This window comes from Erithacus rubecula, assembly GCF_903797595.1.
Source record: "Erithacus rubecula genome assembly, chromosome: 18".
Taxonomy (NCBI): Eukaryota; Metazoa; Chordata; class Aves; order Passeriformes; family Muscicapidae; genus Erithacus; species Erithacus rubecula.
The window spans coordinates 5,636,243-5,694,981 of record NC_136670.1 but is presented as its reverse complement, the minus strand read 5'-3'; the positions used below and the strand labels follow the sequence as shown (position 1 = coordinate 5,694,981).

At 47.0% G+C, this 58,739-nt stretch overlaps 3 protein-coding genes across 4 annotated transcripts; 1 reads left to right on the top strand and 2 right to left on the bottom strand.

The window, feature by feature from the left end:
• Positions 1-5,323: 5,323 nt before the first annotated feature.
• On the bottom strand, positions 5,324-10,005 carry MANBAL (mannosidase beta like). Its single transcript, XM_079321537.1, has 3 exons — positions 9,889-10,005; positions 8,068-8,262; positions 5,324-5,564 (listed from the first exon to the last, which is right to left on the bottom strand). The coding sequence occupies exons 2-3, from the start codon at positions 8,215-8,217 to the stop codon at positions 5,457-5,459; spliced, it is 258 nt and encodes an 85-aa protein (XP_079177663.1). The 5' UTR covers positions 8,218-8,262; positions 9,889-10,005; the 3' UTR covers positions 5,324-5,456.
• Positions 10,006-17,544: 7,539 nt separating this feature from the next.
• Positions 17,545-26,425, top strand: GHRH (growth hormone releasing hormone). Its single transcript, XM_079321692.1, has 7 exons — positions 17,545-18,355; positions 21,291-21,390; positions 22,218-22,346; positions 22,994-23,098; positions 23,654-23,791; positions 24,066-24,162; positions 24,985-26,425. Exons 2-6 carry the CDS (start codon positions 21,311-21,313, stop codon positions 24,127-24,129), a joined length of 516 nt encoding a protein of 171 aa, XP_079177818.1. The 5' UTR covers positions 17,545-18,355; positions 21,291-21,310; the 3' UTR covers positions 24,130-24,162; positions 24,985-26,425.
• Positions 26,426-27,979: 1,554 nt separating this feature from the next.
• RPN2 (ribophorin II) lies at positions 27,980-47,191 on the bottom strand. Of its 2 annotated transcripts, XM_079321809.1 has the most exons (18): positions 47,103-47,191; positions 46,821-47,023; positions 44,409-44,504; positions 43,554-43,729; positions 42,616-42,691; positions 42,110-42,244; positions 39,935-40,111; positions 39,518-39,636; positions 39,059-39,164; positions 36,637-36,728; positions 36,395-36,509; positions 35,867-36,061; positions 35,270-35,356; positions 34,672-34,767; positions 33,481-33,556; positions 32,412-32,541; positions 30,707-30,790; positions 27,980-28,349 (listed from the first exon to the last, which is right to left on the bottom strand). In XM_079321809.1, exons 1-17 carry the CDS (start codon positions 47,113-47,115, stop codon positions 30,739-30,741), a joined length of 1,944 nt encoding a protein of 647 aa, XP_079177935.1. In that variant the 5' UTR covers positions 47,116-47,191; the 3' UTR covers positions 27,980-28,349; positions 30,707-30,738. The 2 variants fall into 2 exon arrangements, with proteins under 2 accessions (XP_079177935.1, XP_079177936.1); XM_079321810.1 differs by lacking the exon at positions 30,707-30,790.
• Positions 47,192-58,739: the final 11,548 nt, after the last annotated feature.

Here is a 58,739-nt window from a genome sequence, read left to right as displayed (position 1 = left end):
CCTGCCTGTGCAGCCACAGCTCAGGCACAAATAACAGCAGGAAATGTCTGGAGCTGATTTCTGGAGCTGCAGGAGTGGCTTTGCCTGCGAGAGCCTGATGGTGTCTGTTGCACTCTGGACTTTGGCTCATGGCAAGGTGAATTTATAAGCTTGGGATGGCTTTTGCAAAAGCAGCAGCCAAAGGGAAGGCAGCAGGAACAAGCCTTGGAGCCAGGGACACCTGGGTAAGAGATGAGATGTCTCAGGCCATTGCTGATGCCTTCCATGGCCCCAGTCCATGCACTGGGACTGGCTGAACTCGACCCAGGGATGGCTGGGACAGCCTCTAGCAAGAAACATGGAGATGTCCTGAGTGCAGGTTCACACAAAAGAAATGCTGTGCACACAGGACTTCCAGTAGAGCATGGTGCTAAAAACACATCTCCTTGCCTGGAACTGGAGAGAGAGAGAAGTGAGAGCCCTTCAACCCTTCCACCCACAGCTCCCCTGTTTGAGAGCTGAGCTCCTCTCACACAATGAGAAACAAGCCACAGATTTTTTAAAAAAGCAGAGCAGATGTGACCCAATGCAGGTTTACCTTGCACCCACCAGCCAGAAAGGCTGGACTGAAACCATGGAGGAGCCCATCAGCCTCAGTGCTCCAACCTCCTGCTCTGCATCTCCCAGTCCTCACCTGGACTGTGGTTTCCCAGGGATGGCAAGCACAGTGCAAGGAGCATCAAAGCCACACTGGGGCCTCCAGGCACTTAATGAACCCAGGGAAGCTGTGAGGAGGGAAGTGGGCACTGCCAGAGGTTTGGGATTGCACAAGACAAATCCTGTGTGTGCTGGTGAGAGGCAGGATGTGAGCAGGGGATGTGGAGCACTCGCTTATCACGAGCTCAGAAGTGTGGTGTGTGTGATGGGTTTGGATCCTTGTGGCTTCAAGGGCTGCTGTGCTTGGCACAGCTCTCCAGGTGCACCCAGGGCTCCCAAGGCAGGGAAAAATCCCTTCCCTGGCTGTTACATCTGCTGTCTGAAAAAAACATTATCAAAATCACAAAGGGACACCTTTCTCCATCCTGGGTGCTCCTGCACCTGTTCCTTCTTTGTATCAGTCCTTGATAACAACAGGTAATGCCCACTGGCAGGTAAAATGTGTCTGCAAGGACAGAACAACTGCAGTGGACATGAGTCTACAGGCTGGAAGCAACAAGAGGGGTCATGTGTGTGATTTATGGTGACAGAAAAGCCACAAATTGGGAAGAAGCATCAAGAAATGGGAAAAGCAGCTGAATTTCAAGGGAGAGGCAGGAAGGCAATTTCATTGCCCTGCAATTACCAGTCCCAGCAAGAGACATTTGGAGCAGCTCCTGCACAGTGGCCTGGTACCAAAAGCCAGAAAACACCCCCACAAACCACTGCTCAAACTGCCAGAGAAGAGCTGGACCTTGGACCTGCAGTGACTGTCAACTGGTGGAGGAATGCAAACACTGATTGCAGCCCACGTGCGTGGCCAGGGAGAAAGGGAATGCTTCCCAAACAAAACACCCCTCATGGCTGCAGGAGGAAGAGGAGGGTCAGATCCCTTCCCAGTGCCATGGCCAGCAACCAAGCTGATCATCAAACACACAGCAGTGCTCTGTACTCCAGCACTCTCCATTCATCATTCCATTCTCCCACTCCAGTCAGCCTCTGATGCCTCACGAGATTAATAAACAAACAACTAAATCAATACAGTCATCTCAATCCCTGCAGGCCACAGGCTGTGAACAACACAACTTCTGCCTGAAAGAAGTATTAGTGTGGAAGAAATGCTCCCAGGAGAGTCCAGCACCCCAGCTCCCAGCTGTCCAAAAATTAATACACACACACACACAGAGGGGAATGGTTGAGCAGTGCCCTGGCAAACAGATACCAAGCAGGTCCTCCCTCCCTACAGCTTCCTCATCATCTCCTCAAGCACTGCCAGATAGCCTGACCCTCCCTAAACCCAGGCTCTGAAGGAATACTTTCATTCTTCATGACAGGCTGGGAAATAATCTGAGTTTATTGACTCGACAAGGGGGCTGCTCTGCAAACATCAGCCCTGATGGGCCTTGGGCTCTCCAGCCTGGGCAGGGAACCTCAGCAGAATCTCTCTGAAGCAGAGAGAGGAGTGTGTATGAGAATGAAAGTAAATTAGATCTGAACAAGATTAACAAGGATTTAATTGAACTATGTGAACTGGAACTCCAGTCACGAGCTACTTATTAGCCAGTCTTAGGGGATTGTGCTGCTGGCACTGGGGGAGCACTGGGTGCATTGTGAGCCTGGGACAGCTCCAGGGCACAGCACAGCCACAGCTCTGCAGAGGAGCCTGGCCAGAGAGGCAGAGCTACTTGGATGTGACCAAAAACAGGGGAAAGAACTCCCAACTCTGTTTCTTCAGAGCTGAGGCATGTCCTGCTGAGGGACAGGAACCCTGACACACACTAGCAGAGGAAATCCAGCCCTCTGCCAGCTCCTGGCTCTGGCTGGCAGAGCAAGGTGTGGCTGCAGAGGTGCTGCCCACTGGCAGGTACCTGGAGACAGACCTTTGAAAACCTCCCCTTCAATAAAATTGACTTAATGAGGTCTTCAGTTCCCTTTGGGATGTTAATTACAAAACAGCCTGGAGAAAAGTGCTTGGGAATTAAAGGAGTCACCACACTAGTCCTTCTCTGTTTTGGTTTTCTGGTGAGAGAACCAGCAGACACTTGCCAGAGTTGGTCTCACTGTAGCCAAGAAGAGCCACCAGGCAGCCCCACTCTCCAGCCATGCAAACCTGGGCTCCTGAAAATCCCTTCTACCAGCCCACTGAATCCCCATCTAATCCCCTGCTTGCTTTATTAACAAATGATGCCTTTATTAGGGCTACCTTCATGGGGCCAAAAACCTCTCATGGGGGTAAATTGATTTAGTCACTGGATGGTTTTCCCCTTCCTTCCAGGAAGGTGAAGCAGTGTTGGGAGATAATTTGCTACTTCCAAGTCAAACACAGATGCACACACGCCTGACAGTATTAGCTAACCAATTTCTCACAGATTAAAGGATCTGAAAGGATTTCCCTTAATGGATCATTTTAATGAATAGGTTATTTATGTCCCTGTGTTCCTATAGTCTGGGAGTTCTGGCAGCTTTCACAGTGAATGTGAGGGAACAGGCAACACAACTTTAAACACATTTCTTTTAAACAAAGATTCTGATGGCATTTATTACACATTCCAAGATAAACTAAAATACATGGGTTATTGGAAATCTCTATATACCCTAAGTTCAGCAAACAAGAGCATTCAAATATAAAGCTGTCAGGAACAGACTGGGGAATTTATCTTCATCCCTCTTCCCCCCAACAAAACCAAACCCCAACATCCATGATTTCCACTGAGCAATGAGTGAGCCAGCCTGCAAATAGCTGGACATTGATGTAGTAGCTGCTATTTCAGGTAACAGCCACACACTGCTAACTGGTTCTGAGCTGCAGAAGTGACTCTGTAGTTTGGATAACATGTGTCCTGTGATTTCATTAATGCATTAATCCCCTGCTTTAGGTATCCTGCAGAAAGCTAGAATTTACATAAAACCATTCTCATGTATTAAACTGGAAAGAGTGATCTGGAGTAACTACCCAGGGCTTTTCTTTGCCCTGCAGATCAGAGACAGAGCATAGGTCCATCATGGAAACTGATGGCACAATACTGTTCTTTGTTGTTTATGTGGGAACTTTTTGTAACTTTTCTTTGTACTGAGAACTAAAGCAGCTTTAGAGTGCTTGTGTCTCCTATGCTTTGTTCTGTCCTCCTGGTACTGCCTTCATGTAGCTCAAAAAAAAAAAAAATTAAAAAGAAGAATTTAAAGCAGAACTCCAAGCTGGATTTTAAGTGCAACTTGGTGCCAGCATTCTGGCTAAGAGCATCAGAGAGCCTGGAGCAGGGAAATCAGAGTCACACTGGTACTGGGATCCATCTGTCACCCCACCAAAAACAAGAGTGAGCAGAGGACGTGGCAATTCTCAACACTGATGGTTTCTGTAAAGTTCTGTTCACCTGCTGCTAAAGAACACACACCTGGGCTCACCAGGCATTTGTGACTCGAGGATGGGAGTCTGTGTATGCAAAGAGGATCAGAGACTTGCAGCCCTGCCAGGGAGAACCCCTCCTTCAAAGCTGCTCTGAACCCTGGGTGCGCCTCAGAGAGCAGGTTCTCCTCCCATTGACTCACCCCTGATCAAACAAACCAAGATGTGAGCTGGCAGCAGGAAGCTCAAACTGCTCCAGAGACTCCGTGGCTACGTCACCACCTATCTCCTTCCAGTCCTGTCTAGCCATATTTAAATCCAGCCCTGGATTGTCCCTGGGTCTGGAGAGCCAGAGCCTGAAGCAACACAGTGTCTGTGTCTCCTGCCATACAGCCATGGTACACAGCCACCCCTTGCATCTTAAAATACCCCATCTCCTCAGGCTGAGAATGTATTCACCCTCAGGAGGAACTCAGCCAGAGGAGATGGAGCAGACTGTGGCAGGGAAGGCTGGGAGGGAATTTGCAAGTGCAATGATCCTGTGCTGAAAGAGGGCCCATGGTCAGGGATCAGCCAGCTGACAGCAGGGTTCATCCATGGCTGATACACCCCCAGTGCACCAGCCCACCTCCCACCTCAGCAGCTCTTCTCCAGCACACAGTGCCTGGTCTGCCCAAGGTTCCAAAAACAACTCCACCAGCACAGGCATTAAATTCTGCACCTTCCAGAGCCAAATTGTTTCCTGATTCTTGTAGTTGTCACAATCCCCACCACAGCCTCAGTTCCCTGCAATGTAGCTGCTTTCAAAGGTGGGAACAGAAAGGAGGAGTGCATGGGTGGGGAACAAGAGGCAGCGACGCTGGGGAAATGAAAGCTTTCATCTCCAGCAGTCTGGAATCTGCTGCTATTACCTAAAGAATTAAAGAATATGACAAAGGCATTATGATTAAGCCATAAAATGCAGCCATGTATTTCAGACTAGATGACAACAGAGATGAACACAAAGCTGTGTAGTGTGGGATTTTTGATCCATTTGATCCCTTTGCCTTCAAAAAACACAACACAAACTGGTATCCAAAGCAGCAAACCCATGCTCCACTTTCCACAGGGACTTTACTACAAATCCCAGCCAGCATGGAGGAGCCAGGCCAAGAGCTCTCTCTACCCACCAGAACTGGAAGAAGTCACTTTAATGGTGACTGACACATGAATCAAGTCAAATGAAGTCCTGGATATGTGAAGTTCTCCTTGCTTGTAAGAAATCTATGGCAGAAGCCCAACCCTTCCACTCTTCTAAGCTTCTTCTCCCTTGCCCCTGAAAAGTAAAAGATGGCAATGCCAGAAAACCATTAAAAGAGTTAGTTGCCTTTGATGTTGTCTCTGAGGAAGCACGATTATAGGTGGTTATTTGGTCTTTGGAGGCTCATCAGTCACACCTCTATCGTTTCTTTTTGGTTTCCTTCTTAGGTTTCTTGCTTATCTGTGGAGCAGTTGCCTTTGGCTTCTTCACTGTCTCTGAATTCTTGGGCTCAAAACTGTCCGAGTCCTACAAGAATCAATCAGGAAACAGTCAGTAACTATTTTTTACCATTTGCTAACAGGTTGCTTTGGGGATTTGAGTATGAGACAGAGGAAACAAGTGCTGGGCATCTCTGGAACACACTGATGTCAAACTGAGGCCACATTTAATGAGACTCCAGCAGCATCATCTCTGCTCCTTCTGCATGTGCCTTTTGATGAGTGTGAGTTTCTGCTCAGAAACAGCTTGTTACCAGAGATGCCATTAAAAGCTGAAGTTTCTAAAACAGGCTTTGGAGAAGAAAAAACTTTGAAGGCAAGAAGAAAATCAACACTAAATGAAAACTATTTGAATTAGGAAAAGATAACATATAATCACCAGGGTGCATGGAAACAATCAGCAGGCATTTCTGCCAAACATTAATCACTATCATGTGCAAGACAAAAAAATATTCCCCAAAGCAGCAATAAGAATATAAAGCTCAGAGCCTCTAAACCAAGCCCAAAATCCAAGGAGGGAATTGAAGGCAAAGCTTTCTCCACCTGGACTAACAAAATACTGAGATGTGATGCCTGTTTCCTTCATAGAAGATGAGAGGTAATATTGCAGCCATGGGAAATAAAATCTAGTTATCTTGTGAAAACACAGGGAACAGCGCCAGTCTCCTCTGAGAAAGCACACACATGCAGATTGCCTCCTTTCATTAAATGCATTTGAGTATAAATATTGCTTTAGCATCTTGGGTTCTCTCAGCCTGAGTGTGCCAACTGGAAAAGGACACACAAAAAATGGCTGAGCAAGACGTGTGAGATCCAAGCTTCCAAGGCAGAACTCCAGCTAATGGAGGGGGAGGCAGCATCTGACAGTGTCCTTTTAATCAAAGAGCTTGCTTCAAACATCTCTCAACTTACTGGGCTATTTCATCTCACATCTGTGTGGCTTTCCAAGGAAGGAGACTTGGCTGGCTTTCCAAAGGCTGTGATCAGTGCACAGGGAGCTGGCAGGCTCCAGGGAGATGGTTATTACTCAGGGATGCAGAATGCTGCTGCCATAACATGAACACTGCTGCCTTCTAATGTCCAAACTAAGGCACACTTCAAAGTTTGAGGCTCTGAGACAGCAAAGTTCCCCAGTATCCTACCCAGACTTGAGCACCATTCTCAAGATCTGGAGGGGTAATCTATGGTGTTTATGGTCTTGTAAACAAGTCATATGGACAGCACATCAGGAGGACAGTTTATATACAGAAAATAAAAAATAGAGTATGCAAACATCAAGGCATACTACAAATGTAAGCAGTAAAAGGTCCTTGAGCCTTATTGTTTTAATTGGGGTTTGGTCTCCAGTTTCCCACTCCAGACCAAAGCTCTCACTCTTTTTCAAGTTTCAAGAATGGGGTTACTCATTATTTTTCCAAAATTTACTGGGGAAGTGATGGACTCTGACAAATGGGTGCTGGTGGCTGCAGAGCAGCAGTGCAAAGGTTGGAGTCAATGATCTTGGAGGTGTTTTCCAACCTGAATGATTCTAGGACTTGCAATGTCACTGCCTAGTATCCAGCAACTGCCTGCTCATCTCCCTGCTGGGAGCTGCAGCTCCTGTGGCAGCACAAGCAGAGGGAGCCCATGGCAGGACAGCATCACATCACACCAGCAGTTAAAGGTGGAAAAACTGGGTAATGAACTTTATCTTTCACTCTGTACCTCATCCTGAGGCATACCCTTTCCCCAATAGGTGGAAAATTTCCATGTTTCCTCTGCACAGGAGGGAGCAAACATGGAAATAGCCTGAAAACAAAACTCCCCATGCTGAGTTGTTACTGAAAATACCATATGCTTTCAGACAACATCTGTATTAAAGCACCAAACTTGCAGGAGTCAAACACCTATCCCCAGCACCAAAGACATTTTTCTCTTTAATTAAAAAAGCCAGGAAGGTGCAGAACATCCCTCAGTCTAGAGGAACAGTCACCTCAACCTTTCCCCTTCACCTTCTCCTGTGCCAGCTGCACCAAAGCATCCTCAGGCACCTGATGGGATGTCAGTCCTGAAAACTGCTTTCCTCACCTTTAGGATATACTAGGGAGTTTCACCTGCATCTTGCTTCCAAAAATCACACACAAACTCAAGCCCAGAGTCATTTCCTGAAAGGCAGGTCCTGCAAAGGGGATGCCCTGCCTGAATTAATGAGGCAAATCAGCAGCAGGATGACAATATGGGGTGGGACAAGGCCTTCTTTGCAGCCAGGAACTGCATATGCATTTAGCACCTTGTCAGTGCTTCAGGTTGCTTTTTTCACTGATATTAAGAGAGATCCTGGCTCAGATATTTGTTCCTGAGTTTCTTATCTGGTGGTAAAACACAAGACAGAAGCTGGAGGTGGGAAAGCCAGAGGGAAGGAAGGAGAATGAACAATGGAACTACCATCAATCCCAGGGGCAGCTGTGTCTCCATCAGCCACTCAACATTCCCTCCCATCCTGTTTTCTGTGACTCTGCCCATTTATATCAATATTAAAGAGCACTGCTTACTGTCTTGTGGGACTTGGACACGGGCAGGATTATGGCAAGCACACAGATGAGCTGGAAAATGGCTCCAAAGAAGAGCCCATAGCGCAGCACATTCTCCAGGAACGTGGGCTCAGGGATTTCAGGTGGGGAGAAATCCAACTCTGCAGCCATTGGCAGTGCACCCTTCTCCTCTGCTGCTCTCAAAAAGACTGGTCACTGCAAGAGGGAAAATACAGAGCAATTTTGTGCATCATCCTTTCTGGCATTTGCTTTCTGTTATATAAAAATGAGAGACTCCCCAGATATTCTTGACCTACTGGAGTAATAACAAAAAGGAAAATGGAAGCTGTGTTTAATTTGGGTGTTTGTCTTTTGTCACCTGCCTACAAAAATAGCCCTCAACTCTTGGCCATTTGTGAGGAACAGACAAAGAAACTATGAACCATGTTCATGAAACAATAAGGGAAAAACTTAATAAGCAAGAACACATTTCTTCCTGAAGTTGATCACATGCAAGATAATTACTATTTATTTTTACTTATACTGCCTATGTGGTCACAGCCTTGTTTTAGATGCTGTACAAACTACTGAGCCACACAGAGGAAGAGCTGTTGAAGGCAAAGAACAAGTTATGGGGATAAACTTAAGTGTGGTTTTAGTGGCTGGTTACACTAAGCCCCATATAACTTAAAACAGTCACACAGGTAGTTTGTGGCAGAGTTAAATATTGGCCTCCTGGGTCCCAAGCTTCTCAGCCATGAGACCATCCTTCCTTCCTCCCTTTATCTTTTGCTAATGGAATTGTCAATTTGTTCTATGAATGAGTAATGGCTTTTTACAACAAGGGAGAACTCTCCTGCCAGAACTGCTAGAGTATGCCTCAGGAAGTCCCCAAAGGGAAATCCAATTAGTCTGAATGCCATCACACTCAGCTGTGATTACTGCCCCACTCAGTTTTCCTGACCTGGAATGTCCCAGTGTGCATTCCCTGGATCAGCACTGCTCACTGATGCTCACAACTCTGTACCACTAAAGCTTGGGTGTCAATGAGTTTGTACACTGAATTTGCCTCCTAGAAATTATCTCTGAAGCAGGCTCTGCATTTCTCAGGCTGGCAGGAGATTGTTACAATCTGCAGATTGTGACCCAGTCCAGAAGGATGGTAAATGTGTATTTCCAGCAAAGTTGGAGTTGATAAATTTGAGAATCAACTCTATGTCACTGCACAAGAGGCAACTGTCACTTGGTGACATACTAGAAAAAGAGGTATATAAATTACAAAAAAATAATTATTTAGTTTTCATTCAGCTGAAGTACAGAATGTTATTCTGAATTTTAAGACAGGAAAACATTTCCAACTGCACTGTCAGTCATTAGAATAGAGAAACTGTGGAATTCCTGCTAGTGGTGATTCAGAAGGGCAGATCAGATGAGCACTGGCCTGGGATGGGGTGTGGGTATATATAATTCTGCCTTTGAACCACAAGATAAGAATAGGTGACCTCTTGAGGTCCTGTCCAGCTCTGTATCAGTGAAAGAAAATGTTTCAAATTCTGATTCAAACTCAGCCAGCAAGGGCTGTGTGGATGTGTACATGAAGTCAGGACTCACACTGACCCCCCTGGCTCAGCCAGTCCCAAAGGCTGCTCAGTGCTCTGAACAAAGCCTGCATGCATCTGGCTCAAATTGCTTTTGCCTTTTAAATCACCCCCTCTCCCAACCCTCTAGAAACAGAATCACCTCTGAACTGCATTTATCTCATCTGGATATCTTTTGAAAACATTACTGTTGCCTGTCCCTGTCCTCAAACACAGCAGGAAGGGATGTTCCTTCATTCCTCACCTGGAGTTTTCTCAGGACAAACTCCTGATAATCCAGATTCACACACCTGAAACACAACAGAGAGATGAGCAAGAAAAGGAAACAGATACGATGAAAACAAAAAATCTCTGTCCTCATCTTCTTCAACTCTCCCCTCTTTTCCCCTTTCCCAGCTCACCTCTCCAGAGGGCATTTGTCCTTCTCTAACAAATCCAGGTGACATGACCAGCACCAAGAGCTCTCCTGCAGCCTGGCAGCAGCTCCACCACCATGTGAAGTGAAATTTCCCATGCAATAAGCTCAGAGAAGAGCCCCAAATAATTACAGCAGTGTCTTTGCTTGCCCAGACAACCCACACTTGGACCATTGGTTTTCCTGCCATCAGTGGAGCCAAACTCTGAGCAAAACTCAGTTTTAAAAAGCTTCAGTAGTTCACACAATGCCCACAGCCTCTGCCTTGCACCTAAGCCAAAAGGTTCCTGGATGATGGAGCTTTCCAACCTGCTCCCAAGAAGCTCCATTTAACCACTTATTCCTTTTATTAAGAGATAACATCTCTTCTTCTTCATGGGTTGTCAACTGCCTTTCTCCTCAGACCACATCACCATGGCCACATTTAAAGCAATTCTTCTCAAATTGCATTTGAAGATCAATCCTATGTCACATCATGAGAGGAAGCTGCCCTTGATCCCTCCAGCTTATCCATGAGGTCTGATACTAATGAATGAGGTAAATAATAATAAATAATCAACATATTTCCAGGATAAGGGCCATGCAACAGCCAGGAGAGACTCAAACCTTTCTTCTTGCCGCACTGTTGTTTCCCAGCTGACATCTTCAACACTTGGCACTACATAAATAATTAACATAGGACAGAGCCATGGGAACGGCTCAAGTAATATATATGAGCTTCTCCTTGGAATAAAGCACAATGAAAGATTCGGTACAAGGACGAGGCAAAAAGAGCTCAAGTTGGAATTTTTAAATGGTTTAGCAGGTGTAGGATGGAGTTCGGGGATTTCTACTGGTATTCCTACCCGCAGCGCTGAACGCACCGAGCGGCCCAGGGTGGCACCGGGCAGCCGCGCCCGGGCTGCGGGAGCAGCTGGGCAGCCCCAGGGCGGGACACCGGCGTCCTCCTCCCTCCATCCCTCCATCCCTCCATCCCTCCATCCCTCCATCCATCCCTCCATCCCTCCATCCATCCCTCCATCCCGGCACGAACCCGGCCCGGCCCCGCTCACCGCCCGCTCCGCTCCGCTCCCGGCCCGCGCCGCCCCGGAACCGCTTCCCGCCCGCTGCGAGTGCTTCCGGCCCGGTCCCTGGGAACCGCCCCGGCAACCGCCCCTGGCAACCAACCCGGCAACTGTCCCTAGCAACCGCCCCGGCAACCATCCCGACAACCATCCCGGCAACGGCCCCGGCAACTGTCCCTAGCAACCGCCCCGGCGACCATCGCGGGAACTGTCCCTAGCAACCGCCCCTAGCAACCATCCCAGCAACCGCCCCTGGCAACCGCCCCTAGCAACCACCCGGCAACCACCCTGGCAACCGCTCCAGCAACCATCGCGGGAACTGTCCCTAGCAACCGCCCCGGCAACCATCCCGACAACTGTCCCTAGCAACCACCCCAGCAACCATCCCAGAAACCGCTCTGACAACCATCCTGGCAACCACCCTTAGCAACCATCCCTGCAACTGCCCCAGCAACCATCCCTAACCACTGTCCTTAGCGGTTGCTCTGGTAACCATCCCTAGCAACAGCCCCTAGCAACCATCCATGGCAACCGCCCTGGAAACCATCCCTAGCAACTGCACCAGCAACCACTCCTGGCAACCATCTCTAGCAACTATCCATAGCGAACATCCCTAGCAACAGTCCCCAGCAACCATCTCAGCAACTGACCCCTCCCACAACCATCCCTAGCAACCGCCTCGTCAACCATCCCCAGCAACCATCCCTAGCAATCACTCATAGCAACCACCCCAGCAACCATCCCCAGCAGCAGCACCACCAACTGCCCCTAGCAACCACCCCAACAACCGCCGCGTCACCATCCCCAGCAGCATCCCAGCAGTGCCCTGGCACCCCCGGACCCTGCAGTGGCACGGTGTTCCTCAGGGCAGCCTGAGGGGGGTCAGGGTCGGGGGGATCAGGGGGAGCGGGGGCTCCACTGCCCTGTTCCTCCAAAACGCCCTGAGCCAATCAGCTCCGTGTGCTGTGCCCCACCCCGGCTGTGGGAGCCTGTGGGTGCCAACCCCGGGGGGGTCACAGAATCCCTGAATCCATAAGGTTGGAAAAGATCCCTGAGGTCACCAAGCCCAACCTGTGACCTGACTTCTCCTTGTCAACCAAAGAGAGCAGCAAGTGCCATGCCCAGTCTTTACTGAAACACCTCCAGGGATGTCCCTTCCATGCTGTCCCCTCCATGGTGTCCCCTCCATGGAGTCCCCACCATATCCCTGTCTAATGTCCAATGTCTAATCACTCTTTCTACAAAAAAATTCCTCCTGATGTCCCACCTAAACCTCCCCTGCTGCAGCCTAAGCCTATGTCTTGTCATCCTGGCTGGGTGCCCATGGCAGAAGCACCCCAGGCTTTTACACCTCAGCCTCAATGCACTCACCCCCTAAACCCCTGTGAGTGTTTTAATGCCACCATCAATTATGGGACCTTTTAGTCCTTGTGGGTTTCTGGTTATCTGCAAGGTTTTCATCTCCTCCCCTGACATACTCTGGCAGCAACAATTAAAATGTGCTTTTGGCTTTGCTCTTGATAGGGACTTTATTTTTACATCCCATCCAGTTTCCAGCTCTGAACTGGAGATGTCTTGATAAGGTGACATAAAAAAGGGGAAATGGCTTGGGCTCTGTTTTGCTCATTTGTGGTATTTAAAGAATTTAATTTGTTTTGCCCTTTTCCTAACCCTAAACTATCAGAAGTGCCAGGCTGGTTTTTCTTTATTACCAGAGAGCCTAAATACTGTGGGGAAAACCTAATATGCTACTTATCTACTGAAGAAATAAGGTATGGCATTTGTAATAAAATGATTTTCTAGGCTGTTACCAAGCATTTGAATTAAATGGATATTAATGATAACAATTTCAAAGATTTTTAGCAATTGGATTAGATATCTTTCATGTATTTTAGTGCAGAAGACATTACAAACAACTGTGAACACTACTAAATGAGAGACAGAGGCCAGAGACACTTATACACAGAAATTCTTCTAGAATAGTAATCTTAAGAGAAAATTGTTTTTAAATGCAGCTTCCCCTGCCCCTGGTGAATGACTAAGGGATAATGCCAGAGCTCAGGAAAGCAGTAAATTCTGCCCTTTCACCTTCTTACCTCCCAAACTCTGAATGTTTAGGATGAAAAAAACCCCCACTGAGTAGGAAGAAATAATTCTTGAAAATGTCAGAAGGGATCTTATCAGAATGGATTAACAGACAGATTAAATTCTTCCCAGTATCACCAGTACAGTGAATGTGCTGGTGCTGTTGCCCCCACACCTCACAGCTCCAGTTCTTGCAGATGGAGTTTGCAGGCAAAGGGGAAAAGACACTTTTTACTGTATATTTTATTATTGTTCTTCTCTCCCCAGCAGAAAGGACATTACTCACTCCAAGTGCAATTAGGCAGGTGAAATGTGCAGGTTTTAGGCAGCTCCTGCCCCTTCTCTCTCCTTTTATTTCACCCCAAGGCCACCAAATCCCCCAGGCCAGGTCAGGAGTGCCCCAGTCTGGGAGCCACAAGCAGGTGGTGCCATCAGCCCACTGTGGCTGCCCACCTTCCACCAGCACCACACTGCCCCTCTCCTTGCATCTGAATGGGACATCACAAAAAAAAGGAATATAGCTATGAAAAAAGGCAAGATTTTACCAAAACTGACCGTATGCAAGTGTGCTTCAAAGCTGAAATTGATACAAGTGGACATGGCAATTTTGTCAGGATGCTGCTCTAAGTAGGGACAATGCACAGACAAGTCTTTCTCCAAATCCAAATAACCCTTGGCTTTTTTTTTTTTTCAGTCCTTTCTGCATTTCTTCTTTGTGGTATTTCCTGCTTGTCTTTGCAGTGAGGCCTCTTTATTGCCACTCACTGTACATGTGATCCTTGTGCTCCAAGGTCTTGTGCATCCTCAGAAAAAAAATTACAACTGCTCTCATTTCTCATCCCTTACTGGAAACACAGCCTTCCTTATTCCCTCTCCATAAACCACATTTTGCCTTCTCAATGCCAGTAGCATCTCACTCTTTTTCTGGTTTTTATCAGAGGCTTTTCAAAGGATTGAAGCTGCCTCTCCCTGCTCATTGATTCTGGCTGTAACCTGCTGTGTAACCTCCTAGCCAAGGCTCCTTTCCAAACTGAAATGAGAGTGGTAAGACCAAAGATGAGCTCCTTAATTACTGACATTCACTGCTGCCATCTCAGCTCTGTCTGCCAGGGTTGGAGGAGGAAGGAGATGGTATTTAGAGAGCCAGAAATTCAGGAATCAGTAACTCTGGAGCCTACAGCTGAGTATAACTGGCTGAAACTCTTGGCAGTTCACTTGGGCAATGCTGAAATCTCCAGAGCTCTGCTGGGGAGTGAACAGAGGCAGCCAGGTACAGGCTCTATAAATGGATCCCACCTGCAGAGCCCATCAGGCTCCTGACAGATGCACATCTCACTGGCTGCTCCATTTGCTCTGCTGTGCAGGCTCAGGGATAGTTAATGTTTGAAGATTAAGCAGGATTTTCATGCAGGCTTTTAACACCATGAGACAGTCCTTTCCGACAGCACTTCTTGCACATTTTGAATTTCTGATTTATTTTGTCTGTTTTTAATCTGATCCCCTGCTTCAGACTCAGAGTGCAATCAGTGCTCTCATCCAGAGTGTCTCCTTCCTCGAGATTATTTTGATAAATATTTGTATTAGGCTTCCTACCAATTTGAATTCCTCCAGGGCAAATTCTCCTCAGGAAGTCTATTGATGTTCAAAGGGTTGAGTCTGGATGATCTGAAGATCCAAGTTTCAACACTTTATCCTTCCAAGAAGGAGAAACCAAGTTTTGTATGATTTTCTAATGGCAAGTCTCACCACACCCACTGGGTTGGAGCTTTGGGTTTTTTGCTTCTTCCTTAGGAGAGGCACAGGCTAAATCTTGTCTTTCTCATCTCATTTCAGTTTGCTTGCCTTCCACAGAAATAACTAGATTTTTACAAAGAACTTTGAAATGAAAGTTACTGTGAACACAGCAGTAATGAATGCTGCAATTAAATGATTATGAATGTATTACAATGTGCCTGAGTTCTGCCACTTGGGATAAGAATTAAACCAAAAGGGCTTCCATCCTACCTCTGTGATGGCAAACCCAGGCAAAAAACCCACAACTTTTAGTGTTAATTTTTCTTAATTCACCATTAGGGCATTTGCCACAAGTTAGTCACCACCCCACCTGTCACACAAGCAAAAGCAAACCAGAGGGACCAACTCTGTCCCCAGGGCTCTCTTGGAAGTGGTAGAGGGTAGAGAAGCCACCCTGTGTGACATTTTGGAGAAATGCAGAAAAGCTTTTGACAGGTGAGAACACAGAATGGTGGTTTTTTTGCAATTTGATGAGTTTTTTCTGGCTGTCATTAGCTCCAGCCCCACAAGGTTGAACCCCATTTCACACACTGCTCAGCTCACCTGAAACTGTTTTCTTGTACACCTGGAATAGACAGGGGTGATTTTTTAAAGCATGGCATGGGGACCAAGGGAGGGAGAGCTGAGAGGAAATCAATACCTGGGAAATTGCTTCAGGATTCTAACTGTGCCCTTTGTCAGGGAAGGATTGGCACTGGAATAGAGGTAGCTGGCATGTGCCTCACCCAAGGCCTGTGGGGAGGGTGGGTCTGCTTGGATGTGGCTCCAAAATCCAGCAGTTCCAGATGCTGAAGAAGCCCGTGGCAGCTCGTACCTGGCTGTGGAGTCCATCGAGCTTGCACTGGTGTTGGCTTGGGTTTAGAGGGCAAACTGAGAGTTACCCACTGCTCATTGCTAATGTGGAGATCTGTGAGAGGTAATGAGAGTCACAAACTTCTGTTTTGGGAGCCAGTGGATGCTGACACTGGTATGTGTACTTGCTGTGATAGGGAGGAGAGATGGGGAGAAACTGGGAAGGTTCTAGGGACAAACTAAGAGGTGCTCTGAAGAGAAAAAGATGCTCATTTTGCAAATCACATTTGTCATCTGTTGTGCTGAATTGTTGATACAAACCCTAAAGTGAAATTCCTGTGAGGAATGTTGTCACACAGGCAGTATGTTTAGCCTTTGGGTGCCACTGACAGTCCTGGGGGCAGCCCTGGGGCTGTAGGGAGCACAGAGCTGCAGCCAGAGCCCCCCTGGCATGTGCAGGGGGCAGCTCTACATGTGTGACAGCCCTACAGAAAAAGTGACCATGGGAACAGAGCACACAGGTACAACAGCAACAGGGATGGGTGCAAAACTGGCTCCAAACAGCTCTGGATCCTGTCACAGTCCATAGCATCTTCATCCAGCAGTGGGGATCACAGACATTGCTGCTGCAGAAGCAGCTGCATGAGCCAGAGGATGAGCCTGTGGACCCTGGTGAAGAAGCTCCAAAAATGACCTTTCTGGGTCCTGGGAAGACAGGAAGGTTTAGATTGAAGCTGAGACAGGAAATCCCAGGGGCAGAAACACTGCTCTATTTATGCTGTTGCAGAACTCCTAAGCTGGATGCACCCAACAGCCTCAAGGGTTTTTAGAAATTTCTGCTGCCTCCTGCAATTAACCCAAAGCCATTGTTGTGGGTCTTGCTGGATCCAGCTGTGCACAGCAGGAGCCCAACCTAGGCAGCACAAGGAAACCCCTGGGATGATGAAGCTTCATAGAGCCTTCGTGAAAGCAGCTCATTTGAGATATGAACACAGATCACAGCCTTCCTAACCTGAAATGGGCATCAGGCAGCTATAAACAAGTCAGTTATAGACTGATTCTCCTTGATCAGAGAAATACTGCCTGGTATCATATGAAGCTCTGTGTAAGGCAAGGGGCCAGCTGGATGGAGAATCAGCTCAAGACAGGCTATAAGATAATACCTTGAAATACTGCTGGCTCTTGACTGGTTTAACAGCATGATCTGATTCATCTGTTCAGCCAGTGCAGCACCAAGACAGTGGAAGAAAAATAAGTCATGCTTAAAAGTGAAAAATTAGTGCAACCGGCCTCACATGTGAGAGAACAATAACAGATTCAAAAAACCTAACAAAAATCCCTTTTCAGTTTGCAGGGACCACATGCAGCTCTGTGTACCAGGACAAGGATTTTGGAAAACCTGCTCTGTGCTACCCAGAAATCCTCAACTCCAGTGGTTGACAAAGATGATACACCCGCCTGATTTGCAAGAAGCAGTGAGAGGCAATAACAGAGTTAGACCATCACTGGATGCTTGTGACCCCTGCACACACAGGCACCCCAGCTGCACCATCCTCCCTGCAATCCCTCTCTGCCACCAACAGCTGTGATGCCACTGTGGTGCCAGCTGAAGGCATTTGGCAGCAGGCAGACATGAGTCATCTCACCTGCTGAAACTTCTTCCCATCATCGAGTCATGCAAGCCCTCAAACAGGACTGTCCCCATCAATTCTGAGCGTTGTAAAGTCAATATGAAAAATCTGGCAGGTGGTGCTCATGCTGTCATCTCATTTTGAACTCCTAACCGTCCCGGTCGTCTTGGCACGAAGGCTCTGTGTTGGTTTTAATGGGGCTTTCATAAACCTTGTTCCAGGAATGAGCAGAGCTGCCAGAGCACGCAGCACCCCAGGGAGCAGCGCTGCCTTTGTCCAGAGCACACGAATGGGGCAGGGCTGCTCTGTGCGCTTGGTGTGTGATGCTGGCGAGGGGCTGAGGTGTGAACTGCGCCCCTTGTGCAGGTGTGAGTAACAAAGAGCGAGGAGGAAAAGGCTGATAATCAAAGAAAAAGAAAATAGCAAAACGATCAACTCTCCTGTTCAGGCAGGGTGAGAAAGTACTGATGGTTAACTCACTCCCATTGTGGAGTAGAAGGAAAAAAATGAAATTGCAGAGGAAAAGCGAAGTTTATCAAGCAAAGTGAATTCATCATTCACTCTGCCAGATTATTGCTGCTATTTGCTCTTCACTCTCTGAGAGATAAAGAGTGCAAATGACCCCGGACTGCGGGCACAGCCCCCTCCCCGCACACACACACAAACGGGATGCAAACAGCCTTTGAAACTGAGGAGGATAATTGATTCTCTGACGCGTGGAAGCCCACAGGACTCCTGAGGGAGCTCAGGTATAAAAGGCAGGGATGCAGCTCCCTGGCAGCCAGAGGACACGGGCAGCTCTCAGTGCCCTCCCTGCCCAGCACAGTCCCGGACCCAGAGGCAGCTCCAGAGGAGAAGTTGGATTTGCAGCAGGGGAAGGAACACCTGGGCAGGAGCTGCTCTAGGACGTGCTTGTTTTCTCCAGGAAAGGTAAGTGGGAGCCTCTCTCTGTGCATTTAACAGATGATGTCTATTTGGAAGTCGGAGACAATTAAATTCCACTGAAATGTGATCAAAGCTGGAGGCAGGAATGAGCTTCACCAGGTGCTTTTGTATTGTATCAAGATTTATACCAGTATGTTTTTGTACCAAGTTACAGAATTAAACAACAATTGAACTACATCATAAATGCAAACCAATGGAATTATACTATGTATTAGCTTTATTTTAGGTGATTACTAGCTGTAGAACTGTTTTTCTCTTTTGCTGTGTTGATGTGAGTTTCTTTTACCCTGGCAAATGAACGGTGTTTTACTCACCCAGCAATGAAACTGTGCTTGAGCCAAACCCAGGTGTGAGGAGAAACACAACTGTGTGTTACAGGTAATGCAAAGCACTTAAAAGGATTTCTGCTTTTCTAATGTAGCATTTCAGGGTATAAAAGTTTCAGCTTTATAAAACAGCAGGCATGGCAAAAGCCTCATTTCATCTACACAGAGGCATTTTGAAGACTGCTCAGGTTGAGGTTTCAGAAATGGCAAGAGGTAGTTACCCAGCTCTCCAACATCCCTGTCACAATGCTGCTGTTCCCACTGCACAGGGTGGAACAAAGCTGTTGCACTTCATCTGCTGGAATGGTGCTAAAAGCTCTTCATCTTAAGGGAGATTTATTTATTAATCATTTTTTCACATGCTGCCAGAATGGAAAGTGAAGATGTCCCTCACCTCAGGAGGATTTCGAAGGTGACAGTGTTTTGTGGAGCTACCAAGCTGCCTGCACACAGGGTGACACTTCAATTTCCCAGCTTCTCCTCTGAAGTAACAGACACATCTGGGAAGGATGTAGGACTTTCATTTCTGATTTATTCCTGGGGGAAAAAGGGAGACAAATATACTCAAAAAATCTGCAAGCAGGCTGTAGCTAAGGGGGAGAAGACAAAGCAGAATAGGGGAAGAAGCACGAAGCCAGAAACAATAATTGCAAAGAAACTAATAGTAGAGAAATAGAAGAAAATTATCTCAAATGTTCAAAAAGTAGTTCTAGAGAAAAACCCAGCATTAAAGAAGAGAAGCCAGAGACAGAAAGTGGTGATCAGGGATGTATCCTGGGCAGGGGAAGCAGACAGTGTTGGGGTAGGGTTTCATTTACATTGGCACTCAACTTCTCAGCTCACACAGAAGCTTTTCCAATATTGATTAAATCTCCCGATGGGCATTTTCTATAGATGCTGGTGCCACAGTCTGCAGGTACCCACTGATAGAAGCCTTAGATAATTTCCTCTATCTAGAAAGATCTGACTTGGGATTTCCTTGAAAATACTTAGGGAAGAGGCACAGAAGAAGCATGTTTTTCCAAGTTCAAAAGAAAAAGTAAAAAAAGGGAAGTAGGGGACTTGTTCTAAAAGCAGAAGTCCTGTATATCTATCAAAGTCCTGTTTTCCTTTAAGGATTCCTTGGCTCTTTGAGGGGCCAAACTGATTCTGTAAGAGCAGGAGGTAGGAGATGGCACCCATGAGCACAAGGAGCTTTGCAGGAGCCAGGAGCTACTGTGCTATTCCCAGGGGAAATGCTGGGGCAGCTGCTGGTCCCAACTGGGAGCACAAGTAACTGGAAACAGACTGGCTGAGAATGACTTTGTGATAAGAAACCCCATTTCTTGGAGTGACAACTTTCCCATGTCTGCCCGTGCACTCTGACATGCCACCAATTCTGCTTTTGACTTCCCTGGTGTCAACATCACTCGTGAGACCACAGCTCCTTAATCAGCTCCTTAATCAGCCCTCCTGTCTGCGTTGACCTGCACTGTCCAAGCAGAACAGAGCTCAGTAATGATGATTTCCATCGGAAATCAGAGCCTCCCAGTCCCCCCATCAGTAAAACCCACTGCTTGAAAGTTCACTTGAGCTATCAGAAGTCCAAGCAAACCCTTTCCATCTGGAAGCTGCTCCTTTTACAAGGAAGTATCATTATACATTTGGAAGAGGTTTATTTTCCCCTTCTTAGGGAGATCAAACACCTTTCTGATCTTCTCTTGTGTAAAATAAGATGGGAAACAGGGAAACTTGGTATTTAAAATGTTTCTATCCGTATTCTTAAAGAATCTTCTTTGAGCAGAAGATCAGTCGCTTTCAACGGGAGCTGGGGAAGAGCAGCATTCACTGAAATCCTACAGTTGCTGCTTGCAAGGACAAAAGCTCGGAATGCAGCCCCGAGGGTGGTGACCTGGGGCGGCTCTGCCCTGAGTCATCCTCAGCTCTGCAGCCAAGCCCAGGACAGAGGCTCAGCCCAGCTCACCTCGCTCCAAAGCCGCTGCTGGGGCAGACTCATCTCAGTCTAGCCCCTCTCCACCGAAGGAACAGTCTGTGGTTTTTTTGGCAAACCAAGCTCAGCACTGGCCTTTGATAAATGGCTTTGCCAGGGTTGTCTCTGTGCCGATATTACACCTCTGCCCAGGAATTTTATTTGGTTTTCCCCCCTTCTCTCCAGTCTCTGGACAGCCAGAGAGCCCAGCTGTGCCCACAGGTACAGCCAGGTGAGCAGGCACATCCCCAGCAGAGCTCCCAGGGCAGGCTGCAGATGCTCCTTTCACATCCCTGCCAGCTCTGCCCCCATCCCGGTGCTCTCACAGCCCTGCAGGGGTTCCCGGGGCTCACACCAGCCAAAGAGAGCCAGCCACAGCAGTGGGACAGGTCAGTGAGGGGGTCACTGACCAGCCCTGCCTCCCCACCCCAGGCAGGGTGATCACACACAGCCACTGCCCCAGGATCTGCCTCCTTTGCCACACCAGGACATCTCTGCTTGGGGAGCACATTTCCTTTTGTGCTGGGAAATGAGCAGAGGGACTGAGAACACAAAGGTGGCACTTGGCCTCCCCTCCTGGCCCAGAGCACCTCACTGCCCTGGCTCAGGCTGCTCTGCATTTTAGGTGACTCCAAGGGGTGGAAGATGCTGGATAAGGCCACCCTGCTCCTGTTCCTGCATTTAGTCACATGCTCCATCTCCTCTCCTCTCTACCCAGCTCTCAGGTAAGTGCTGAGTGCTTTATGCACACTCTCACTCTGCCTCATCTCTGACCTTGTGCAAAAGAAGCAAGTGCCAAATTAAAGTTGCCAGCACTTCTGAAAGCCAAATGAACTCTAAATGTGTTTCTAGGCCTATTTCTTTGCCCTGTCTTAATTTTTTTGGGGTATGCTGCTGGCCTAGGGGTGATTTCCAAAGAAGGCAGGCACCAGATGGAATATTCCAGCCTAAACAGTTGGGTTTAGAATTGAATGCTGAGCTCTATAAAGGGAAATCTGGCAATCTCCAGAGCAGGCAGCACCTCCAGCTCAAACACTGATTAAAACTTTGTGGCTGCAGGGCACCTGCACTGAAGTCAGAACTGCAGATATTCTAGTACATGAAATCTACAGACACCTATTAGTATTTCAAGTATTTCCTTGTTGGGTGTTAGAAGTGGCAATACTGCTTTGTACCTCTACAAATCAACAGAAGCCCAAAATCAAGCATTGGCTTCTCTAACACGGATTTGCAATGCCCCATAGAAAATGCATTAACTTTATGCAAAAGCTGTGGCACAATGATACCAGAAACACTGGGATTGTGCTCAAGGATGCTGGGAGCTCAGTGAGGGGGATGTGTGTTTGAGGCAGATTTATAAACCCTCCTTTAACTGCTGGAACCTCTTCAGGGCAGCTTCTAGCTGGGGAGAGTGACAGCACTTACGTTACTGTAAGATGGGATGACAAATGGAGAAAGAAAAAGCAGGAGAGTAGGAAATAATGGTTAAGAAGACTGAGCCCCAGCTGGCATCTGAGCACATCTCACAGTGTGCCTGGGGTTTCTCTTGCAGGTACAGCCCAGGGCCAGCTGCTGGCAAGGCCATGAGCTTCCAGCTGCAGCACAGCAGCTCATTGCAAAGCCATTCCCCCCTGGCAGAGGAGGAGGAGGAGGGTTTGTTAACAGACCCCACTGAGAAAAGGTTTGTAGCTCTCCTGCCAGCCCTGCTGCTCAGGGTGTGCTGGGTACAGCCTGCCCAGCCCAGTTAGCCCCAAACCATCACCCATGTGCAGAGCCATGTCCTGCTGTCACCCCTCTGACAGGGGCAGCCTCACAGGCTCAGGGCTCCTGCAGGGAACACAATTTCCCACTGAGATCTGGAAATCTGTCTGCAGGGGTGCTAGAGCCTCCCCTTTCCACCTCTGCCTGGAGATAGAAGATGATTATCTCTGTCTGAAGCACAGAGGATTCGTCCTTACAACAGTGGGACCAGCTGAGTGATTTGTGATTTTCCTGTGGATTTTCTGGAGCCTGGGTCTAACCACAGGCTAGAGATCTGCTGGAGGCTGCTGTCACCCTGTCCCTGTCACAGCCCTCCCAGGAGGGGATGGAGCACAGGAATATCCCAGCCCAGCTCTGCTCTAGATATTTTATTTTGCCTGCTGTTTCCATGTCAGGACTGAGCTCCCTCAAATCCTTTTACCCTCTCACACTAGTGCAGTCCAACCCTACAGCGTATTTGCTGTGGTGACCAGCTCTGATACCAGCACTGTGGCACAGGGGTGTTGGGTAGTTTCTCTGGAGGTTCACAGCCAGCTCACAGAGCACATTTTGCTTCCTCCCCCCCAGGATGCAGCGCCATGCTGATGCCATATTCACTGACAACTACCGCAAATTCCTGGGGCAGATTTCCGCCCGAAAATTCCTCCAGACCATCATTGGCAAGAGGCTTGGGTAAGCCCCAGCACCCTGCTGGCCTAGGGCTGCCATTTCATTACCCTGGCCAGTGTCTCCCTTACAGCTGGCAGAAGGAGCTGCCTTTCACTGCAACAGAGGCTGCTCCACATCCCTGCAGTGCTGGAGACCCCTAATCACAGCTGTCATTAAGCAACCTAATTAATCCTTTCCTCCAAGGCTGTAAGCATCAGATCAGCTGAGAGCTCTGCTGCAACACCAACAAGCAATAATATTTGCAGTGATCCTTCACTGGTAGGGAACTGTTATCCCTGGCCTGGTTTGAACATGGAAAGCATCCTCTCCATTCCTCTTGGCTAGTTACATCATTGACTGGCACTAAACATGACCAACTGGTCAGATGCAAGCCAGCCCAATCCATCTTCTAACAAAGGAGCAAATACACTGACTAATTCCTTGCTGAAATTAAGCACAATGGCCTTAGGCTCAGTCCCAGCAGGCTCCCTTTCTGTGTTGCTCAGCCTGAGCCAAAATTTGAGTGAGGGACAAGAAAGCATCTCAGAAACAAAGCTGTTTCTCATCTTCACCTCCCAGAAGCAGCGAGAGCAGCCCAGGGGAAGGGGTGCAGGAGTTCCTGAGCAGGCGCCAGTCCGACAGCATCCTGATGGACAGCCAGTACCAGCAGCAGATGGTGCTGAGGGACTTCCTGGGAGCCATCCTGCACAAACAAAGGTGGGTGGGAAGCAGCTCATCCTCTGCTCACTCCAGCAACACACCCAGGTCCTCATTGCTGGCTGGCTTCCTGCGTTAGGTGTCATTTCAGGAACAGTCAGGGGAAGAGCAAGGCTCACCCCAAGCAGGGTGCAGATAAGAACAGCCAGGCTGCACCACACACAGACAGCAGCACATCACTCTGCTGCCTTCTCAGTAATCCAGTAAAATAGTAGCAGAAAAGAGAATTTCTCTCTTGATCCCAGTCACACCACCCCATTCTCTTCCTTGACAGGCCTCAGGACATGGACAGCAGTCGGCTAGAAGGCTTTCCCAGCACCCTGGCTAAGCTCATGTAAATACTTCTCCCTTTTCCACCTCCCCGTGCTCTGGTGAGTACCATTCCCTGCCCAGCCCTGCTCATAACTCACTGCTGCTGCCCTGCTCATGGTTTGAAGGTTCTCCTTCAGCTCCCACTGCTGTCCATTTAAAGGGGGAAAAACTCTCAATCAATATTATCAAGTACCTAAACCCTGCTGTCTGAACAGACAGACCACAAGTGCTGTGAAGCTGCTTGTGGATGTCTGGGAAGAGGCTTGCAGCAACCCAAAGCAGCCCTGAAAAGCTATCTGAGATAGAGTGCCTGAGTGTCTAGGCCAGGCTAAAAGTCTTCCTCCACAGCAGAACCTGTCTCTAGGTCCCTGGGACATGGCAGGTTTTCCCCTGCATTGGACAGCAGAGGAAATTTTACTGTTTTCTGTATCTCTCACTCCTGAAAACAGTCAGCTGGAACTTGAATTGTGCTCTAAATTTTGGCAGCCCCAGGGGAATGAGAGCAGCACACCGTCCATCCTTGAGAATACCTTCACTTGATCTGTTGTCCTGGGTGAAGCAACCTCATCTTACTGCCCTGTCCCACAGAAATTAAGCCTGTCCAATCCTGCCAGCACAATATAAAGGGGTGTGGAGAGATCAGTGTGCATGCTGAACAAAAGAGGGGCTGGGGAAGAGAGGGAAGATCAGAGCTCCACATAAATCACACCTATGGATTCAGCTGGGAGAGAACAATATTCCAGCATTTCTCTTGCCATGCTTGACTTGGTTACCTTTCCACAAATAAGATCAGTCAGAAAAAGCCTTCAAAGGATGAAAAAATTTCTGTGTGTGCTTATGAAGTTTTCTGGTAATTCTTTTTCCCTCCTCTTTCTGTCTAGAATAATTCAGAGCTCATGGACCAAACTGTACAGTGAGTCCTTCATGGCAGTGAAGACACTCCCAGATGTGAGCAGCTGGAAACTGATGCATACACTCCTCAGATCTGATCAAAGGAATGCAGTGCTGAAGCACTAAATTCACTCCAGTCTTTACAATTTAATTCCCCTCTTGAAATACTGCTCTGTACTAAATCAGAAAAAAAACCCCCCACCTCTGAGGTTTAACCTCAGGCTGCTTTACACAGAGACTAAAACAAGTGATACACTTGTAATCCTGGGGACATTCTGTCTACTAATTAAGCTTTCAAAGCACAAAGTGTAGCAAAAATTCTGCCAAGTCATCTTTCTGTTTGAGGGCCTGATTAATAAATATGAGGCCACCAAAAGGTACCTTTAGGCAACTTCATAAATTGATTACAGCATCTTCCAAATTGGTGCTGATGGCACAGCCACACGCAGCAAGGATCAGGGTGAGGTGACACATGAATCTACATGTCTCCCTTGCATTGGAAACACTGCAAACACTGCCCTGGGCTGCTGCTCCCTGGCAGCAGAATGAACTCTGAAATGCTCTGCTGTGGTTACTGCTGAGCCTTGAGGAGCCTGAGCTGAAGTTACAGCTCTGCCAGAGCTAAAGGAGATCCCTGTGCATCAGATTGGGCTCTCACTGCTGAGTGCCATCCCCTGAACTCCACCCTGGCTACAGGCACAACTGTAAATGTTTTCAAAGGAGTAAGTTATTAGCCCAGTGATCTCATACAGCTACTTTTTCCCTCTCACCCCACTCCCCCTGTTGTGTAATAATTATGTCTTCAGCAATGTAAATAACAGCAGGATGGGGTCTGCTTTCCCATCAGCAACAGGAAATAAGAGTAGTTCTAAATAAACCTGTCCAACAGCAGGTCAAGATGGTTCTTTTGTTGAGACCTTAGACTCATGATTCTGGGCCCAGAGTGAAGATGCTCCTCAAAGACATTGGTCAGGTGCACCAGGGATGACTCAAAACTGGGCTAACAAAGGCACCAGCTCCAGTACCAATAACACCACCAGGCTGGAAACACAATGATATATAAATGTGAGTAAATGTCTATCTATGAAGTCTTCCCCCCCTGCACTCCAGTAATTCCTTGTTAGTCTGCTGTAGTTACCATCTCATTTTTCCTCAGGTAACCTGTTTTAGGATAGGAGGCTCCAGTGTGCATGGAAATTATTTCATCCTTGCACCAAATCCCAACCTGTTACAGCCTCCCTGTTCAGGTTTCACAATTCCAGCAGTAGGGAAGTATTTCAAACCTCCCAGGAGGATGGGAAACACTGAGAGGAGGTTGAGGGAGATCAGTGAAGCTGTGACAGCAGCAGGGGCACTAATGGATAACTGCTGCCCTTCCAGGGGCAGGCAGCTGTCAGAAACATCCTTCTGCTTCACAGCACAGAAATACACCTGAATTTAAACTCTGTTAAATGGCATTAAAGGCATATGCAAACACTGGATTGGATACTGCCAATAAAATCAAAGACCTCTCAAAAGCATTTCAGAAAGCGTTTGGGTGATTAAGTCTGTGTCAATGAGTGGGTGAATGCAGCTATTTGGAATAAAAGATACTCCTTTGAAGTTCAGTTTGCTTCAAAATGAGGAAACAAAATACTCAAACTCTGTGAGATTATATATAAAAACAAATAAAGCAAATAAATATCTGAGGAATAAAAGACCAAAATAATAAAAACAATCTTTCCAAATGCATACCCAAGGAAGTAGAAAAATCAAGAGCAACACACAGAGCTTAGAGGAGATACTTCACAGGGAAACTCCATGGTTTTCCTTTTGCATCTGTGCTCTCCTTGGATAACTTGCTGCAGCTCTACAGGCACAGGGAAAGTTCTGCTCTAGCACAAAGCATCAGCAGAAGGAATTAGTTGCAAAACAAAGCAGCTAAGTGAGCAGTAAGAAAATATGAGGCTGAAAAAAACATTTCAGGGTAAATTACTATGAATAGGAGCTTATTATTTCTTGTCTGAAACTCCTTCAGTCCCAGAGGACTTGAATGCAGCCTGAGATCTGGTGTTTGAAAGAGTGCAGAGGAGGTCAAAGAAGTTCATTAAATCTCAGTGGGACCATGCTAATGTTTACACTGAACAAGCAGGTAGGAACTGCTACAAAGAGCAGGAACAGTGAGCTAAGTGTGAGTAAGAACATGGGGAAGAGACTAGGTGGATTTAATAAAGTGGGGTCATGTCTCACACATGTGAAATGCTTTGGAGGATTCAGCTCCACACCCTTTATCCACATGCTTGCTTGCTGATGTAATTTTCCTGGATTTCCAGAAGACATTTGATAAGGTTCCTTTGCCAAAAGGCCTTTAAAGCAACTACTCTTGACACAGGATGAACAGGAGCAGGGGAGGGAGCAACAGTTAAATTTTCCATGTGGAAGTTGCTCATCAGGAGGAGATTTAGGCCTTTGGTTATTATTATCTGTGAGTCCTTCAGTAACACCCAAATCTGCTGCCTCAGCACTGAAGGGACTAATTAGGTGGGAAATTAGAGTTTAACTCCAACATGGCCCATGGCAAGCAGCAGACACCTGGCTTTTGGGTTCACAGAAAACCAGAGGCAACAACCTCCACCAAAATCGTGTTTGGAGTGAGAAGGTTACTGGCAGAGGCTGGGAAGAAAGTGAAGCCCCCACAGGACCCCCAAAGCTGCCAGGTCAGACCCAGCCAGGCACAGCAGCACCACAGCTGGGTCCCCTCAAGGGCCTGGCACAGCCTGCAGAGGCAAAACCAGACAGTGCAGAGAGCAGCCACAGCCTCAGCCAAGGGACAGGCAGGAGGGGAGACCCCCAGTTAACAGCCCCCAGGGAAAGGACATGAAAGAACAGGAAACTTCACACTTAGCAATGACTCACACACAAAATCAGCCACCAGAAAAAGCTCTTTTCATTCTCATGTGAACCCAGCTTCCAATCCCCACCTCTGAGACAGCCAGAACACAACACTCAGGACCATTCTTTCCTCTTTATTCACAAATCTTTTGGATGAGGAAAAGGCATCTGGGGAAAAGCAGATTTGTATTTTCTTCTTCCTTTTTCTCAAAAGGAAATTTAAATGTCCTGGGAGAAGGGGGAAGGATCCAGGGAACAAAACATTTTCCAGATTCATATGAAAAGCACTCCAGTAGCATGAACACAATGATGAAAATAAAGATTTAAAAAACAGTTTAACTGGCACCCTTTTGACTTAATATATAAAAAAAGAATTATCTTCTGCCTTCTTCTTCTGGTCTTTCAGTTATTTACTCACTTCTGTTCTGAAGGCATTTGCTTTGTTTTTCCACATTTTTTCCCATTCTTCTGGTACTAGTGTGTCCTGGAAAGAAAAATCAAAACAATTTAACTCTTCTAGGCAACAAAGCACTTAGCTGTACAGTACAAGTGTCCCCAGATCCCCCATTCTCTCTGAAAAGAAGCTTGTTGGGCAAACTTCCCCAAAGCAGCTTATTTGAGTGATAAACCACTACTGCTCTGGAATGGAGGGTGGAATTCGAGCAGCATGAGAGAAAATGAAGATTAATTTCTGGTGCAAAAGGGATGAATGTGCCTATGAAATTACAAAACTGAACAAAAAAACAAAAACAACAAAAAAAAACAAGTCCAAAGGCAAAGCTTCCAAGTACCTTAACAGGGCTGATCCATCTGCTGGGAATTGTTGGTCCATGCTAACACAAACATCTTCATATCCCCCAAAATATCAAGCAGGGTTAGCACAAACCCAACTTTGAGTCCTTTTGTCTTCCATGATGCCAGACACAGGGACACACAGCATGACACTCCTAACTGACACAGCTGGGGCTTCAGGAAACTCAGCAAGGAGGAAAAATGCTTGTGACTGCACATGGCAGCAAAATCTACCTGAGGGTTTGTGGATATTAAGTTATTTGTAAGATCTTAGGGCTACAGACATGTTCTGAGAGCTGGAACCCCTCTGCTCTGAGGCAAGGTTGAGGGAGTTGGGGATGCTCAGCCTGGAGAAGGCCCCAGGGAGGTCCCACTGTGGCCATGCAGGACTTGAAGGGGATTTATGAAAAGGAGTGAGAGGGATGTTTTATACAGACAGATGGGGCAGTGGTTCTAAACTGAAAGAAGGCAGATATAGATTAGGTGTTAGAAAGAAGTTTTTAACTCAGAATGTGGTGAGACACTAGCACAGGCTGCCCAGAGAAGCTGTTGATGCCTCATCTGTGGAATTTGTTACAGGCCAGGGTGGATGTGGCCCTAAGCAACCTGGTCTAGTGTTCAGTGTCCCTGCCTATGGCACTGGGGCTGGAATAAGATCCCTTTCAACCCAAATCATGATCCATAATCCTCTAGGATTACTTACAGCCCATAAGGAATGAAGGGGTTAAAAAACCAGCCTGAGAAACAGGAAACATGCAGGCTGTGGAGAACACACTTAGAGGCACTTGGTAATAGGCCACTAAAAAGCTGCAAACCACTGGTCTAAACTGATATTAGAGAGAAGCATCCAGGAGCCTAAACAACAAACACAGCAGTCACTTAAAAGGACAAGTGACAGCCACCTCCAGTTCCTCTCCAGTAACTTGGTTGTTCTGTGCTCAAGTACCTCTAAACACTACAGAGAGAGACAAGACAGCAAAAAGGTGCTGCCAAATTTTCCACAGGTAATTTCCATGCAACCATCCTACACATTCCCTGATCTACAGAGAGAAGATATCACCACAGCCCACATCGTTTGTGTGGCACAACCTCCCAGTGCTGGTTTTGATTTGCACCACAAAACCTGAGCTCCATTCAGCTCCCCACGTGCCTGGAGCACTGACTAAGGATGTGAGAGGAAGCAGGTGCTCAGATGTACCTGTGCAGCACATTGTACAGTGATGTGTGTCATCACAGGACCCATCTCAGAAACTCTCCCTCTTCCCCACAACAAACCAGGGCACTGAATGAGGAATGAAGCCCCCATGCACAAACACTCAGAACTGGGCAGTCCTGCCTCCTACACCACTGCACACAGAGCAAACTGGGACCTTACTTCTTGGAATGAAAGGAAAAGGGCTTTCTCCTGGCAAATGGTAAAGGAGACCCAGCACAGACTGTATGGAATGGAGGGGGCTGGTACTGCTGCCTGAGCCAGCAGCACCAGTCCAGTGTAATGGGAGGGTGACCCCAGACTGGGCTGTGTTCTCAGCTGAGAGAGGTGGTGCTGACCTGGCTCTGCTGCACAGAGCTCTCACCACACCAAATGAGGATGTAATTCAGCAGGCAGAGTGAACAGCCAGAAAACTGCAGGTGAGGACAGAGACTACCAGCAGCAGGGTGAGAACAGCCAGCCCCAGTATCAGCCACTTTCATCATGGTCTACTCCAGCCAATATTACTAATTATTTATAGGAGCAATAATATTCTTTTATTTCATCACCTGAGAGCTGCTTGATGCCCACAACAGCATATTTACATGTGCACACATCACCATACAGACTTCAGACAATTAAGGAAATCACACAAATGCAATTTAATCTCAGAGAACATGTACTGCTAATATACCAACCCAGCTGCAGCCAGGACACCCAAGGACTGATTTAAAGCCCAGCAAGCAACGTTGGGGTAAGCAGCTTCAGCTCACATATATTTCGGAAAGGAGTGAGTGATGAGGTGAAATGCAACAGGAACATGCCCAGGGGAAGGCAAAATCCAAAAAGGCCCTTACTTCCTGAGGAGCTGGTCACTAGCAAACCCCCTTTACCGCAGCGTTCTATACTTTGCCAACCTACTGCTCTGCTCTGCAGCGATCCTGCCAAAAGGAGAGAGGAGACAGGTTCAGAGAAGACAGCGAGGAAGAGAGCAGCCCTGTCAGGAACCAGTGACAGAAATGCAAAAAAGCAAAACCAGGCCTTCTGGTAACTTGTGTAACAGGATGGTTTGTACAGGCAGCCCCCTCCCCTCTCCTGCTGCTGGCCTCCACAGCTTTGCCTCAAAGTGCAATCTGGTTAATTGTCACTGCACTTCAGCACCTGAGACAGGCAGGCAGTGCCTTCACAAGAAGATGGCTTTTTGAACTTTAAAGTCGTGTACAAAGGGTTTAACTTTAGCCTCAGAGAGAAGTTTTACTTTCAAATTTGCCATTGTAGTTGCAGCTCCGTGTCATTTACAGTGAAAAAGCACACGGACACCTCCTGCAGTGGTTTGAAGCAGGAACCAACCACCTGCATTTATGTGCTAACAGAAGCCCTGGTTGAGCAAAGATACTTAGAAATTTGCTTCATTGTATTATTTTCCCCCAAATCTGTATCCAAGGCAATCTGCACTCAATAACAATGTCTCATTACTCTTTCAATGGGAAAAGGAAACATTATTAAAAGACATCACAGCCCCAGGGGCAACAAAACTTCCATAGGAAGTTACTAACACAATAAAATGCCACAGTGCAGAGGGCTGGACATCTGAGGGAGCAAGGCTGGGAGGACAGCATGAAAATAGTTAATTACATTAATCACCTCCTTGACACAGCCACAAATGTAGGGATGTTTTAAAGAAAACAAATTACTGCAACCCTCTTGAAAATTATATTATGGTATATTTTTATGGCTCTTGTCCTAGTTTTAATAGAGTGTAATCAAAAAGGTGAGACCCCAGAGGTATCTAGCAGGTAGGCATCCAAAAAGGGGAAAGTAAGGAAAGCACAGGTGTGACAGCAAAGCAGGTCAGTAAAATCACTGTCAAAGTCAAATTCTACATTAGTACAAAAGCTTAAGTCTCATGGAAACTGTGTGTGGCAGAAGTGAAGAAGAGGGAATGCTGTAACCTCTAACCAAGGCACTGCACTGGCAGTTTGGGTCAGCAAACTGCTGGCTGCCCACACCAGGGCAGTCAGGAGAGGCTGTGTGGCAGAAGACAAGTGTGCAGGATGAATCCAGTGCAGCACAGAAAGGAATGCTGTATCCCTAATACCTAGCAGAATTTGGTTTGCTAGTTTGTTGCCTCTCATCTGTAGCTGCATGGCTGAAAAGCAGCTGCTTCCCTTTTCTCTACAATCTCCCCTTAGCTAGAGGAACACAGCAGTAATTTACTCCCACCTTACCTCCCTCCTCTTTAAATCCTTTATCACAAGCAGAGCTCCCAAATAGAGTGGCCTGTCCTACATTTAGGGCCTCTCCTACACTTACAGTGGCTTCCATAATCTAACACTACTCTAAGAGCTTCCTTCAGCACACACCACGTGGCCAATTCTCTCTGCAGGAGCTGAACCCTGGGGACAGCCCCTCACTGTCCTGCCCAGCTCAAGAGGCAGGGAAGTGGGGCTGAGCAGCCCAGTCCCACACACCAGTCCAAGAGCCCAAAGCAGGGGTCACTGGCACACAGCAGCACCCTAGGACCTCCTCCCCACTGATGATGAAGCTCTGTCCCCCTCTTACCTCTTCACTGCTTTCTGAGCCAGCATCCTGTTGCCTGCCAGGAATGTGATGCCACCCAAAATGGCCAGGTACTTCAGAGTCTGGAACATGTTGAGCTGTGTCCAGTAGACATACATGAGTCCCAACATTGCTGGGAAAAAAAAAAAAAAAAGAAAAAAAAAGAAAAAAAAAAGAGAGAGACCATGGCTTAAACTGCATTTCAAAGATCAACCATTTGTCATCCTCAGAACAACTGCACTGCCTGGCCTAAGCATTTGGTTCCTATCTCATCTCTGAAGCTCTGAATGGCAGCTTTAAAGACCACACATTACTGCCAGGGAATGAAGACATCTGGGTCCCCATTCTGGAAAGAAAATGTGACACTGACAGCTTGCAACCAACTCTCCTGTGGCAGAATTATGGACATATTATAGACATTAAGGGCTATTAAAAAGAGGAGGATACTCTGGATTTCAATAGGGGTTATTAACCTCACACATCTGGAAGGGCTTACAGCTTTATAAAGCATCCAAGGAAACTGACTTGGACTGAAAAACATAGTGACATTTGCAAATCAATAGATTCAAGTTCTCCCAACCTGCTATGTTTTTGAAATTCTACCAAGACAATAAATAACTGTGTAACCAAAGACACAATAAAATAGATGAAATTTTTTTTTTTAGCCAAAAAAAACAGAAGTGCTTTTAAGGGAAGAGCTTTAAAGAAAAGACATAGTCTTTCACTATTGAGAGTCCTGCAGGTCTCAATCCCCACAGAACCTCCCTGCTCTCAGAGGATAAACATGCAATTAAGAAAGTGTGACCTCTGGAAATAAGAAGTTCTATTAAGTACAGATAAATGGAGTGAGAGAGGGGCCTGGATAATGACAGCTGTTATAAGCTGATGGCCAAAACAGGTTTATCACCATATTAACAATCATGAAAAGCAGGAAGGCAGATGGAAACAAGAGAACAAATGTTATGCTGTTATGTCATTAGAGTTAATAGACCACGAGCCCATTAAGCAGAGGCTCTCATCTGTAACTCCCAGGTGAGGAGGTCAAACACAGCAGAAAGCCTCTGACACTTACCAGCATGTCCCATGTGAAAAACAATGGTGCTGGGAGCAAAGCTGAAGTTGGAGATGTTGGCACCTATCTTGATCCACTAAAAAGGAAAAGAAACAAAACTGGAGTTAAACAGCCTTGTAAACACAAGCTTTAATTTTAAGCTTCAACATCTTTCAAACTTGTTTAAGATATTCAGTGAATCCAGTGTATTCTCTACAGAAGCACTTGTTTATATCTGTAAGAGGAGATAGTAGTAATTTTGCTAAAGGCAAAGCATTGTTGAGCTCCTTTAGTGGGAATTTCTCCTGCTACTTCTGACTGCCCTAATGCAGTTCCTCAAATATCTTAAACTGATGTGAGAGGACTGCTCCAAATTTAAAAAGTGAAAAAGAAACAGACATTGCTATTTCTACCCAGTTGAATTAATTTCCATTAAAAAATAAAAAAGGGTCATGCTCTCATTTTGAACTCATCCAAAGAACAGCTATAGATACAAGAAATTTGCTCATAGCATCACTTTTAGTTTTTGACTACAAAAGATAAGAGCATGAAGGGTGGAAAAGAGGACCAGCAACAGTGAGTTTTTTCATTAAAGTGTCATCAGCTTGTATATTGTGAACTCTATAGACCAGTGGACATGACTGCCTGAATGCCAGCTTTCACTGAGGCTGGCTAATGGGAAATTACTGTTGGAATCAGTTTAATCTTCTAAATAAGGAATAATTTAACTTGTCTCAGTGAGATTTTTTTATTGCACTAAGTTCAAAGCACTGACCTGATGGTACAGTGAGCAGCAGTGGATGTTTCAACTACAGACACTAATGTCCATAAATGGGAATTCAATCTGATAGGATTAAGTTACACAGATTTTGTGATGGATTTATTACATGTCAGGCACAATAACTGCCTTTTTCCTGTGGAAGTCTAACATCAATCTGCCCACTGTTATACACCATTTTTAGATGAAGCACACTGAAGAAACTCATCCACCTACTTTAACTTGGCAGCAGTGTTATTCTGCTTTGACTATAATCTCAAAAAACCAAACCAGACCAATGCTCTGCACTGACATCTGCTAGATGTGACTCCAGCACTGCTGTGCCAGTCACAAGCAACCAAGAGTTTCAGCAAGAAGTTGAGCTGTCCAATTTTTTAAGTGACTCTGGACTGGGTGGGGAGAAGTGCTGTTCTTCTGTGACCCAGTTTACTCACCAAGATGAGCAGCAGAAGCAGTGGGGAGAGAACCAGGGCTGTGAAAGTGTTGGAGACCACTGTGGGAGGCCTCTTCTCAGGCTCCCTGAAGAGGTGCTGCAAACAAACAAAACCAACTCATGAGGAGAAGTGCTCCAAGAGAGCAGCTCCTCTGCTCCCCAGGTGATCAGCTGCAGCCCTGGTGCTGTTCTCAGGGGTTCCCATGGATGAGAGCCACTCCTCTTAAGGCAAAGGCTGACTCTTTAAAGCAGTGCCTATTCCAGTCTCTGCACATATGATTTCTTGCACAGTTAACTTTTCCTTGCACTCACAGAAGCATTTGTTAGCTTGACATCAGCCCAGATGGCTGGAATGAAACAGAGACCTTTCTGTAGTGCTTATCTGGCCAAATTTTCATGTTTGAGTCTCTCCACTGATACCACTTGCTCTCTCATAGGGAGAACCCACAGATTTTTTAGTCATACACCAGAGAACTCCAACAAATTTCTTTCCATGAAGCAGTGACTCTAGTCTTCCTTTAATTACATTACTTAAAAATAAATTATGATGAGAACACATAACACTAAGTCCTTATTTCCACATATAATCTTGACTGTACCTGGATTTCAGGTTTGGGAACAAAGAGGTTCTTGGACTGGACTGTAGATGGTGCATCCTCTTCTGGGAATGTGATCACAACATCAGCCTGAAATAAAATCATGCAGCTTCATGCATTTAGATCTAAATGTATAAAACCTATTCCATTACTGTGCTCTATTTCCTTATTTGACAATCTACAATTTACATATTTTTAAAGGAAGTTGATAAAAAGACACCTGATTTTTTAAGAAGTAACTTCTCCTAAACAGGGGCAGTAATGTCAATCCCCATCATTGAGAATTTGACTTATTTCCAGCAGAGAAAGAACAGAGGTTAAACCTTGAGAACCTGCTGTGAAATTGCAATCAAATCCATAAACCTTCTAAAGTTTCTGTACCATCACACCATGGAATTAATGTTAATTTCTGTCTTGCTTTGATGTTTATTTAAAACTTGCAATGAACAGCAAACCTCAGAGCCCATAAATGGACAAAAGGATTCTGTTTCACTAAAAATAACAAAACATTTGAGCTTTTTGCTTCCAAGCCTGTACCATGCTCTCCTGCTAGACTGTCAGTAATGACAAAACCACATCACCCCACTTCCAGCTACATACCACATTCCAAAGAATTGGATTTTCCAGAGTGGCATCTCCAATGATCAGGTAAAGAGTGTAGGTCCCAGAGGCAGAATCAAATTCTGTCTTTCTTTCAGAGGTATCCAGTTCAAATTTGTACACATTCTTGCTGTCTGGTTCTGCAACAAACACCACCTCCTGGCCAGTCTTCTGGTTGTGAAGTCGAACAAAAGTCTGCAAGGAAGATTATAACATTCAAGGAATTTTCAGCCAGCAATCTACATTAAAAAAATATCAGAAATGTGCTTTTACAGTGCAGGCTATATGTGCACTCAATCTGTGGAGTTAAATACAACACAATACCAGAGCCAGGAGAGGCTTCATTTAAAAGACAGACAAAACAAATGAAGTGAATCTTCCATCTAGTGAGATCAGTGATCTGCACAGTACATGTCAGAAACATAAGGCTTCTCAAAACCTATCAAATCTTTTCAAGAGCAACTGTCACCTCAGATATTTCATGATGGAACATCCTGGTAACACAGCAATGACAAAAATTGTGCTAACCTGGTGAGGGGTGAGTTCAGCTCCACTGTTCACATCTATCAGCTGGAAGGATAGAGCAAAGTTCTGATGGCTGTCAGCAGTGAATGAGCCCTTGGCTTTGGCTGGGTAAGCTACCCTAGGAGGAAAAAACCAGACAGAACTGAGATCATCTTCCAAGAGAAGGCCTAGTGCTCAGAGAAATCAAGGCTCTAGTTCAGAGTCAGGGCTGCCCTTCCAAGATCACACACCCCATGCTGCTTTACCTGGTTGTTTTTGGTGCAATGCTCTGATCTTTATCCACAGTAGAAAGATCTACATTAGTAATCCCCACTTCTGTGGAAACTTTGACTTTCAGCTGCAACAAAACACAATAGAAAATTCTTCAGAGCACTCTATATATACCAATTATGGTCAAGTTCACTGCAGATGCTTTAGCTCTTCTGTCCCTCTTCCCCAAAGAGGATTTTATGACTAAGCCCAAGTCAGAGCCTAGTCTGCACAGAAGGATCTACACCAATCACCTTCTGGCAAAGCTCCAGCACTAGTGACTGACCCTGAGCCATTCCCTTCCTCCCTGCAGACACCAATTTCTCAGGCAGGCTGGAACTAGCTGTCCTTGAGAGAGCTGTTTTTAATGGAACAGCCCAACTAGCTTTCCTTTTGAACTAGCAGAAATTAGCTATTAAAGATTACATCACATATGATACAACTTCACACTGCCTGTGCATATGTCCTTCTTTCTGGTCAGCAATTTGAGACAAGAGGTCTCTGGACAGCAGCAGTTCTGCCTCTCTTGGCTCCTAAAGCCCAACAGGTTTCTGCTGATTTCATTAGCAGCAGGTAAATGCCAAAGCATTCCTGCACACCTGCACTTTGTCCAGCAAGCTTTCCTTCAGAGTTACAGCATTTATCCCTTAGTGCAGGGCAGCCAATAAGGGCCTGCCATTTATCACATTCCTCTGTGCTAAGTGCAGTATAAACCCCAAGCAGAGAAATGATTTCCTGCTCTTTCCCCAGCCCCAAACCACAGCCCATTCAGGCACTGAGCCGACTGGGTTTGACTGATTTCAATTCTTCTCTCAAACATAAGCAGTTACTGCAGTCTGTAGTTTTTAATTAGCACATTTGTTCTCACAGCCTACAAATGCTCCCCTAGAGAACTGAAGTTTCACTGCCAAGATATTTTTCATCTTATACTACAATTTGTTATTACAGGTTTGCTCATGTGAACCAGTCCCACACTCTCTGCTCAAATAATAATTCACAGAGAACCTGCAGGAAAAATATGCAAAAACATTAACTAAACTATTCAGGCCAGACTTCAAACACAATCATCTTGGCAGTTCCTTTACAATAAAAAACATAATTTAAGAGAGAGGCTACCCCTAAAAACAGATCCATTGACATGCAGATGATTCAGGCTAACTTTAGCAAAGCCTTAATTTGTTCCAAGACAGGGACAAAGAAAGATGGACTAATGAAATATTAATTTAAAAAAAAGTTGTGTGGAGGCAACTCAGAGCTGCTGCACACAGCCCCTCCAACTGCACAGTACACAAACATCTCTCAAATATTTTAATGCCAGGAAATGTAGTCTCTGCCCTAGTAATAACCCACTGGTTTAGCTCATTACTGTCAAAACGATGGTGCATTAAGGACAATTAATGCTAATAACAGTAAGGAAAAAAGCAGCTCCCCAGCAGTCCTCCCCCATAACAATGTGTCTTATTAGCAGCGTTCCCACAAAGCTGCAGGCACTAATACATTCCTGCTGGTGCCTCCCTGTGCCAGCCCCAGCTTAAGTAGGACAATCCAGCCCCTTCTGACACCCCCAGTGCCATTACTGCTCCACTGACAGAGTCAATTTGATACTCAGAGTAAAGGTCAGCAGTTGTGTCTTCCTCCACTCCAAGCTAAATATGTTGGAAGACTTGAAATGCTAATTGTTTCCTTAAATAGGTGATTGAGGGCAAAAATTAACCCTGGCAATGGGCCTCTTTAGAGAAGAGCATTCTCAGCTGTTGACACTGAGGTGATACATGAACAGTCAAAGAGGTCACATTCCTCTCACTCTAACAAACTTGAGAAAAGGAGAACTCCAAATGTTTATATAAAACTGCTCTTCAGAAAGATGTGGTCCAACAGCTTTTGCCACCTAAAATGCTGTGCATGCATGAAAAGAAGACTTCATCTGCTTTGGTGACTGCTTCTCCACTACAAAATCTTCACCACATACACAGTTTGGAAGTGCCAAAAGAACCCCTTGACTCTTCTAGGGCTCTAGAGCTTATACAGACAACAAATGCTCAGCTTCCACACATCAAGCAAACCTCCCCAGACAACTGACAGCCAAGCCTTGAGATTTATGGGCTCAACTCTGGAATGCTCTGAAGAACTAACTCTAATCATTTCAGCATATCGACTTAGGGCTGCCATATAAACACTTCCACTGTTACCCTTTGTTCATATGCTGTCAGATCAGCATCTAAGTGATAAGACAGGTTTGAAATTTACACAAATCCCTTTTGATCATGTATTAATCTGGTTACTGGCCATAATCCTGAGTCAAAATCCAATGCATTATGGAAAAGCATGTGATAAAAATTCCATACAACTGGCAACATCCTTCACAAGTATAAATAAAAAGCTGTTTCAGTGAATAGGGGCATCAAAGAGCACACTCACCTCCACTTTGTTAGCAATAAATCTCTTATCTCCATCTACACTGATAGAAAAATCATAATATCCACTAGCAGGTTTCACATTCATGAAGTTCAATTCAAAGAAATCTCTGTAACAAGAAACACCAAGGTGTTAAGAAGCCTCCAAGTATGCTACATTGAACAGATAAATAAACACAGTACAAAACTAATATTGCTAAGTGCTGCAGAAAAAGAACTCTTCAAAGCTGACCAAAGTCAAAAGAACATTAGAATTTCCCACTCCCAGTCAAAAGAAAAACCAGCAGAAATTCACCATCACCACCAAATGTGACCAGTCACTCTAACAAAACATAACCATGGCATTTTGAGTTTTCTATTACAGAAACATTTCTCTAGTGAAAAACGCTAAAGGAAAAGTAACTTCAACATTGCTTAAATAACACCTGTTTGCTTTACTCTAAAAATAATCTTATTTTCTTACCCAGAGAGAGTAAATGGTAGCTGTTGAAGGACAGTGGCTTTGCTGGACACAGACTTGGCTTGGTCAAGCTTTACAGAAACTTGAGTCAGTATCTGGGACATAACATTGGTCACTTGCAGCTACAAGAGAAAAACCAGCATTTCTGTGAGACTCATCCCAGAAGGAATGCAGGAGCACAGACAACTCAGAACCCTTCAGTGTTACACACCCAGAGCTCTCCCCTGCTCAGCATCCCACACTCCCCTGCTCTTTCTGACACAACAGGCAAGGTGAAGAGCTGACTGCCACACCATGAGAACTAAAACCCCAGATCTGCTGGGGCCTGAGTCACAGAGCTGAAAGACACCAGCTGACACCTCCAGTCAGCCCAGAGCTACAATAGCACAGACTGAGCCAGGGTTTGGAGCTAAGCCTTACCCTGAGCACAGGCTGGTGATGAGACACAGCTGCAGGCCCATCAGGAACAACAATGATGGGCAAGTGGAAACGGTTCTGGGACAAGGAACCTGCAGCACGAGCAACGCTGAAGGCCTCTGAGAGTGTCTCAAAGTTCTTCTTGCTAAAAATTGCATTCATCAGCTGGATAACTTGATCCTGAAAGAGGAAAAGCCAACCATGTATAAGCACCAGCAGCTTCCCACAACATTGCAAACTGGCTCAGTGTTATGTTATTAATGAAAACATCATTCATAAAAGACTGTTTAATTTTCCATCTGCTTTAAAAACAGTTCAAATTATGAGGCAACCCAAAATTATCTACCTTTGGAATTCATGTGCATTCTTATTCTTGGCTGGGAGGCTCCAACCACAATGGCTGGAACTGTCTCAAGAACTTGGAAAAGCAGAATACAGATCCACCTCTGCAAATGATGTGTTTCAGAATAAAAAGTTGTCATCAGCTCAGCTACCCAGACTGCATGTGGCTGCAAAAAGACAATTTGGCTACAAGAGCTGCACAATAGAGTGGAGCAGGACCAGGCTTGACATCCTGGCTACCTGCCAGGCCAGGAAGGCCTTGGAGCAAAGCATCCCAATGGCTCTGGAAGGAGCCAGTCTAGGCCCATGCAGGCTTATCCCCTCAGGCTCAGCAGTGTCCCCAAGCTAAGAGGATTAGCTTTAAAGCAGTACCACCAGGAGCACAGGGCCAGCTCTGCCTTTGGGATGTGCCAAAGCTAATTTGTTCTCTCCAAAGTAGGAGTGGGACAGCATCCCCCCAGCTGATTTTGCAGGCTGACTCAGTAGGGTTAGGGCACCTGCACCACTCTCTGCAGATTATTCATTACCAGTCATTATTCAGCTTCTTCCATCACTCCCTGCTAGGCTGGAAAACAGATTGGCCACCTGTACTTTGATCCAAACCAAGGATTTCAGGCTAAATTCTTATGAGAATGAGTACAATCAAAGACAATCCCAAATGAAGCAATAAGGATAGAACTTAGTGACCTGCAAAGAACACTTTTAAATGAAATTCACTGCATCTCAAATTTTCACTCTTCTGCTTGTACCAGTGAACACCAAACAACATCACAAGTAGAGAAAGCATCCAGACAAATTCTACAAAAATCCTGTACAGTGCAAATCCTGCAGTGCTTTTCATGTCTGTGGAAGGCATGGCACTGCTCCAAACCCTAATGAGCAACTGACACTCATTGAAATTGTAGGAGGAAAAAATCAGGGAGTATTTTTTTCAAATACATGCTATTTTTAAAGACAGTTTTGTGGCATTCCAAAGGCACTCTCACCATTCACCAGAGATAAAGCTTTTTGCCCCAAGAGCAGCACTCTTGACAGCACAATTCTGAAAACAACTAAACCATTTCCCTTAACTGATCTTTTTTTTTAAGCATCTGACAGTTTCAATTTCACGTGGAAGAATCACCACCTTAACAATGACATCAAAATTACTTTTCATTAGTTTGTTTGGCAGCAATGTGGAAAACAGCCAGGACTGAACTCAGATGTCTCACACTGGTCTTAACCCTGCCACTTTAACTTGTGCTTCAGGGAGCTGCCATTCTCACTCCAAAGTACATCTAACTCCATCAACTTGTAGGAAAAAAATATTAAGTGGACAGCTTGCAGTAATGATTTCTAGCTTAATCAAGATAAAATGAATTTTCCAGCAGTCTTTCATCTTAGACAACAAGCTTTTTCATCTGTTCATTTGTGTCTTTTGGGCACCTCAAACTGGGGTGCCTGCATTTCCTCACAGATAAATAACATCTGCAAAACACTTTGAAATGCTGGAAAGTGCTACACAAGTGCCAAATACCAGAACAAACTCTGAAACAAGGGTTTTTTTCAATGCCTTGTCTCAATAAACAAAGAAAAACTAAGCTTCACTTGCAATTTCCTTCTGTACACTTGAAAAAGGAAAAGACACAACAAATCCAGCCTGTGATCTTTAAGTTGGAATTTCCTCTTAGATTCTGTTTCCTAGCATTCCCTCCACAATGTCCCTTTTCACTGAGTGTGCTCAATACTTTCTCCAGTAGAAATTCTACCCAGTTACACCAGGCCAGGCACCACAGGGACTGAGCAGATCCTTTCTGGGAGCTGGAGTGTGCAAGGAAGGAAAGGGCAGGTACTGACCTCCTTTATTGCTGGCTCTGTACCCACATGGTCTGACAGCTTATAGGCAGCAGCAACAAACAGGGCAGTAGTCTCAATTCCTTCTTCAAACTGCAGGTAAACTCCACCCAGGTCATCCAAGCGAGCAACAAGATCCTGACAGAAAGAGTTATTAAAATATAAATTGCATTCCAGTGGATCCACAGAAGTTAATTCTTGGTTACAGGCCTAACAGCTGAGTTATCTGTATGGGATCAATGATACATTTTGTAATAGTTGTTTGGAAACAGGAAGAAAGAAAATCCTCTAGGCTTTAGGGGAATTAATTATATGTAAATGACAAGATTTTCTGTTTCAGTCCATTGTGAAACAGATAAAAGTCCAAGGAATTATCTGCTTGAAAGCCAAGCCACATCATACAGGCAGACAATTAGCCAGGCTGGTTTTTCATTTTGTTTTTCACATCTTTTAGTTCTAAAGCAATCTAGCAAATTTCTGAATAATTAGAGAGCACAGTGTGTTCCTACCTCAATCTCCTCAACAATGCTACTTAGATCTGCCTGCTGGGACAGGTAAGATGCAGTCTCCAAAGCCTGGATGGTTCTTAAACAAGAACAAACAAAACCAAACAAGTGTATGATTATTCCTCTCTTAAAAGCCAAACATCATTTAAATCAAAGCAAGTGCATTTTCTATTCTGAATGAAGTGTAAAACAGCTGTTCCTGCCTTCAGTTCACTCAAGAGAATGAATCTGAAGTGATTCAGTGTGAACTCAGCATTCATTACAGAATGTCACTTTAGCTGCATCAGCACTGCAAGGAACTGATAAACTCAAAGGCAGAGAACAAACTGATCCCTGCAGAGCACAGATCCAAAACTTGCTACTGAGGCTTCCAGGAATTCACTTCTTTAGTCAACAAAGCAAGTTTTAAAGTTTCCCTTTCTTCCTCAGCCTTTAAGGGATACTCTGTTCTCTTGTTTCACAGTGAAACGAATTTTTTTTGGAGATAAATGCCAAGATTTCTTCAGCTTGCTGGCACATTTTCCAGCTCACAGTGCAGGCACCCCAAGCTACAAACAAGGCTGAGAAAGAACATTAAGTCTGCTGCAATCATAAATGATACAGAATCATGGTTGGTTATAATGTATAAATTATGTGTCAATCCTTTAAAGAGGCTTTTTTGTGATATCATCCCTTTACTAACCATTGAACTAGACTGAATATTTAAGTTAATTTACAAAATCATACTAAAATAGCCTCAAAACATGTATTTAAAATAGCCCCAAAACATGTATTGCCTTCCCCCTGAGGAACAACAATAAACTGGACAAATACATTAAATGAAAACACGGCATCTACTCTACTACATCCGTATGACAAATATTAGGCATTAAAATAATCATTAACTGCAAAGCCAGCTGCCTGCAGGATAAAGACATGAATCCTTCCTGTTTGAGACTCACGCCAGCACACTCTCCTCCTTGCTGAGACGAGCAGTCAGAGCACTCAGGGCTTCCTGGGATGCCAAAGGGAGGCCAAAGCCACTCAGGGCACCAACGGCGTGGAAGATCTGGGTGACTGAGGAATCCTCACTGACAGCTGCCAGCAGCAGCTCCCTGGTCTCATTTGAAATGGTGACCTGAGGAAAAGCACAGGGAACACAGTGGTTCACAGGGCCTTCAAACCAGCACTGATTCCTTCCTGGAGCAACATTAGACTAGTGAACTACTACAAACTTCAGGGAAAAATCCATTTACCACACATTACCTTTTAGTTTAATTAAGTCCCTAAGTTTTGCTGTCCAGCATCAATTAGTCAGGATAATCCATGATTCAGATGTATCCTGGTAAGCTGGTACTGCTTTTCATGTGGCATCACACCACTGTGTAGTAGCCAGGGGTACTGATGAAAAATAGGGCTTGGATAACCCACCCCAGCTCAGCAAGGGTGGTCTGCAGCTGTAGCCAGCAGTGTTCCAACACCCAGTCTGTCAGCCACACAAAGAGTTTCTAACTGACACAGTCCTGAGAATTCTAACAAAATGTTCTGCCTTTTTTCTTAGCCATCTTAGTGTTTAATTTAAAAACATTGTTAAAAAAATTAATCCTTTCAGAATTACCCCGGATCAAATACTTGTGTTATATATTTATACTTTGCCTTGTGTAGAGAATGTCCAAGTATTTATTTACCTAAGGCACAACAGAGAATAATCCACTAAATGAAAGTACAAGTTATGCATACAACAAATTCAAGAAAAATACCAAGGCAAGTATTTCCTTGCTAATATCTGTCTGCAGAACTCAGGGCTCCACACTCACCTCACAGCCTGACAGGACCTGCATGGCCTGGGCAGCATAAAAGAGGGATTCAACACTGCTGGAGTCCACATGAGATTTGATGAACTTGCATGCAGCCTGTGGAGAAACAGAACTTCAACCACTGAGAGCAGATTTAAATGATACTCTAAGACAAATCCATGAACAGTGTGTATTTTATAGCCCCCAGATCCTACTCTGCCAAGTGTTGCACAGAAACAAGGGTGGTTCCTCTTAAAAGACATAAGGAATTTTCACATAAGCTCTACTGCAACTATAATTCAAACTTAAAATGAGTATAATTATAAAGCCTATCAAAATTAAAGTCTAACAGATATATTTACTAGGGAAAATCTTCCAGGACAGAGAACAGATGAACAGAAATTCTGCAGGTGAGCTTCATTTCTAGCTGTATATCACATCATCATTAATGGATAAAAATACAGAATTTCCAAGAGTGCAGAGAGAAAAGTGGGGCAAGCAGATACAGCATAAAGGTAAGCAAAGGGATTGCTTGTTAATTTATATTAACTGACAGCTGGATAGATGGATCACTGAGATGCAGTTTCACCAGAAAGTAATCAAGAATTTAACTGCTCAGACATAAATCACAGGACTTTGAATATGTGGAGCACAGGCCTTTACAAGCAGGAAAGAATTGCATTGTCTAGGAATATTCCCAGACTTTCTCCTGGCTGAGGAGGATCAGATTAGAGATCACTTAATCAAACCTGGCACCCTCAAATCCAAGGGCCCCAATGGATGCAGCCAAAAGTGCTCTGGGAGCTGGCAATTGTTATTGCTAAGCCATTCTCCATCATCTTTGGAAGCTCCTGGAAAACAGGATGTGCCTGAGGACTGGAGCAAAGCCAGTGTCACTTCAGTCTCCACAAAGGGCAAGGAAAAGGAGACTGGGAACCACAGGTCAGTCAGCATCACCTCCAGCTGTGGAGTGGTGTTGGAGCAACTCATCCTGACTCTCATCTCAAAACATGTGGAAGAAAAGCAGGTGATGAGCAGTAGCCAAATCATGTTTAACCAATGGGATAGCCTTGCAGGAGATGAGCCTGGGGGTCCTGGCACAACAAGCTGTCCATGAGCAGGCAGAGTGTCCTGGGGGCCAGGTAGGCCAGTGGCACCCTGGGGTGCACTGGGAAGAGCACTGCCAGCAGGTCAGGGATGGGATCCTGCCCCTCCACTCAGCCCTGCTCAGGCACTTCTGGAGTGCTGGGATCCCCAGCTCAAGACAGACAAGCACATATGGAGAGCTGGGAAAGTGATGAGGGACTGGGGCACCCTGAGGAGGGAAGGCTGAGGGAGCTGGCACTGCTCAGCCTCAAAGGGAGCTTATCAGGGCACACAGACATCTCAAGGGTGGGTCATTCCACAAGACATGCTCAAGTGTTATACCTAGCTATGATTTTTACTACCTCTACCTTTTAAATAGCCCCACCCTGTGAACAGGTACACTGTGCAGAAAAAAGTCTCACCACAAACCTCAATAAATAAATTCTGTTTCCCTGCGGAAGCAAAGGCTGTGCTATCACTGCCAGAACTAGGAACTGATAAAAAATAAGAAATCCAGCCACAATGACACAAAGGAAAGCAGCAATTCCCAGTGTAGCCCACAGATGACCAGCAAGTGGCCACAGCAAAGGCTGCACCAAAATCAACCCCATCTTCAGGAGCCTCACAGTTAATGGCTGATGTGCAGCACTCAAAGAGAAACCAGGACCAAAGGGTTTAGAACCTCTGTACTGGATGAGGCTATGAGCAAGGAACAAATTTATATTTACAGCTCACAAGCACAGGTAAATATCCACATGTATGTGAGCAGGTGCCTATGTAAGGAGGCTGTTAAAAGCACAACCTGCAATATTTAAACTAGAAATGCTTAGACACACAGCACAGTAAGAATTATGTTGATACTGCCAGCCTCAAAATTATATAATTAATTATATATAAAAATAGCACTGCTTGAATTTCAGTACTTGAACTGAAACAAACTAATGGGAACTCTCTTTAACAGCACAGTGCACAAATGTGCCCCAGGCAGAGAACTCGTGCACAAGGCAGTTAAATAAATGAATAAATAAATAAATGGATATGCACAGTAACATCCCAGCGGGCCGGGCAGGAGCCAGCCCTGAAGCCACTGACAGGCAGCGAGTGTGAGCGAGCCAGGGCCCCGTTACTGCCCGGACAGAGAAGCAATGTATCCAAATAACACACCAGAGCCGCCCATACCATTGGATTTACTGTATTTGCTAAGGATATAACGCACGTACGTTTTACATTTCCCACACCGCCTTGCCCAAGCGGAGTTCTCTATAAACTCCTATCAATAATTCGTCTTTCAGTGCCATGCAGCCCCTCAGACAGCAAAGCGCCTTCGGGCAGCGCTCACCCGCTCACCTTTTCGTCCGCCACCCGCACGCCGAGGCTGCTGAGCCCCACGATGGAGTAGTAGGCGGCCCGCACGTCGCTGAAGGGCCGCTCCAGCGCCGCCCGCAGCCGCGCCAGGTCGCGGGCAGCGAGCCGATGGCTGGGGACAAGGGCCTGGGCGCCGGCAAGGAGAAGCAGGAAGCTGAACGCCGCCTGCAGACGCAGCCTCGGGCCTGCCGAGAGATGAACGCGTTACCCCGCGTCTCCCCATCCCCGCGGTACCCACACCGACCCCAGCCGCCCGCGCCTCACCCGGCGCCGCCATGATGCCGCCCCCTCCCGCGCCACGGCGCCGCTTCCGCCACACGCCCCGCCCCGCCCGGCACGCGCCATCACGCCATGGGGGGGTGAGAGGGACGACGCGTTATGAGGGTCCCGCAGCTCCACTGCAGCCCGCCGCAACAACCGAGATACTGTGAACGGGAATGAAGGGAGCGGGGCGGGCGAGGCAGCAGGCGGGGCCGCCAGCCACGGGTAGAAGCGACTCCCCCCGGGTGCTGGGAATGGTACGGGCCTCCCGGCGGGCCTCGGGGGCGGCCTCTGGCGGGGATGTGGGCTGCGCTGATTGGCCAGCGCGCCTTAAAGGGGCCGCAGCCGGGAAGCGCAGGGGCTGCGGCCGGGCCGGGCCCTGTCGCGATATGTCGCGGCCTGTCCCGGCTCTGTCTGCAGAGCCGTGCCGTGTCACACCGTGCCACGCTGTCTGGCGCTGTACCTTGCCGTGTCACACTGCCACCGAGCCCCTCAGATGGAATGGGGGACTGAGTCACACTTGCAGGGTTTGCAGTCGCTGGTCAGTAGCTGAAATGATGTGACTGTGCATGTGCTAAGCACCCAAAAGCCAAAAAAATATTTTCACTATCTGTACCGAGAGCGTTGGCTACTGTGAAAAACGTGGTTTACTTGGTAAATTTTAAAAGGTTTAATTAAAAAGACAAATAGAAGACAAAGAAAATAAAGCTAAAAGGTTCTTACGTCTGGGTGCTTGAGCCAAGAGCACACACTGACTCGGAAAACACTTTTATAATGCATCAACATGTTGCATATTCATAGACCTTCATGCATTATTTGAAATCATCCTCCCCCAACCTGTAAATCAATGTCGGTACTCCCTGATAATGGAAGATCAATAAATCCTTTCCTGGAGTTCTGGTGTGTCACCAATAATCCAAGAATGTGGAGAATTTCCTGATTATTTTTTTAAACACTCTCTGAGTTAGTAACATGAATAAAAGCTTTTTACATTAACATGTTATATATATGTCATATATATATATATATATATATATATATATATGTCCAAGAAAAAAAAAGTATTTGTCACACTACGTCTAAGATTTGTTAATACCAGAACTAAAATGAACTATATTCATACAGAAAAGTTTCCTGACATTATACATATAGCACTCATTTTCATATTTGTGAAAATCCAATAATATAATATGTACTTATAACTAATTGACAACCTACTGCAAACAGACCCCAGACTCAAATGGAGGGAAGAACTCTGCCTGTGGACTAATTAGCATGAGACATGAGAGATGTAACTAGCAAGTGGGGGATTGAGTACTAATTAACAAAAAGTTCTGTAATTTGCAACCAATGAACGCTACTAGCTTTGTTAAAATGTATAAATAATGTAAAGTCTTAATGAGTGGGGAACCAGCCTTTTGTGGGTTATCACCCAGCTCCCTGTTTTGTGCAAATCAGAGAAAATTCACTCCTCTTGGTGTGTGAATTGGTGCTGCACACTGGGGAACAAGCCCATGCTTGGGGCAGCAATCCTGTGCCACGGGCCATGTAGCATGAATCTTGTTTTCAGTTTCTTCCCCTTTGTTTTTCTCCCCATAGAGAAAATAATAATAGAAAATAATAGAATAAAAAAAGACAAAAAAGCAAGTGTAATGTCAAGCCCCAGCTGTGCAAATCACAAACCTCTCCTTTAACCCAGCTGGATTTCTGTGGGAATAAAGAGTAGTAATTTTTCCAGTTGGCTCTTGGGAATGGGAAATCAGGGTCCCAGAGTTCCTTCAGCAAAGCCATGTACAAGTCAAGGTGCAAAATGTCATTTTCCCTGTGAGCCCCTGAGTGGGGGCAGATGGGTCTCTGTGTCCCTGTCCCCACATGGGTGACAGACACCCATCACAGTGCTCACTGACCTGGAAAGCCCCAAAACTTGGGGAAAAGGGCTGTGCTTCCTCCTGCAGAGGGCACTGGGAACTTGTTCTTTTTACTTTCTGGAAAGATCCCCCGGAGCTGGAGCAGCTCCCACTTGCACACCCATCCTGCTGCCTCTGCTCTCCCTGGCACTGGGGACACTTGGTGGGACAAGGGCAGGACTCCTGGCCTCACTGGGGGAAAGCAAGGAGCCTTGGGGCTGCCTAATGTGGGAAAAACACTGCTGGGAAATCAGCCTGCCCTGATCTGCCCCTGCTTCTCCCTCTGTGCCAGTGATGGTGAGATATCAGCTCTGGAAGGGCTCCCTGGTGGTTTTTAGACCCCAGCCAACACGTGCTGCCCACAGGTTGGTTTCCACAGTGCTGAACCACCAATGTCACCTAAATTCCCCAATTATTGAGCCTGAAGACGTTTGAGAGAGCAGGAGATGCTCAGAGCTTTGTGCATCTGCCATGCTGAGGATGCTCCCTTGCACTGGGTTGCTCCTGTCCTGCTCTCCCTTGGGAGATGTCACTCCTCTGAAGTGCAAAATCCTGTCACTGTGGCTTTCCTGGGGGAAGGAAGAAAATGTCCTGCAGAAGGGTGTCTGATTTTACTGTTTTGTCTGAGAAAATGCTTTCACTTTGCCAGGTTGGGTTTGTGTCACCTCACATTCTGCAGTAACCAAATGACACATTTTGGCCATCTGAGATAGCATTTCTCTTTCCATTGCCCTTACTGGTGAGAAATCAGGCAGGGGTAAGATGATTTGTTCAGAACTGGAGTAAATCCAAACTAAAATGAACTCAAAATCCTTTGTGAGATGATATTTCTCTTCTATTCAAGCTATCAGGTGAGTCTTTGACCTCAGCCTGTTCTAGCTCATATCAGGAAATGGCCACACAATCCCCAGGGATCTGAACCCCTCTGGGAGGCTGCAGGGTGCTGCCCCACCACTGCCCTGGGGGAAGGATCCTCGGGGGCCATGGGGAGCCTGGCTGGCTCCAGTGCCTCTCCCAGGGCTGAAACACTCCACATGCACCAGCCCAGCCTCAAGAGGAGGCTGGAGACTCTCAGCCAAATTCTTCTGCTATGACAGATGGAAATGGGACATTTCCTTTTTATTTTTTTTTTATTTTTTTTAAATGAGAGGAAAAAAAGCTAAAGGCCATTTGTGCAATTAAGAGCATTAAATGTGGATTTTATTTCAATGTAATGGGATGGTTATTGCATATAAAAGGAGAGCCAGATGGTTGTCAAAACCACATTTACTAAGTTCTAATAACTGTGAATTTGACCTGCAGCCCATCAAGAGCTGCAATCCCTCATTATAAAAAAGCTTGGGAATGTCACCCCCAGATCCTCTGGCTGGTCCTTGCTGGGACTTTTGGACAAAGCAGCACTCACTGATCAGGGCAGGATTTGTGCCCTGCAGCCACAGGATGTCTTGCCTGTCTGTGCTTGAGCTTCAGCTGGTTGGTGACAAGGACAGGGGGATGAGGAGGTGTGGAATGCATCTGCCAGCTCGGGGAAAAGGGCCAGGGCCCCTCCATGGGGTGCACACCCAGCACAGAGCTCTCCTCTGCTGCTCCACCTGGTCCTAGAGGGCTTGGAGAGGGGAGCAGTGAGAGTGAAGGGTGGAGAGTGGAGAAAGGTGGGTGGAATGTGGAGGGTGGAAGGTGGAGGATGGAAGGTGAAGGATGGAGGGTGTGGAATAGGTGGAAGGTGGAACATGGAGAAGGACAGAGGAGAAGCTGGGGTATGACTCCTGCTGTCCCCATGGGAGCCTTGTTTAAATTTGTGCAGGCAGGGAAGGAATGGGGCGAATCCCTGGAGGGAGGTGCAGGTCTCATCCCCCACTGCCTCCCAACACCTGCTGCACACAATGCATGGGATCCAGGCAGCTCCTTCCCTGCAGCAGCCCTGGCACAGCAGCAGCTTCTGCAGCACCTCTAGGCTGGATCTGGCCCCTGTGCATTCCAGGGGAGCCCAGGACAAGCAGGGGAGTGAGCCCCCAGACCTGTGGGCTGGGCTGTGGCATTCCTCCCCCCAGCTCTGCCTGCCAGCAGCACAGCCAGCCTTCCTTCTTTGGTAAAGACTCCAACAATTCCCTTTTTAGGCTTAATACCACCAGTCCTGGGAATGAACAGGAGCCTGTTCCCCAGCCCAGCTTTGGGCAGAGGGGCTGTCTGCAGGGAAGCAGCCCCTGCTCCAAGTGCCTGCAAAGGGCTTCCCAGGACAGCCCTTCTCCAGGACTCTGTGCCTGGCAGCTCCTGCCCCACTGCACAGGCACCCCTGGGCCCTACTCAGCTGATCAGCTGCCCAACCTGCCTTCCCAGGACCACACCTCACCCAGACACCATGAAGGGATTGTTGTCTGCTTTCTTTATTTTTACTCCTGGAAAGCTCTCCCTGATGAATCCCAGCTGGGAAACTCTTTTTTTCCCTAGGTCTTATTAAATTGTTAATATAGATTTCTCTGCAGAGTCATTCATCTTCCCCTTCTCATCCCACCAAGACCCTCTGCCAGGTTGCCTGGACCCAAAGCCATGCCCTTCCCTGGGAGCATTGGCTGCTGCAGAGCTCTCCCAGTGAGCCCAGTCCCTCCAGGAGCAGGCAGCTGGCAGGGCTGGGGTTGGCACTGCCTCCAGCAGCAGGGCTGTAAGTCAGTGTGACTGTCATGCAGCTGTGCCCGGTTTCACCAGCCCGGCTCGACTGCTGGAATGGAGCTGATGGGTTCTGCTCCTCCCGCCCCACTGTCCCGGGGGACACGCTGCTCCTGCCCTGCAGCCGCCAGGAGGAAACCGGTTCCTGACTGTTTTAGCAACTGCAAGTATTAGTTCAGTTTCCTTTGATTCCCCGTGTTTGGTTTACTCTCTTACTTCATAAATATTCAACTACCAGATGCTTGAAAAAGCGCCTGCGAATTCCCCCGCGCGTCGGTGGAAGCGGCGCCCGTGGTCCCTGCCCCATCCTGCCGGGATCCATCCTGCTGGGATCCATCCCATATCCATCCTGCCGGGATCCATCCTGCCGGAATCCATCCTGCCGGGATCCATCCCATATCCATCCTGCCGGACTCCATCCCGCATCCATCCTGCCAGGATCCATGCCATATCCATCCTGCCGGGATCCATCCTGCTGGGATCCATGCCATATCCATCCTGCCGGGCTCCATCCCGCATCCATCCTGCTGGGATGCATCCCACATTCATCCTGCCAGGATCCATCCTGCGGGAATCCATCCCGCATCCATCTTGCCGGGATCCATCCCACATCCATCCTGCCAGGATCCATGCCATATCCATCCTGCCGGGATCCATCCTATATCCATCCTGCCGGGATCCATCCTGCTGGGATCCATCCCACATCCATCCTGCCGGGATCCATCCTGCCGGGCTCCATCCCATATCCATCCTGCCGGGATCCATCCTATATCCATCCTGCCGGGATCCATCCTGCCGGAATCCATCCTGCCGGGCTCCATCCCATATCCATCCTGCCAGGATCCATCCCATATCCATCCTGCCGGGATCCATCCTGCCGGGATCCATCCCACATCCATCCTGCCGGGACGCCCCACTCAACTTGTCACCATCTGGGGACACACCTGCAGCACCAGCACCAAGTCTGCAAAGCTCAGGGGTGCTGGGCACCCTCACTGATGGCTTAGCCAGAGTTGAAGGGACCATAGGGAGAGATAAACAGGGGAAAAAATAACCCCCCAACCCACTGCATTACAGAGTTCCCTGTTCAGCAGGGCAGTGCCCTGGTGACATCAGCACCGAGGTTGGGTGGCAGCTTCAGAGCAGGAGGTGTCAGGAGGGTGCAGGGCTGGGGAGAGGGGAGCAGAGCAGCCCCTCAAGCTCCTCCAGTGCCTGGGCAATGCTACAAACCCCGGCTCCTGCTTAGTATTCCCCTTTCTTGCCAAAATCACTCCGGAGCATGTCAGCATGCTGTCATGTAAGGAATCTCATTTTGGAGAGGCTTTTTCTCTCTCATTTTGCCTTCGATACAAACCAGACACAGTCTCACTTTATTGGGTGTGAGGGCAGGGCTGCCCACATCCCGCCTTCCTCCACTCCCTCCCCAAACCCGTGCTGGAGCTGAGTTGAAGGACTCACACTGTTTGTCTGGGATACTTTCTGCTGTCCATGCAGGGACCTTCTGCCCAGATGTGCTCATTTGCAGGACCCCCTGTGCTGTGGAAGCCCTGCTTGGAAGCCATGGGAGAAAAAGCCAAACTGCTCTGTGAGGTGGCTTTGGGGCTGCTCAGGTGCTGAGGCAAACCTTGGATGTGTGGGATGCAGCATCTTTCCTCTGCTGCGTTGCTATTTTGAGGACTGACAGCCAATTCCCAGAAGAGCAGTGCTCCCTGCAAAGCCCCAGAAGATACTTGTTCCCTCTTCTTCTAACCCCCATCACCCCAAAGCCCCTCAGCAAGGCCACAGTCTCCACACATTCCTTCCCCTCTTATTCCAGGTGACTGCACAGACCCCCAGAGCCCCTTACCTGTCTGACCCCAGGGCTCAGCTCTGGGGATGGACAAGTCCTGGCCTGGATTCCCCACGCCCTTCTCAGCCCCTCTCATCAAAACAGGGATTTCCCTTCTCTGAATAGCTCACTGTGACTCTGGGTGTCTGGGGAGGCAGGGGGCAGCTCCCCTTGGCCCTGCATGCAGAGCACTGGTAATTAATTGGTTTGGGTGGCATTTATGCCTGCTTTGCACACCTGATGTCATCCTTCCTTTCCAAGAAGTTTGGCCTGGGAAACAAGATAATCTGCTTAGCTCAGTGAAGGATGAAAACCCTCTGTCCACCTGCAGTCCTACACAGGGAGTTTTGGAGCTGGTGGCTCCAGCCAGATGTGCCTAAGAATTTGCCTAAGAAGGGCTGTGAGAGCCAGCAAACTGTGATGCCCCTGCAGGGGCTCCAGTTCCAGCTGTTTCCATGCAGGGAAAGCTGCCCTGCTGCCATGAGGAAGCTGGGGCTTCCCAAAAGATCTCAGCCCCAAGGGCACTGAAATCAAATGGGGGCTTTGAAAGGCTGCTCCCAGAAAGTGCCTGAATCCCACCTGAGTCCTGTTCCAGTCCTGCTTCAATGGCCAGCACCAGCTGGGGCTGGCAGTCCTGTCCCCATCACTGTGTGGGACCAGGGAGGGGGTGTATGGCAAATCCATAGAGGCATTGACCATGGTTCAAGAAGTGCTTGGACAATGCTCTCAGGTATGTGGTGTGATTTTTGGGGTTGTCCTGTGCAGGGCCAGGACCTGGGCTTTATAATCCTGGTGGGTCTGCTCCAGCTCAGGATATTCCATGATGGTTATTGTCTAAAATTTTACCTGCAGTAATCTGGGAGTAGTTTTTTCCTCTTCTAGGTTTACAGTTCATTACAATATGTTGCAGTCTGCATTATGGAAGACAGATGTGCTGGAGAACATTTTTGGTGGAAAGACTATTGCACCCAGTGAAGCATCCTGCCAGCAATGCCATGTCTGGACCTGATCCCTGCTGGGTCTGGTCCTGAGTGCCCCTGGACCAGTAGGGAGCTGAGGCAGCACATCCTCTCTGCACAGCATCCAGCACCTCTGCTCCTCTCTGTGCTCCAGCACCAGCCCAGCCATCCCTGACCTCACCTTTCCCCATCTGCAGCACCAGCCAAAGGTGTCCTGAGCAGGTTCTGCATCCCAGGGAGAGAACAGCCTCCTTTCCAAGGATTCCTGGCCCATATGGAGCACAGCTTTGCAAAGGCACGAGAATTTGTTCAAGAGTTCACCGAAGCTTAAAGCGAGTTTGTCTCAGACGCACACTCTGTGATGCTTTTCCATCCTTACTCACATCAAATCATTGCTGGACATTTATTGTTTCTGGGCATGCTCCAGCTCCTCCAGGAGGCAGCAATAAGAGGGCCCCTCACCTCCTTTTTCTCCTGCCATCCCCAGGCTCAGTCCCAGCCCCCCTAATTTTCCATCCCTCAGAGTCTCCAAACTCAATACCCCCAAAGCCCCCAAGGAGGAGCTGGGCTGGATCATGTCCCAGGAGGGAGAGGGCTCTCCATGCAGCTGGGGCAGCCAGTCCAGACTGTGGAGCTCAGCCTGGGTGGTGGCAGCAGGAGGGTGAGCAGAGTGGAAGGGCTGGCTGGGAGCAGAGCATTGCAGTGTGGGGACACAGAGCAGGTGAGGAGGTGCAGGGCAATGCCAGCATCTCCCCTGACCAGTGGTTGATGCTCCCTGCTGCAATTTGAAAACTGCTGCAGCCTCAGGATAGGGTTTCCAGTGCAAACACTCTGAGGTTTTCTCTCCAAGTTTATGTTTCAAGACTAATTTCTCAATATTCTTTTAGGGAGTCTGCCTTTCTGTGGGTGTAAATCTGTGTACCTCCACCGCCTCAGAGAGGCCCACGTTGATTGATATCAGCTGAGATACTGACCCCAAATTTGCAGTTTGCACAAATGTTCCTGCCAATAAAACTGTTATTTAAAGTATTCAGAGAAAGTGAACCCAGGAGGCATGTGAACATGGTCCAAACAAATCTAATTAAAGCTTTCATCCAGAAAATTCTTCCTTACTATAGAACAAAAATCCACACATTAATACTTGTCCTCACTTCACTGGGGCTAAAAAACTCAGTTTGGAAGCCTAGGATAAATGAAATTTGTGCTGGGCTGAGCACTCACAAACCCTGCTGGCTCCAGGACACCTCAGAGCTCCCCTTTGGTCTCCTCCTGCATCCCCATCCTTACAGTCCTTCTGGATGGCTCTTGGCTCTGTGGAGAAGCTCGTTGCTTTATTCAGACAGTCCAGCTGGGCTGCAGTGGAGCAGCCACATGCTGCTGCCTGTGCTGGGGAAGCAGCTCAGGAAACATCCTTGCAGAGGCCAGTGGAAGCCAGGGATGACATGGGTACCAACATCAGAGGAAGCACCAGCTTGCAGAAACTCTGTGGAGCTGATCCAGATGCTGCATCCTGGCTGTTTCAGGGGCTGGGATGCTGACTTTGATGCCTTAAATTTTGGCTTTCACATTTTCTAGATTCTTTACTGCATTAGTATGTAACTCTGAATTTCATATAGAGTGTTAGCAAGTTCTCTTCACATTTTAGTTGGACAAAATAATCCTTTTCCTGCTTGAGAACCAAGGACACCACTGCAGCAAACAACAGAGAATTGAGGAGAGAATCTGGAGGACGGGACTGCATAACCTGGAGCTGGAATTGGACAATTAACCCCAATACAATGCATTAAAACTTACAAAAGTGTGAAAACTTGTGAGTCAGGCTGCATCTTAGGTGGAGCCATGGCTGGGCTCTTGTACTGGCTAAGGTGTATCCTTGGAAGACTTTTTAATAAATCTCTGCTTTATTCCTTTAAAACTAGTCTCTGTTCTAAGTAGCCTCTCTAGGCATCAGTTTTGGGTAGGTCATGCCTTATTTTAATCTGCACAAACTGTCACAGTAACCCCAGCCAGCAGCAGCAGATCCAGTCCTTGCAACAGTGTTTTGGGGGGCTCTGTGTTACCCAGTACTCCCCAGTAAACTGATTATCCCATGGGATACAGGCAGGGCTCTTTTCTAAGGGCATCACTCCCAGGAATAACTCCTGTCACATCCAGGGAACACTCTGCTGGTGCCTCTGATGGTTCCAAGTGGGAGCCAAGGACCAGCTCTGCAGGACATGTGTCTGACCCTCTGAAGTTCAAGAACTACAGGCACATTATGCTGGTCCAGCCTCTTCCATTTTCTCTTCTTTGTCTCCCTTGTTTCAACTGAAGTTAAGTGGAAATCACCCCATCACTCACCTTTTTCTTCCTCACTGCCTCTCCAAGAAGCTAAACAAACAAATCTACCCCCTTGCATCACCTTCATTTCATCTACCCTCCCAAAGCCCTATGTTTTTCTAAGGGCTTCCAGCAAGACAGCCTTGAGGGCATTTTCCAAGACAGGAGAAACACTCAGACAGCAACAAAAATGTGTAGAATTTGGCCTATTTTTCTTCCCTTACCTTTTGGTGACCTTCAGGGAGCTTTAGGCAGCATCTTCCTTGCTCCCTGTCATACCCCAGGACAGCTCCTGCCAGCCCAGCTGGGGCTGCCTGCTGGGGGAATGAGCCACAGAAATGGAAAAAGAGAAAGAATGAGACAGGTGGGGAGAAGGTGACCTGACTGCTAATGTAGGAATTATTTCCATGCACATTCCTCGTGCAACCAAATGGCTGGAGGAAGATCTTTCAATGCCAGATGTGCTCCTTATCCCCACTGAGCAAGTCTGGCTGCTCAAGGGGACTCCTAAGTTTTAGATTTGCATTCATCACATCCTCCTAGATGGTTTTGGCCACTGTACAGCTGCAGAAATCCAAGATAGGATCTGAAACAGAAATCCTGACCTCAGTGGTACCTCTTTATCCCATCCCTTTCCTCCAAGGAATTGCCCAAGGGCACAGACATCCTTTTCCCCTGCTGGGAGCCAGGCCTGGATGTCACAGGACAAAAATAACTTGTGTCCTGTCCCTGAGCTGGGGATTGGTGCTGCAGAGGGACTGCTCCTTCTGCAGCACCAGGGCAGATGGACAAACCCAGTGCTGCAGCTCACCAGGAAAATCCCAGACTTGCAGCAGAAGATAAGAAAAGTCAAAGCATATCTTGTGTGTGGCATTGCAGAGGGAGGCTGGGGCAACAGAAACTGCCCAGACATGCAGAATGTTCTTCCTCTGTGTCCCTAGCCAGGGAAACAGCTAGTTCTGCATGTGCACCAGGGTTTCATCAAGTGTCCAAGAGGAGCAATGAGCATCCCTCAGGAGGGTCCATGGAGCCGTGGCTGGGGATGAGAACTCTGAGGCTGCAGAGCCCAGGGATGAATTCATCCGAGGCATGAATTCTCCCAGACTATATTTCATTGCATTCCTACCCTGCCAATGACTTTATCCTTGACCTGGAGAGCCAATCCATTCCCTGTGGGACAGGCTACATACAAAAGGGCCACTCTGGGAGCTGCAGGGGACACCTGCATTACCTCACATGTCCCAGCTGCTCAGCACTGCCAAACATCCTGTCAGGCTCCCAGAGGAGCAGGAAGCACAGCAGGACACACACACACTGCCATCTCCTCCATGAGAATGTTTTACAAGCATGGCAGATGAAATAAAAGAGCAGGAGAGCTGTAAAGAAGCTCATTGGAGTGTCTCCCTGGGGTCTTGTCAAGGCAGCTTCAGCTCCAGTCAACACCTCCCACATCAGGCAGAGCCCAGCCCAGGCAGGCTGCCTGCAGGGACCTGTCTGCTAATGGATTTCAGGTGCTCCAGCAAGGCTTGGAGAACAGCACAGGGGATGCTCCCCCTCCTCCCCATCCTTGTCTCTCGTGACATCCCCTCTGCTGGCTCCTGGCTCTCAGACACACATTTCACTGCATATGCCAATTTCTACCCTACCCAGCATGAAACTCTGAGGAATGCTTCTAACCACAGTGGAAAAATATTCTTTCACCCCAAAATTAAAGTTAGGTCAGGGCCAAACACAAGCAAGAGCTTGAAGATTGCTTGTCAAAATCAAATTAGCTTTTTAATAGACTTCCAGAGATAATTTCCTGCCCAGGTCTCATCTCTTCTCTACTCCCCTTCTTTCTCTCCCCTCTCTCTGCTCTAGCTGAAGCCTCCCTGCAAGCCAACCTCCCACCTGTTTCTAACCCAAACACTCCTGTACCACATTTCCCAGCAGACATGATGGGGAATTCAATGGAAAAGGTAAA

What these genes read in the sequence shown, in the direction of transcription:
- MANBAL (XM_079321537.1), bottom strand. Translation starts at nt 8,217, where the DNA reads ATGGCTGCAGAGTTGGATTTCTCCCCACCTGAAATCCCTGAGCCCACG. An exon ending in TGTCCAAGTCCCACAAGACA is followed by an intron (nt 5,565 to 8,067) that starts GTAAGCAGTGCT and finishes TGATTCTTGTAG; the next exon opens with GACTCGGACAGTTTTGAGCC.
- GHRH (XM_079321692.1), top strand. Translation starts at nt 21,311, where the DNA reads ATGCTGGATAAGGCCACCCTGCTCCTGTTCCTGCATTTAGTCACATGC. An exon ending in CCTCTCTACCCAGCTCTCAG is followed by an intron (nt 21,391 to 22,217) that starts GTAAGTGCTGAG and finishes TTTCTCTTGCAG; the next exon opens with GTACAGCCCAGGGCCAGCTG. An exon ending in GCCATCCTGCACAAACAAAG is followed by an intron (nt 23,792 to 24,065) that starts GTGGGTGGGAAG and finishes CTTCCTTGACAG; the next exon opens with GCCTCAGGACATGGACAGCA.
- RPN2 (XM_079321809.1), bottom strand. An exon ending in TTATTGCTAACAAAGTGGAG is followed by an intron (nt 36,729 to 39,058) that starts GTGAGTGTGCTC and finishes GTTTTGTTGCAG; the next exon opens with CTGAAAGTCAAAGTTTCCAC. An exon ending in ATTGCACCAAAAACAACCAG is followed by an intron (nt 36,510 to 36,636) that starts GTAAAGCAGCAT and finishes TTTTCCTCCTAG; the next exon opens with GGTAGCTTACCCAGCCAAAG.